Source organism: Podarcis pityusensis (assembly GCF_964106645.2).
Source record: "Podarcis pityusensis genome assembly, chromosome: 5".
NCBI lineage: Eukaryota > Metazoa > Chordata > Lepidosauria > Squamata > Lacertidae > Podarcis > Podarcis pityusensis.
In genome coordinates, this window is record NC_138032.1 from 25,793,782 (window position 1) to 25,854,729 (window position 60,948).

At 41.7% G+C, this 60,948-nt stretch overlaps 1 protein-coding gene across 2 annotated transcripts; it reads left to right on the forward strand.

Annotated features, from left to right (window-relative positions):
• The first annotated feature begins 40,719 nt into the window (after positions 1–40,719).
• Positions 40,720–60,716, forward strand: PLSCR5 (phospholipid scramblase family member 5). 2 transcript variants are annotated; one of them, XM_081008277.1, is made up of 10 exons: positions 40,720–40,753; positions 41,109–41,348; positions 47,800–47,831; positions 51,268–51,419; positions 55,022–55,064; positions 55,435–55,655; positions 56,326–56,487; positions 57,581–57,742; positions 60,412–60,494; positions 60,583–60,716. In XM_081008277.1, exons 2-9 carry the CDS (start codon positions 41,146–41,148, stop codon positions 60,448–60,450), a joined length of 1,014 nt encoding a protein of 337 aa, XP_080864403.1. In that variant the 5' UTR covers positions 40,720–40,753; positions 41,109–41,145; the 3' UTR covers positions 60,451–60,494; positions 60,583–60,716. The 2 variants fall into 2 exon arrangements, with proteins under 2 accessions (XP_080864403.1, XP_080864404.1); XM_081008278.1 differs by lacking the exon at positions 40,720–40,753 and having other exon boundaries at positions 41,276–41,348; positions 47,765–47,831.
• The last annotated feature ends 232 nt before the right edge of the window (positions 60,717–60,948 follow it).

Sequence of the window (60,948 nt, forward strand, 5' to 3'; positions counted from 1 at the left end):
ACCAATTAATGTCTTACTGCTATGATTATTGCTGGCTTATCTGCTCCGCTGATCATGCTTGCACCTTTTGAGTCCACATTTTGATTTTTAAAAGTTATAGACAAGAGATTACGTTTAGCTCAAATGGAAATTAATGTGAAGCTTAGGAAGCTAATTATGTTTTTAAACCACCGAGAATAACATTTAAAAAGAAAATTGAATTGCTTAGTTTGGAGGAAAATATTTAAGGAAGCATTTGTAGAATATGCATAAAAGATGTGGGATTTCCCCCCAATGGTCTCAGAAGTAAATAACACTCTGTTTATATTTTTCTATGTATGCCTATCATGCATACTTTTTAAGTATAATGTCTCGTACAAGGGAGATGCATTTCATAAGCAAAGCTTTAGGAAGAAAGCAAACAGTACTGCTCAGGTTATTTATACAGAACTGATGTGGTATGGGTGACTTGTAGCACAATCCTATACTGAGAAGTGAGTCATTTGCAATTAAATGGGGTTTGATGGAGCCGCATGACCACTGGTGCCCCAGTGCTCACAATGGTCAGGGCAGAAGATTGGGGCAGGCACCCAGTGAAAAGGCCTAGATCACATGATGGCAGCAGGCTCACCACAGGATCTAGTAGATCCTTTACTAGCCCAGTGTCTTCTCTCCCTGCCCTCAACCCCCAGATAAGTCATTTGGGGAGGGTTATTACAAGCATGGGTAACATCAGCAGCCACCCACCTGGTCTTTGGGTGTATAGATTGGGTGCACCTTGTCAGTGGGTTTTCCTCGATGATAGCAGAGCTCCCCAATCATGGAGGCGATCAGAGCAGAGTATTTATTTCTTTAAAAGCATTTCTAAGCTGCTTAATATTTTAAAACTTTCCAAATGCTGTATGCAGTGTACAGTATTACAGTATTAAAAACATCATCGGTTAAAACAAAAAGACAACCTAAAGTCAATAAAACAATATAAAACATACAAAAGCTTGCAAAATAGACATTTGGGGGATTCATACATGTAAATCAGGGTCCAGTCTTATGAGCCTGGGAAAGCTTGGGCAAAAGAGATGCATCTTTTGAAAACATCTGAAGCGTCTGATGGTTGCTGCTCCATGTATGGCAGAGGGAAGGCAGGGCATTCCACAAAACAGGAGCAACAGCAAAAAAAATAATAATACGCCCACTTTGGGGTCACAAACACAATCTAAGTGATATTACAGGTGAACCTTCAGGTAACCTGGCCCTGAGTTGTTCAGCACTGTATATCTTAACAAGAAGACCATGAACATGGTCTGGTAGTTTTTCAGCACCTGGTGTGATTCTCTCAGCACAGGTGTAATATACACCTGGCCAGCTGTTCCAGTCAACAACCTGGCCAGGTTTCTGTACCAGTAGCAGCTTCCAGACCAATCATCAGGGAGCTGCTTATAGAGCATATTACAGTAGCTGGTTGATGCATATATCACAGTGGCTAAGATAAACCTAGGATGATAACCTAAGCTCCTTGTCACAGAGGTCACCTGAGAATCCAGTGACAGATATCACAGAAAACCAAATGAAATGTTGTGTGAAATCCCATGCCATGTGATTCTTCCTTTCCTGGAGTAATCCATTCCTGAATTAATCCATCCTGTGTTTCTGATACAGAACATATGGGCAAATCCTGTGGTCACTGGATCAGTAATGAAGATATACTATACAATATGTTTATTGTCAGAAAGGGTACCCAAGAACCGCTGTATGTCCTGGGAGATGCAGTGCTATTTTTCTAGAAAAAGAGGTGCCGGAACTCACCGTGAATGCCTTCCTTGTTCTCTTATAATGGCAATGATGCCCACCTGAGAGGTGCCAGAACTCAGTTCCAGAGAGTTCAGCTGAAAGAAAGCCCTGGGGAGATGTTTTGCTGATTTCAATGAAATGCTGATTTTTGCCCATTGTCTCTAATAAGTGCCCTTTGGTGTGACTAAATGTGGAAGATAAGGTATAGAATTAAACCCTGCACTCTTCCAGTTGTTTTGTCTGTGAAAGCTTGCCACATGGAAAGTTGTCTCCTGTCCTCCCCCTGAACACTGTCTTGGGGGTTCCCCTGCTTGATCTCTCCCCCCCCCCAGTCAATGTGGGGAGGACATGCAAGATGAAGCCCAATTACATAAGTAGAAATCCTTGTGCAAGGCTTCCACTCACAGAATTGATTAGGTGAATCCCACCCATGATTCTTGTTCCGAAAATTAGATTTGTAACAATTAAGCTCTTTGTGATATTGCAGTTAATCCCCGGTGTTACTTCTTAAATACATACCTCTTACGTGAGGAAGAAAAGCACTTAACTTGGAGCTATGATATAGAAATAATCTTTGTATATAGAAGCTGACAGGTTTGCTGGATTAGTGTTTATAGCGCTTATTGATATCCCATGATAGCTTTCCATAGCTGAACAGAGTTTTAGATTGACTCTGGAGTATTAGTACTTGATGAAGGTAATCTGTTTTCTTGGCTGAGGCTCACAAACAAAGCTGTTAAATCCCCATTACAAATGGCTAAACTGGGACCCATTAAACTTCTTATAGCCCTCTCCTCGTTTCTATAGCCCCTGCAACATTTATAAAGGGCAATGTTAAAAATTTACAGAACCTTGTAATAATTCTTTAAAAGGAGGCTGTGTGTGTGTGTGTGTGTGTGTGTGTGTGCGCGCGCGTGTGTGCGTGCGTGTGCGTGCAGAATCTAATCTTTCTTCAAAGTGTAAGGACATTTCCCAAGGTTTAAAATAAAATAAAATGTTAAAAATCAGGATAAAAATAATGGTCTAACATGGTTTTAGATGTACAGTTAATTGCTTTCATTTTGTGCAACTTGCTTTAAAAGTGGTGTAGTATATTAACTAAGTGTGAGAGATCTTAATTTAGATTTCAGTGCTAGTACAAATGTGTTTGTTATTATAATCCACTTCATTCAAGAGATTATTTCTTCTTCCCCTTTGTTTAAACAAGGAAATCACTTTGGAAATTGTTGGGGCTGAATTTGTGATGGAAATGTCGATATAGGATGTATCCCTTTAATAAGGCATTCATGACACATATTATTTTAATGATTGTGCTGGCATCAGACTATAGGAACCAGATAGTTATTATTTTAATGAGAAAAGCCTTATAGGCCTAAAATAATTTGGGGTGGGGGGGGGAGAAATCATTAAGGCTCTCTCATTATAGCATAACACTTTCCAAATGCTAATGACAGATTTCAACTTTTTTCCCCCCTGGAGTGTTGCAAGGATGACAAAAAAAAATGGTCCCAATGAGTGGTTGAGAAGTCATCAATGTTGTTACATTGCTGAAGCCAAGGAATGTGGATCTTAGCGATGCTTCGATGGGACATCATTGGGAGCTTCATGTTAGGTCTGGAGCCTTCTAGAGTATGACATAAGCATAATATAAATAAATAAGATTTAGACACAGACAGTGCTGCACCAAGACATTTTGCTGCCTGAAGCAAAGCACCAAATGGTGTGTCTCCGCCCCCCCCCCCAAATGATAGGACCAGTGCTTTGAAAATTCTCCCTGTGACCTACTCCCCTTGTGTTATTTTCCTGTATGAAAGACCCAGCTTTGAACCCAGCCTTGGACCCAGATAATGACCTGAAGACATGTGACACAGTGCTTTGATTGACCATTTGGGAACTATGGATGCAGGGTTGACATCAAGGTGGTCAAGCACATACCAAAGCCCAACACCTGAGCAAGTTCTCAGTAGGAAGGGACCCCTGGACCTACACCACCACTGCGAATTGCAGTGTTCACCTGCTGTTCACTCTGCTCCAGAGGAAGAGAGCAATCAGTCAACAGTGGGGGTGGTTGATTTACATTTTGATAAGGAATTAGAAGAAACTGGAGTACAGTGGTACCTTGGGTTAAGAACTTAATTCGTTCCGGAGGTCTGTTCTTAACCTGAAACTGTTCTTAACGTGAAGCACCACTTTAGCTAATGGGGCCTCCTGCTGCCACTGCACCGCTGGAGCACGATTTCTGTTCTCATCCTGAAGCAAAGTTCTTAACTCAAGGTAATATTTCCGGGTTAGCCGAGTCTGTAACCTGAAGCGTATGTAACCTGAAGTGTATGTAACCCGAGGTACCACTGTATAAACATAGATAACCATATTCATAACACTAGCCACCACAACAAAATGTCAACTTGTTGTCCCTTCACAATGTAATTGCCTTGTGGAAGATATATGAGGAGCCCGTTTGCATACCCTCCAACATTTCTCCAATGACAAAAAGGGACATCCCATTCCATAATGATAATTTCACTATTTATACCCAACACATCTTACTGGGTTGCCCTAGCCACTCTGGGCAGGTTCCAACATATATAAAAACATAATAAAACATTTAAATAAACTTCCCTATACAGGATTGACTTCAGACGGTTCGGGGGTTGGATAACTGCATGCCCTCCAACATTTCTCCAATGAAAATAGGGGCATCCTAAGGAAAACTGGGGCATTCCAGGATCAAATTAGAAACCGGGGCGGCTTCCCTAAATCAGGGACATTCCTGGAAAATAGGGACAGTTGGAGGGTCTGCATTTGTATACTTCAGTACTCTTGATTGCTATTCCTAATTCCTAGGAAGTCCAATCATTTCCAGTTGGTGCTTTTGAGGTGTGTCTGTGAGTCTGATAGGCAGCATGAAAAATAGTTTTGCTAGAAAAAGTATAAAGCAAATTCCATTATTGGCTACTGAAAACTCAATAAATTGGAATCTTACCATCCTTTCCAATGTTGCTTCCCCCCCCCCCCCACTTTTCTCACTTCTTGACTCAACAAATAGAAGTATGAAACTGTGTTTTTTTCTTTGATTGATCCAGAAAATATATGCTGACTCATCTGTCCCATCTGCAGGAGAAAAGTGAGGGCCCCAGCTGCACAAGCAAAGAGTATGTCCTGGGAGAGTTAATATTTTATATGAGCTGGAGCTAAACTACTTTCTCTCAAACCCTTAATAAGATTCATGGTCATTGCCGAAACCCATTTACGTATGTGCTTTTTCATACTGTATTTTTGGGGGGAGGGGGGAATGCAAAATCTGTTTCCCAAGTATCTCAATTAAGTTGTGTACAATCTCTCAGTTGATCTCATCTCTAAGAAATGCAGGTGGTCACATTCTACTCCTCAATGGAAGTTGCTGTAGATTTTGGTGGTGGCTGGCACTCTTGGAGGAAACTGATTATTTTGGCTCATTCCTGCCTGGTTTGAGGCCTGGTTTTGGTACCAAATCAACCTTGGCCACTCGGATTTATGACCTTTATTTCAAGAAGGATGGAGGATTGGGGTACAACCCTGAAGAAACTGTGTTGAACTCTCTGCAACCGGTCCTTGCTCCTGCCAACCTAGCAGTTCGAAAGCACGTCAAAGTGCAAGTAGATCAGTAGGTACCACTCCGGTGGGAAGGTAAACGGCGTTTCCGTGCACAGCTCTGGTTCACCAGAAGCGGCTTAGTCCTGCTGGCCACATGACCCAGAAGCTGTATGCCAGCTCCCTTGGTCAGTAAAGCGAGACGAGTGCCGCAACCCCAGAGTTGTCCGCGACTGGACCTAACGGTCAGGGGTCCCTTTACCTTTACCTTTACAGTGGTAGCTTGCTGGATCAGCTCTGAGGATTAGGAGTGGGAGGCACTGTGTTTCAGTGGTTTGGCTCCTTCTTACAAGACTGATTCAAGAAACTGGCACTGGGAGACTGCCTTACAGTTATGCCATGGAGTGCCACAGAGTTCCAAATTGTCTCCAGTACTATTTATCACCCATATGAAGCCATTGGGAGTGGCCACTGGGCTATCTGGAGTGAGATGTCACCAATAAGAGAAGGGCACTTGATTATATTTCACTGTAACATATGAGTCCAATGAAGCTGTGCAGGTCCTAAACTGGTGCTTGGATGCAGGATGAGGGCAAACTGAAAATGAAGCCTAGTTAGATGGAGGCCTTACGGCTGAGTGATTCCAGGTCTGGGAATCAGGCATGGTGCCTGTTCTGGATGGGGTTGCCCTCCCTCTGAAGGAGTTATGTAGTCTGTGAGTTCTCCTGGATTCATCATTCTTACTGGAGGTGTGTGAGAGAGAGAGAGGGTGGGAGGGGCAGGATAAATGGCAGGTTCTTGGGTAGCTGCTACTTAGGTTTTAAAATCTAAGGACATCAGTTTCAATCTTGTCACACCTAGTTTGGCCCTTAGCTGGTGACCTGAGTGAGTTGTTTATTTTTTCTAAGTTTAAAGGGTTGTGTCTGACCGGCAAAGCAACCCAGACTGCTTCTACACTGAGCTGGAGGGGCAGGGTGGATTGAGTAGAGGTGTCCCTCCACCAGCCTTATCTTCCTCTGTTGGCCTCCCATTGGCCGCCACCTGATGACCAGTGCCACTGTCATTCCACTGAAGTTGTCCCTTATGCCCAACAAATGTGTGGATGGGAAGAAGATGATGCCATCAGGCTTCTGCAGCTAAACTGGCCTGGGATCTGTTGGCTCCCAAGCTGGCCTCACTGCCATCCCATCATGGCAGCAGGTTCCACTCAGCCATGATCATTGTGCCAGTTCAATGACTACCTGAAGTCCAGTTTTTCCCCCAATGGCTCTTTTCTATGTCTACTTTGAATACAGTCCAAAGTGCTTTTTTAAGCATATTTAATGTCAATATCTAAATACTGAAGCACCAGTTTCATGTGCATGTTTGTCAATCTCTTTCCATTCATCATTCCACTAAGAGGTTCGACACTGAGGAATTGTTTAAAATGGGAATGTTTTGCAACGCGGAGGTGACTAATTGTATTGCTACGAAATACAAGGTGGCTGTTCTTAGACTATAATACCTATTTGCATGAGAATTATGGCTGCCTTTGGCAGACTTGCTAAATATTACAGCTTAAATCTATTACTGGGAAGCACAATTTTCTGTAATTTAATTTACTAAGCTTAATGAACCTAGTAAATTTGTTCTCATGTCTTCCCAAGTTAATATGTTAAATCCAATTTATTTGGCAAAAAAGGGACAAATTTACTCTTAATTGAATTAATCTAGAAATGAAAATACATGTATTGTTATAGAAATCTGTGATTTATAATTCACAGATGTGGAAGTCCTTCATTGTTGGTTCAACGTCAACTTCAAGGTAGCTGCCTGAATTGGTTTGCTTCCTAGCACCTTTGAAGAGTTTGTTAAAAGGTGTGGTGCTATGTTTTAAGTGTTTCATGCCTTTATGAAATCTTGTAACCCAAATGACTAATGTGATATTTCCTTCTGATGATGATGCATCACATTCTATTACACGGCACAAATTTAATACAACTCTATAGCACAGGGCTTTCTGTTTACTCTTAACAGGCTATTGATCTGCCTCCCCCTCCCCACTTGAAAACTGTATCAAGTGCAATAACAGTCTTAAAACCTCATCCATGGAGCTCAAAAATAGAGTTTATGACTGTTTCAAATGGAAACAAATGAAGTAAGATTCTATGATTCTAACCCAGTTAAAAAGATCATAGGTTAGAGGTCTGGAAAAGTTTACCAGCTCCATCTGGTACGCAGGCTGAGACCCTATCTGCCTGCGGACTGCCTCGCCAGAGTGGTGCATGCTCTGGTTATCTCTCGCTGGGCTACTGCAATGCGCTCTACGTGGGGCTACCTTTGAAGGTGACCAGGAAACTACAACTAATCCAGAATGTGGCAGCTAGACTGGTGACTGGGGGCGGCCACCGAGACCACATAACACCGGTCTTGAAAGACCTACATTGGCTCCCAGTACGTTTCCGAGCACAATTCAGAGCGCTGGTGCTGACCTTTAAAGCCCTAAATGGCCTCAGTCGTGAAGGAGCATCTCCACTCCCATCGTTCTGCCCAGACCCTGAGGTCCAGCGCCGAGGGCCTTCTGGCGGTTCCCTCTCTGCGAGAAGCCAAGTTACAGGGAACCAAGCAGAGGGGCTTCTCAGTAGTGGCACCCTCCCTGTGGAACGCCCTCCCACCAGATGTCAAAGAGAACAACTACCAGACTTTCAGAAGACATCTGAAGGCAGCCCTGTTTAGGGAAGCTTTTAATGTTTGATGGACTATTTTATTTTAATATTTTGTTGGAAGCCACCCAGAGTGGCTGGGGAAATCCAGCCAGATGGGCGGGGTATAAATAAATTATTATTATTATTATTATTATTATTATTATTATTATTAATTTTATTATTAGAAAGCTAGTGCTGGATCAGGCTGATAGCCCATCTAGTCTATCATCCTGTTCTCCCAGTGGCCAACCATATGCCCAGGGGATGCCTGCAAGCAGGACCTGGTTGCAACCAGCACTGGATTTAGGGTGGTGGAGGTCGTTCCTCCCAACAGGGCACTGAGCAGAGGGGGCACAAAATTACAAAGCCCCATAATTGAGAAATTCCATTTGGAAGTGTCAAATTTTGGCCTCACAAAGGGTGCCATATTGCAGAAGATTACTAAAGTCCTCTCCTGGTGCAATAGCAATTTCCCCTCCTGTGGTTTCCAGGAACTAGTGTTGAGTGGAGGTAGAACATAGCCATCGATCAACTTATCTTCCATGAATTTAGCTAATCCTTTTTTAAAGCTGTCCAAGTTGGTGGCCACCACTGCCTCTTGTTAGGGCAAATTCCATAGTTTAACTGTGCACTGTGTAAAGAAAGCCTTTCTTTTGTCTGTCCTGAATTTTCAAACATTCAGCTTCATTGGATAAACATGAGTTTTAGTGCTATGAGAGAAGGAGAAAAACTATTCTCTATTCACTTCATCCATGGCATGCATAATTTTATACTCTTCTATCATGTCTCCTCTTAGTCACCTTTTATCTGAACTAAAAAGTCCCCAAGTGCTGTAGCCTTTCCTCCCAGGGGAGGTTTTCCATTCCCTTGATCATTCTGGTTGCCCTTTTTCTGAACACTTTCCAACTTCATAATATTCTTTTTGAGGTGAAGCAACAAGAACAATACGCAGTATTAAAAGCGAGGTCATGCCATAAATTTGTACAATGACATTATTATATTGGAAGTTTCATTTTCAATTCCTTTCCTAATGGTCCCTAGCATGGAATTTGCCATTTCCACAACTGACACACACTGGGTCGACATCATCATCAAGCTATCTACTACAGTCCCACGGTCTTGCTCCTGGTTAGTCTCTGTTTGTTCAGTTCCCACAAGCATATCTTTGAAATTAAGATGTTTTTGCCTCAACACTTACCACTTGTTTACATTGAATTGATTTTGCCATTTTACGACCTGATCCACTCATCCTGTAGAGGCCCTTTTGAAGCTCTTCACAATCATTTTTGTTTTAATGACCCTAAACAGTTTAGTATCATCAGCAGACCCTAATTCATAAATGAGATCAAGCAAATAATAAATAAATAAATAAATAAAGTGCTATACAGACATGCCCTTCGGAAAAAAAGGACACAACCTTCTCCCATGTCACACCATTTGGACATTTAGCACAGTTCTGGCTCATCTGACTGCAGCAGAGGCTGACTAGGAAAAGTGAAAGTGTTGGTGCGGACCTTTAAAGCCCTAGTTACAGGTAGGTAGCCGTGTTGGTCTGCCGTAGTTGAAACAAAATAAAAAAATTCCTTCCAGTAGCACCTTAGAGACCAACTAAGTTTGTCATTGGTATGAGCTTTCATGTGCATGCACACTTCTTCTAATACCATCTTCACACTTCTTCAGATACCATCTGGAGAAGTGTGCATGCACACGAAAGCTCATACCAATAACAAACTTAGTTGGTCTCTAAGGTGCTACTGGAAGGAATTTTTTTATTTTGTTTCGACTTTAAAGCCCTAAATGGCTTCAGCTCTGTATACCTGAAGTCCAGCTCCAAGAGCCTTCTGACAGTTCCCTCACTGCTAGAAATGAAATTACAGGGAACCAGGAAAAGGGCCTTCTCAGTAGTGGCACCCACCCTGTGAAGGCCCTCCCATCAGATGTCAATGAGATAAAGAACTACACAACTTTTAGAACACATCTGGAGGCAGCCCTGTATAGGGAAGTTTTTAGTGTTTTGTGTTTTGGTGTATTCCTTTATACTTTGCTGGAAGCCACCCAGAGTGGCTGGGGCAACCCAGTCGGATGGGTGGGGTACAAGAAGTGCTGCTGCTGTTGTTGTTGTTGTTTTACTGCAGTGGAGGCTGGTCCATTAGGTGGATTCTCCTCCCTTGGAGGTTTTAAATAGAGGTTGGATGGCCACCTGTCATGTATGATCTAACTGAGGTTCTGCATTGCAGAGTTTGGGCTAAATGACTCTTCCAAACCTACAGTTTTACAATTCTATGATTCCATAACAAATGGGGTAGTTCCCCATCAATGTCAGCTAAACCAGCCCCTGCCTTCCCACATTCTTACTTACAACCAGAGCAGAGGGTGGCCCTGGCTGTAGCTTCCTCCTTCTTGGTCTCACTGTTGCCCTTGTAGACCTCAGCAGGGAGGTTGATGGAAACAAAGGTAGAAGTTAGCTCCGCCTGTTACTGGCTTTAGTGCAATCTGCTGTTGTCTCCTTGTCTTCTGCCCTACTAGCTGCAATAGGCAACAGCTGTCACTGTCTGACTGCCAATGGCTCTTTTGGGTTTCAGGCAGGGAAGTCTATTTCCCTTTCACTGGCGATTGATTCACAACCATTCTGTACGCAAAAGCGTGTTTTCTCCCACTGCTCAATGATCCATCCCCTTAGACTGCAATCCTCAATTTTTTCCCTCCAGACATGCCTCAACAATTTCACTGGAACTCATTTGAAGAGACTACAGGCATTCTAAACTGAGCCAAAGAAAACCGAATCCTTGGTTCTTGTCCTTAAATCTCACATTCCCTCCCATACACCCATCATTCCCATCCAGCTATCCTTCCAGAAGAGTAGCTCTAGATCAAATTATTTTAAGAGGTAATCCAGAACCAATAAAATGAATCGAAAATGTCAGCTGGCTGTGGGCTGCAGCTCTGAGCTATAATTTGAAACCAGGATGGGACTATTTAACCTGCATGTCAATATAGAAACAAGATCTGAATATTTGGCACAGAAATTTTTTGGAAGTTGTGCATTTAAAAGGCTATCAGCATCAATTCTTGAGATTATTTAGGAACACACCAGGAGTTTCCCTCTTGCCAGCGCACACCTAGATTTCATATATTTTCAGGACAACAGCAATTGGAAGGAAACATGCAATATGAAGGTCAACAATTTTAGTATTAAAATCAATTTATGTTTACTTGATGTGTACATAAATTCAAAGATACACTATGTACAAACAGAATGGCTGATTCCACCAAGGCACTCCAATATAATTATAGCTATCCACCCTTGGTGACTCTCTCTCTCTGTGTCTTAAAGCTATATCTGTGCCTCGTGATGCAGCAGCAATGTATTTCTACATGTGCCTGCAATTGATTGTAAAATGTTAAACCTAGCAAACATGAAGAAAGATACATTGCTAACATATTTTAAAACTGTATAAATAAAATCAAATGGACTGTAGGGGGAAGCAGTGTTTTTCTTTTATATTTTGGCAGTAATACCATCTATCTCACAGTACCAAAACCCTGTTTGCCTTTTCTGGATTGGAAACCAATATCTCTCAAAGGTTGTGTTTCAAAATAGTAAATTACTAGTAGGCAATTACAGAAAATCATCAATCACATTTATTGCAATCACCTCATAAAACATTAAAACATTTATATGGCATTGGAAGCCAAAAATATTGCCACATAATGTACCAATACAGGTGCATTGGGAACAGCAAGCACCAAAGGATTGTCCTTTCTTTGAAAAGAGAAATGTGTTTCCCATGTGAGATTACTATGTATATTGTTATGTTATGTTATGTTATGTTATGTTATGTTGTTATGTTATGTTATGTTATGTTGTTATGTTTTATGATTAACAGGACATAAGCTTGGTCAAGCCATAGCCTATTGGAATTGGCTATAAATTATTGAGGTTTAGTTTAGTTTTCCATGCCATACCATATCATATCATACCATGGAAAAGTCCTAACAGAGCTATTGGAACAAAGCTATGATTATGGATTTTCAGGGGCAAGCATAGGTTCAAAATGAGGGAAGGACCTAATAACCCTCTTTCTAACCTTCTGCCTATGCAGAATAGCAGTAATGGGCTGCTACAATCCAACTAAGATATCGGGGTGGGAGTAAGCTACAGAGAGCTGTGCTAATCTTTCAAAGTTGTCAAACTCACTTCCAGCAACTCTCAGGCAGGCACCATTGCCATTCTAAGAGATCGAGGGAGGTGTTCATGGTGAGTTCCAGCACCTCTTTTTCTAGAAAAATAGCACAGGTCAAATAAAAGCCAAAGTTTAGCTTCCTGGAAGGATTATGTGCACATTATCCACGGGGCCTTCTTATTATGCACATTAAGCAGTGAACCTACATTCCCCTGAGCTTATACAAGTGAAGCTGGCAACACAGCCAGTCAGCATAAAAGCTAGAAACTAGAAAAATAAGTCACAACCAAGAGTATTGTAGAAGACCCAGACTCCAGGGACAAAAGCTGAGTTTGAAAGCAAAAAACCACACCATTGCTGATAGAACCTTTGGTGAGATGAAATTAGTTTTGTTGCAACATCAATTTATTACTTATATTCCACCCATCTGTCCTGGCCTCCGCAGCCACTCTGGGTGGCTCCTAAGAGAATATTAAAAACACAATAAAACATCAAACATTAAAAACTTTCCTAAACAGGGCTGCCTACAGATGTCTTCTAGAAGTCAGATAGTTCTTTATTTCCTTGCAATCTGATGGGAGGACGTTCCACAGGGTGGGTGCTACTACTGAGAAGTAGGGCAATATATTAGATTCAGATAGATGTGTTTCCCATGTTGTTTTCATATCCTGCTAGCTCTTACAGTTAACTGCTAAAAGTGTTTTAAAATCTCCTTCCCCCTCTCACAACAATATCATTACAGTAGTGTTTTCTGCTTTGTTAAACCATTAGTAAAAACAACAACATTTGTTGCTGGTTTAATCTTGTGCTGATGCCTTAGGGCTCATCCAGCTTCCATTTGTCTCATACCTTTTAGGCATGGGTCTGAGCAGTTTCCCCTTGCGAAGAGAAAATTCGCTCTTTGTTGATAAATCAGAACAAACAGCAATCCGCATTTGCTCTGATTGAATGCTAAAGAGTGATTTTCTCCAGGGGAGAGGCAGGTGGCAGAACATGAGGAAGTTTGGACAAGCCCTTAGTTTTCACTCTGTTCCTCACTGCACTACTGGCGTCTCCAGTGCAGTGCATTGGCTGGGACAGTGACAAAATGAGAGAGGATCAAAGGCTGTTTTAGTTGAAACAATGAGTAAAAGTGAAGATGCTCACTTGATGGCAGGGGCGAGGTGAAGGCCACGGGAGATGAAAACAAACAGGGATCTAAGTTAGCTAGTTAACCAGCCTGTTCTTTCACTCAGGGTGCAGGATATATACCCTGTGTCATCACAACAACAACACAGCAGGCAGAGAAGAGCCTCCAGCAATATGTGATAGTGTAGGGGTGGAGTTTTCAGGCAGAGAGTTCTAGTGGCAGACTAAAGAAGTGTTAGATGACACAAGACCGTCCCTCATTTTGCCTTTAGAAATTGGAGGTTATCTTGTACAACAGGGATGTGGAAGCTGTAGCCCTCCAGACTCTGTTGGAATACAAATCCTATTATCCCTGAACATTGGCCATACTGCCTGAGGCTGATGAGAAATGTAACGAAACATCTACAGGGCTTCAGCTTAAAATACAAGTCAAGCTAGCTTCCTGTGTTCAGGAAATTGACCAGAGAAGGGGTTCAGTTGAATGTCTATTTTGATTGCCTGTCCCCCTTTCTAATTCCAGAAATGAGTGCAGCACATGAAATTAAAAAATGGTATCCCCCCCCAGCTTCCTTAGTTGTTTTCCAGTGATGATGATTGTATGACAAAAGAACTGGAAATGTAACCTAATTTTGCAACGTTGGGGGTTTTTTTGCATTCATTCAGTAATAATACTTCTATTTTTATTTTTAATAAAAAAATAATTATTATTTTATTTATACCCCATCCATCTGGAAATATATTGTGTTCTGGCAATTTTTATCTTCAACTTGTGATATATCCCAATCCTTCAGATGTTGCCGTAAATAAAGGATCAATTTCTGTTCTGTGTTGATATCAGTGCAGGTTGGGAGTAAAATCACTGATATCTATAATGAAATGGAATATAAGGTTCAGTTCAATTTTTCGCCTCTGAATTCCTTTCAGATTGTTGTTTGAACACAATTATGTGAGAGAAAGGTAAAGTGGAACAGCACACTTTCAAATTATATGCTTTTTATCCGTTTGTATCTTAGTATTAAAAAGGGGGGATGCTAAAGTTTGAAGTTCTCTTTGTATTTTTATGCCTTTTTTCTTTTTACTCTGGTAGCCCCAATTTCTCATCTTAGTTGAAAGTGCACCATTATAGTGCTATTGGGAAAAATGTCTCATTTGCACAGTCATTGTGGACTTTTTAATCATTGCAAAACTGTATTTGAAATTTTTGTCCCATTTCTGTGAGTTGGCAATGGCTGGTTCATACCTTTGCGTATAACACTGGATTGCTTAGCAGGAAGCTAAGAAATAAATAGGATCGTGAATTCTGTTGCACAACATTGTTGATGTGCATCCCAGTCCTATTCATGCTTAGGCCATGACAGAAGTCCCACAATGTCCTGTAGGGGTTGGATTGCAGGAGATGTGCTTAGGATTGCAGCTTCACTTTCTCAAACTACTCTTCTCTTTTCTTCTCCAGGAGAGGACCCAAAACAATATATGTAGGAAATGCTTTAGTAGCATCACTTCATCATATAGAAACTTTATTAATAGTGGGGGGTTTTCTTTTGAACTTGGGCGTGTGCATAACCAGGTACAGTACAACACTAACGACATCCAGGATGATGGAAATACAGACCATTGACTCATCTAGCCCAGTGTTTCCTGGCAAGAGAAACTTTTCTCAGTCCTACATGGAGATGCCATATATTGAACCTGGGACCTTTTCCGTGTGCAGACATCTGCTGTACTGCCAAGCTCCAGGCATCCAACAAGAATCTAAACCATATCTTCTTCTTTTTTATAGAAGGTGGAATATCACTGATATTGGATAACTGCCCCCAAGCATCCACTCCCTATGACTTTTGGTACAAAAACTAATGGAATTTTCTGAAAATCTTGCTTTCAATCCTATCTGCATAGAATTATTTTCTAATTCCCATCCCCTGATCTTGATGAAAAATTAGCTCTTTTTTACCAGGTTTGCTAAAAGACAATCAATTTTCACATATTATATTTGTTATAGTATTCGTTATCATACATATAATTTTTTATGCATATACACCCCAGCACATAAGCAGATATATGCAACAATGTATAATTAATATATATTCTGCAGAAATACAGTACTGCATGGGACGTGCATAATTTTGCAAACAACTGAACTTTAAAAAAAAATAAAAATGCACAGCTGAACCATAAACAGGCCCTCAATGCAAGAGACATTCTAAAGCTCAGTCAGGTGAAAACCACCAAATTGTGTATATAAATCCATTTACAAGTGATTCTTCATCCCTAGCTATAGGCTTGTGTTAACCCCTGCAGGTGAATTGTCATTCAAATCATGAAGGTAGTGCTTCTGTACTGTAGGAGGCTATAACAACATGCCAGATGCCTGTCTGCGTGTCTGCCTCTGTGTCCCTGAACTGCTTGGCCAACCATTGGCAGGAGAGAACTGCCAGAAGAAAGCTGAGAGGGATGGGAAGGCAATAAAGTCTTGGAAGGCAATAAAGTCTTATTGCATTTGGGGGGGGGGGGGAATCTGTGCATTTCAACTGGGTTGTAACCCTGAGATGTTCCATTACTCTAGGAACAGCAGTAAGGAAAAGTCTGTCTCAATGCAGAGTTACAGGTTGTTGGGACATCGTGCAAGTTGGCCAACCATCCAGGCTAGTTGGGCCATTCTGCAGACATCACACATCGTTGATCAGCATCTCATTGGTGAGAACAGCAATTTTCTCAGCTACAGTGAAACACCCCTGGCTTGCCCAACAGAAACAATTTTGTCCAGGCCTATTTGTCGGATTCCAGACATTAAACAGATGTCTTCTGCTTCCTCTTCACTTGTTTATTTCTTTAAGTGGATAGCTTGAGCTACCAAAGGTTTTTGTTTACCAAATCTGTACCAGGAATATTGGGGCTCTCCATAATTTCTCTGGTTGGAAAAGAAGTCTTTTTTAAACAACAACATAAACAACAACAACAAACAACAAAATGGTTTTATGGAGAGGATTCCAGCATGTTTTGCATGCTGTCTGACAGCAGCTGACCATCAGTACCTAAATCCACTAATCCTCTCTGTAATCATGCCTTGGCGTGCTGTGCAAACACTCAGAAATAATTTTCACAACCCACTTTGTATGGCTCGGAGCACGTATAGCAAAGGGCTCCATGATACAAAATGACTAACAAAATGTTAGGCTATTTATATGTCAGAGCTGGTAACAACTGTCTTTAGCTAGGTTTTTTTTTTCTTCTCCTCCCTTCCGCCAGCCTCAGAGCAAAATGATGCAGACAATGAAATGCTGAAGAGGGAATGAATGGCATCCCATTGGAGAAATCTGTAGGGGTTTTTGACATTTGACTTTTCCACCATCATTTTTAAAGATTCTGCCTTCTATTTACTTGTCAGTGAGTGGGTTTAATTCTTAGGTTCTGCAAGGAGTTTTTCCATGTTAAGATATTAATATAACAAATTGCTGGGAGATTTTTTATTTAAAAAAGATTGATTGTTGGGCTTTCAGTGAGGAAAAAAACCCCACGCCTTTCCTCATCACTACCCCAATCCCAGAAGACACCTGCTGAGAGACACATCTGACTGCCATATATGACTTCTAGCTAGCAATTTGCAGATCTTCTCAAAAGCGGATTCCCCCCACCCCATTCCCAATGAAAATTACATTAAGGGTTTAGTGGGATAACCTTGCATAAAACGGACTTGACTATCCACTGTCAAATGGTATATTAACATACTGATTGGCTGTTATTCCTGTCAGTCTTACTTCTGCAAAATTATGACAGGCCACACAGCAGGAAGCAAATGATCATTAATACCATATCCTCTGAGACACAATAAAATGCCTTTCACTTGCATACAAATAAAATACATGAAGCTTGTCAGGCAAGGTGATGGAAGGAGAAAGATGCTTTAAAAATGTATTTGGGATATGATCATTGATTTTGTCCAGAAATATGTAATCTTCCAAGCAGCAATCCTTAGCTTTTTATATATATATATATATATATATATATATATATATATATATTCATTAAATACTGAGAATCGCTCTCTACTTTCAAAGTGCATCTTGACAGTATGCATTTTTTTTTCCTTCTGCAGAGGGAAAAAGAGAAATATATCAGGATTAATGTCTTTCACCATAAATGCAACAAAATGTTGGCCGATCCATCAATTCAGGCTTCATTCTCAAGTACAACAAAAATGGGAAACCAAAAGTGAAACTGGAGACAATGCAAAAGCATAAAATAAAATGGAACAGACAAAAAAGGGAAACATCACAAACAGAAGAGGTAGCATATTTGGATTTATAGTCACTGTTCTCTGATTTTTCCTGATGCTAAACACATTGGATTAACAAGTCTCTTTCTTGTCTACTCCACTTTTTTGTTTTGTTTCCATGTACATATTGTTTAAAATTCTTAGAAAGAAAACCCTAAATTAGTTTTCTATCACTGGTGCTGTTCAAAAAGAGTTAAATCCTCACAAAGGATATTGTACCTCCCCTCTTTCAGTGTGATAGTAATTACTCTATATCCATAGTTTTGTGTTTTTTCTCTGTTTCAGGGAATCCTTTCCACACCATCTAGCTTCCAGAGAATTGTTGTCAGAAATATAGACTATGGGTGACTGGTGAGGTACAGCTGCTGAGAAGGAAGAGAGAATCAATGCATTTATGATATAGAAGTTTTGCATACCCAGTCCTTATACAAGAATAGTGTGTGTGTGTGTGTGTGTGTGTGTGTGTGTGTGTGTGTGTGACACTCATGTGCAAAAAAAAACCCCAGAAGAGCTTTTCATTTCAGAAAAAGCAAAGGAGAAAGATGATTAAAATGATGGAAGCAGCAAAAGGGACTCGACAGCTATAAAATATAGGCAAACAAACGTTCTAACTGTGTCAAGAAAAGTCATCTTGACGATGCAATCTTGCTGAAGCTTACTCAGAAGCAAGTCCCACTGTGTTTAATGTGACTTAGTTCCAAGTAAGTGTGCATAGTATTGTACCCTTAATACATTCAATAGCTCATCAGAAGAGGTTGTATCTCTGTGTTGGGAGCTGTTATAGTTAAAGAAGATTTTGGAGATAAAAACTAATGGCTATTAAACTGCCAGCAAGATGAAATTCTGAAATCATAGCCTTGTGAGGAAAGAACTCCATTGGTTCCAAGACACCACATAGGAAGTATTTATCATCCCCTTTATTTCCAAGGTACATACAGTGGTACCTCAGGTTACATACGCTTCAGGTTACATATGCTTCAGGTTACAGACTCTGCTAACCCAGAAATAGTGCTTCAGGTTAAGAACTTTGCTTCAGGATAAGAACAGAAATCGTGCTCCGGTGGTGCGGCGGCAGCAGGAGGCCCCATTAGCTAAAGCGGTGCTGTAGGTTAAGAACAGTTTCAGGTTAAGAACGGACCTCTGGAACGAATTAAGTACTTAACCTGAGGTACCACTGTATAGGAGTGTGGATACTTATGCGGTCAAAACAGTACCACCACTACACAAGAAAGAGGAATCAGCAAACTTGGGGAAAACTCCAAGGTTTGCAGAAGTACAAATATAATTTTGATTAAAAAATCCAAAATCAGGGGACAGGCTAAGCACAGCCCACTGAGAAATGATCGTTCTCAGAGTCCAATGATACTGTTGTCATAGGGATATAAGAATCTGACAATTTGAGCTTCCCATTTTTAAATTTTTATTATTTTATTATATATTGACTTTATATACCACCCTATATCTGGAGGTCTCAGAGCAGTTCACAGAATAATTTTTTTCCCATTCTTAAGTCCAGTTCTCCATATTTCCATATCAGCTTCTGCTTAGTAAAAAAGAAAGTCCTCATGAAAATTAATCTGCATTTTAGTGTGAATTTCTCCAATCTTCACAATGTTCTACGCAACCTTGCCCAATCTACATCTTTTTGCAAAGTGACATTTTTGTATGTTTTTTCCATTAATACATGCATTTACACACACACTTTAGCATAGTAAAAGTGAAGAAACGTGATGTGCCCCTTCATGAAGAAAATGCAATATGAAATTCATTTGGCCACCTCCATGTCAAAGTCATCATTTGTAGGTCATCCCAAACATGGCAAAATTGTGGATTGAGTGATGGTTCCTCTTGAACACAAGCTTATGGACAATGGGGAAAGATCCAGTGGTACAGCACATGCTTTACAGACTGATTCAACATAAAAAAAATAGCTAGTTTCTCCACACAGTCCCCATTCTCATGCATAGGAGTACATGGCAAAGTATTTTGTACATTTTCAGAACCGCAGTGGGATATTTTGGAGAAGCTGGAGCCATTGAAATCTTCACAGTGTGAATGTGTGCATCAACAGTGTGTGCAATACATTTTCTTTGCACTATGCTACTCATGGGGAGTAGACACCATGAAAGGGGGGGGGGAACACCCCTAAAGTTTCTTTTCCTTTTAAACTACATGAGTTGGTCTGACTTGTAGATGGGTCTTTAAGAAACTCTGAAAACATGGCTTGTAAAAATATGTAGCTTGAACTGCAATAACCCATTAGGAAAATAGTGTTCTATTAGTCTGTTGAGCAACACTATATCCTGTTTTATGAGAAAGACAGAGACTTCTCATGAGAATGTTTGAAATGTCACGAGGTTCAGTGTTGAGTTGAGTGCAGGTGGTTCTACAAAGCATTCATTTGGAGGGATATGTGTTTATACAGTTGTTGCAGGGAAATGGAACTGATTGGCTGGACAACTACTAAAACAAGCAGGTCTGCTTTGATCTTCTTGCTTTCAATTCTTTCCGAAGATGGAAAAGATAGTTTTCATTGTTTATTCTTTTATTCTGCTTATTTTAATTTCTCATGCAACCACTTGCCTCTCCCTTTACTTTGCAGCCACAGAGACATCGCACTGTTAAGGAATAAAAAATTTCTTTGTAAATTTGCTGCTAGTCTACAGCTGTAATTGATCAGTAGAAGTCAGGGTGTGCTGACACCTGATTCTTCAGAGATGGTATTTTGTCTTAAAGACAGGAGAGTTTTTAGAATAACATCACTGGCAATGCATCCATATGTGTTTGCCAAATAACGCTAGTCACTGGAACCCTCAATGTTTTGGAACAGACAATAATATCCCATCAGCCTCTGTGGGTCACCTTGCATTAAAGAGAAGGAAGCCCCTGACCTTTCTTATCGTATTTGCATGAAACTATGATTCATGTGATGCTGAGATGTATATCTAAACAAATAGGTTTTGACTAGGGATTTGATACTAAATACATGTACTTGGAAATGAATCCTGTGCATTAAAATTGGCAGGTAATACTTGTCTAAGCAAGTGGTTTTCAAACTTCCCAACTACGGGGTCATGATTTGTCTTCTAGGCATGAGTCTGGAAGTTTGTGCATTCAGCTCACACAGGGAGCTGGCCAAGTTTAGGGAAACCTAAAGAAGACACAGAACACCTTCAGTGATGGTTGGTCATAATGGGAAAGCCTTTCTTCAGATAAGTTCATCCATGGTGATTGGTCTTCTCATTGGAGATTACCTGATAAACTGGAATACGTACCCAATTCCTGCAACTGTTCTTCATAAGACTTGGTTTCCAGACCCTTGATTATACTGATCGCCCTACTCTGCATGTGCTCAAACTTATCAATATACCTCCAGGTGTGGACTGACCAAGGCAGAATGGAGTGGTATTATTGGTTCCCTTGATTTGGACACTAGATGCATCCTAGAATAGTGTTAGCTTTCTTTGGCTGCTGCATCACACTGGTGACTCATGTTAAGCTTGTGGCCTACTAAGACGCCTAGATTGTTTCCATGTGTACTACTGGCAAACCAGGTGTCCCCCATCTTTTATTAGTGTAGGTGGTTATTCCCGCCCAAATGCAGAACCTTACATTTGTCTCTATTTAAATTCATTTTGTTAGTTTGGGCCCAGTTCTCCAACTTGTTAAGGTCATCTTGAATCCCAATACTGTCTTCAGCAGCATTGGCTACCCCTCCCAGTTTAGTATCATCTGCAAATTTGATGAGCACCTCCTCAATACCTTCCTCCAATTTGTTTATAAAGATGTTGAACAACAATGGACCCAGGACAGAACCCTGTGGCACCCCACTTGTCACTTCTTCCTAGGATAACGAGGAACCGTTAGTGAGCGCTATTTGGGTTCAGTCAGTCAACCAGCTACAAATCCACCTAACAGTTATCTCATCCAACCCACATTTTACCAGCTTCTCCAGAAGAATACCATGACTTTGTCAAAAGCCTTTCTGAAATCAAAATACACTGTGCCCACAGCATTCCCCTGACCCACCAACCTTGGAACTCTATATAAAAAGAAGAAGAAAAACACATTTTCTGGCATGACTTGTTTTTGAGAAGCCCATGCTGGGTCTTTGTAACCACACCATCCTTTTCTAAGTGCTCACAGACTGACTGCTTAATGATCTGCTCTATGACTTTTCATGCTATTGATTTCACGCTCACCAGTCAATAGGTACCCGGGTCTCCCTTGTCCCTCCTTTTTGATGATGGGGGCAATATTTGCTCATTTCCAGCCCACAAATACCTCAGCTGTTTGCTTATAATTCTCAAATATTCTAGACAGAGGCTCTAAAATTACATCCACACACTCCCTAAGTACCCTTAGGTGCAGCTCTTCAGGCCCTGGAGATTTACCTCCTGGATGTTACAGTCACCATAGTCAGTCAGTCAGTCAAATTTATTGCTTATAGCCAAAGGCTGCTGCAATCAGTCACCATAGTAAGCTTCACCACTGTTTGTTTACAGAAAGTCCTCCTAAAAAGAGCTGATCCTTATTGATACACAGTCCTCCAGAAAATAGTTGAAGAACATAGGTGGAAGAAAACTGAGGACCTATACAGCTTATAAATATGCCATTATGCACAGATGGTAATACATTTTAGTTCCTTGCCTAAATATTGACCTTACTGTCTAACAGCCCTCTGGGAAAAGGCAAAAATGAGACAAAAGAAAAAGAAAGATTGGAGTCTCCAAATAGCTCAGCTTTTGGCCCCAGGGATCAAAGCCAAATGGGGAGGGAGCCTAGGAGATTTATTCCTGTTTCTGAAATGGCCAGGTCTGAGGCTCACACATGCAATTCACTTGTGGCTATATCAGGTAAAAGTTAAGAAATATGTTCTGGGCTGAAGAGGAATGTTCAGCTGGATTGATAAAAGGAATGTGGACTAAGAAAAGCACATGAAAATTCCCCCTCCCTTAAAGAAGATTCTTTATATTCTAAATTGTGTAACCTTAAAAGTTTGGGAAATGTTATTAGTAGCAAACATAGCATAAGGGAGCAGACATTTCTAACATTGTTGTTGCTTTATTCATATACATGTTCACAATTTCCAGAAATGGGAAATAAAAATACTATTAAACCATAAAATCAAAAATGTCTTTTACTACATGGATAATGAGAAGTATGTGCTACTTCATTAACTTTCCCCTAGCTTTGAACTTTCAGGTGTGCATTTTCTATCTTAATATCTCTTCAAATAAATGTTATATGCCAAGAGAGGGAACGCCAGGGATGTGTGCTTGTGCAGTTGAAGTTCATGTTACTAAACAATGGTAAGAGAGCTTTAGGAGTTTTATAAAACTGATACCAAACTGGCTTTTTGTGGAATTTCTGATAATGCTAGCTGCAGAATCTGTGCTGAAACTATGTTATACGGTTAATAAAATTCAGGTGCTGAACCAGACTGAAAACCATTAATGGCTCATACCCAACCACTCCCAGAGATTGTTTTCTGTCTCCCCAAATGGGAGAGCTCTTCTGCACATCTCGAACTCCCCTACCTACAAGGATATTTGCATTCTCTTCAATAGGATAGCAGCTCCATATGCAGAAGGTGATATGAACACAAGGTTTTAAGAAAAGCCCTCCTGGATCAGATCAAAGGCCTATCTAGTTTAACATTCCATTCTCACAGTATCCAACCAGATGCCTATGCGAAGCCCACATGCGGGACATGAGCACAATAGCACTGCTCATGATCCCCAACAACTGGTATTCAGAGACTGGAGATGCTATAGACATCACAACTAGCAGCTCCAATTCAGTGAGGATGTTTGCTCATTCCAATGTTCCAGGTACCCATATGGCTGCACATGGTCTTGGGAAGGGAAGCCATGTTATGTACGCACAAGGTAAGCACATATGAGCAAAGGTGGGAACCAGAGTCTTGTCTTGAAAAGCATCATTTCCTCCTTTTCTGCTCCAGTTTGATCAGAAAATATGAACAACACTTAGGAAGCGCTGCCTGTTCATTTTATTCATTTATGCTTTACTCCATCCATCTTGAAGCTTTCTTTTATCTAATTCTTCTGCTGGCATCATGCAAATGATTAGTTGCATGCAAGAGAAACGAGTGCATCTGATTGCAGAAGAGACCCACGCTTCTCCATCTCTCAGAAAAATAGACTGAAACCCATGTAAATGAGGCATGCAGTTTATAATGAATCAGCCTGAACATCATGATCTATCTGTTCATGAGCATTTCATTAACTTTATGTACTATACAATAAAGAATTGTAACATGTCTACAATTAAAGCGTGAGTTTTCAGGGGTTTTTGGGGAAATACAGCAAAAACAAAAAACACCAATGTTGCCCCAGATACTAAATAAATAAATAATAAATAAATAAATTGACAAAAGCCCGTCTCCTAGTTCCTTGCAAAGGTTTACAAATTAATAGGACTCTTGATAAATTTATTTATCAAGAGTTTATTTTGATTAGATTCTGCCGTATATGAAACATACCAAAATGTTTTTTAAAATATCATTTGTTTTACTGAAGCACCAAACACACACACACACACACACACACACACACACACACGTCTCTGTAGCACAGATAGAACAGGGACTTTGATTTAAAGCTCCATAAATAATGAACAAATCTAGAGGAAAATATAGATTTATTTATTTTTTAAAAAAAGAAAGAACACTCAATGTACTGACACCCAGCAACTTAAATGAGAGCGGATAGGACTTGAAACAATACTTGACCCTGTAGATGCTGCTACTACGACAGTAAAGGTTGAATGAGTGAGAGCAGCCCACAGTAGGCTCAGAATAATTCTAGGGTTAAGGCTTTGTTCTGCTTTGTGCTCAGTGCTTATTAACAAAGAAGTGGATGGAAATTGAAGAGATAAAGAGTATATATTGTGAGGCACCATGAGGCATTATATAGGAGATGTCATTTCTGAAGCTATAATCACTATTTGTTTGCCTACCCTGTGGTTCATTTTGTATACCCCTATGTATTAAGGAAGCAAAAGGAGACACTCTGACACATGCACTGGCGTACGAAGTTATATTTGTAGAAGAGTCTTAATTGAGAGAAGGGGGAAAAATATGTGAATTGGGGAGAAGAATTTATTTTAAAGTCAAACTACAAACAGGTGGTCTGTACACTCAAACAATGTTGTTGTTTGAATTTTAAAAGGTCTCATGAATTAATTGCTCAGGGTGGCTCATTAATGTATTGATCATTGATTCAAAAATAAGGTTTTCCGTTGGAATAGCTCTTTGTGAAAGCATATTCAGCTAATATGCTGTTTTAGACAGCTTTTGATCTGCACATAACCTCATTCCAGAACCATCTGTGAACAGAGCCTGGGGTGTGGGTGGGGGGGAGAGAAAGAATATGACTGAAAGTGAGGATCATTTCCTTTACTGAAATGTGAATGGTACAGCCCTTTTATATCTGGGAATGCCATGTGCATACCAGAGATTTCATGCCTGTGAGAAATAACTATATCAGGAGGATGGGCTGTAAGGAAGAATATGTGTGCATCATGTTCAGTGGGAATATGGCTATCCCAGCCCCCTCAGGAGTAGTCAACAACATAATATTCCAGTTCAAGTTACTTTTGAAGTCAGTGGAGTTCCCAAAGCACTTTGGATGCTACTTGATAGTGACTGGGAATTGCATTCTATGAAAAAATTTCTGCACGTATCTAAAAGGTGTTGCTAGCTTGAGATACTACATAAGGACCTATGAAGAATGCTGCTAGATCAGACATCATCATCCTTATCAACAATGTCATCATATATTACTTATTCCTCCCCCCCCCCATCTGAATGGGTTGACCCAGATACTCTGGGCATAATAACAGCACAGTAAAACATCAGACATTAAAACCTTCCCAATACAGGGCTGCTTTCAATCAAGTTCAGCATTCAGTTATCATAGTGACCAGCCAGATGCAACTGGAAGCCACAAGCAGAGCATAAGTACAAGAACCTTTGCCCTCTCAAGATACCCAACAACTGGTATTCCGAGGCATACTGCCTCTGAGAGCCAGTGTGGTGTAGTGGTTAAGAGCGGTAGACTCGTAATCTGGGGAACTGGGTTCGCGTCTCCGCTCCTCCACATGCAGCTGCTGGGTGACTTTGGGCTAGTCACACTTCTCTGAAGTCTCTCAGCCCCACTCACCTCACAGAGTGTTTGTTGTGGGGGAGGAAGGGAAAGGAGAATGTTAGCCGCTTTGAGACTCCTTCAGGTAGTGATAAAGCGGGATATCAAATCCAAACTACTACTACTACTACTCTTCTTTTTCTTCTTCTTCTTCTTCTTCTTCTTCTTCTTCTTCTTCTTCTTCTTCTTCTTCTTCTATCAAAGGAACTATATAACCATTGTGACTAGTAGCCAGATTTCCTTATTGTCTTATCCCCCTGTAAAGCCATCTAGTGTTCATGGTTTATATCTGATGTATCTTCAGCAGCTGCTTGAAACTTGGTTTCCTCCGCAATGGATCCATGTCTATAGAATTCCCTCTCTTAAGGACCCTGGCAAGTGCCTGCCCACCCTTCCCTAGGGATGGCAGGTTAAACAGTGCAATCCTACACATGTCTTCTCAAAAGTAAATTGCATTGAGTTCAGAGGGACTGTAGGAGGGTCTAAGGCATTTTGTCTTCTCTAGTCATGGCCAAGGACAATGAGCACCATTAAAGTTGGAAGGCAATGCACAAATACGGTAGGCATTGTTGTGGGGAGAAATATATGCAACTCCATAGGGGAAGAGTGGAATAAATGTGTTTTCAGTAGAACGCATGTGTTCATAAGTGTGCACACAAACACACACAGTGCTCAGGAAAGTTAAAATGTGATTGCGAATGCACCTTTTCCATCAACTGATTTAGAAAACAGAAAGTGCATTTAAAATTGCATTTCTTTCACACAAGCACACCAGCAGCAGGAGAGAGGCTCAAAAGTGTTTTAAGTGGCACGTGTGAAATCTGTCTAAAACAGGAGCATCTACAATAGTACTTTCTTAAAATGTCTGCCATTATATGGGATGCCAGGAGACCACCCCCTGCTGCTCCCTATACAAATGAATGGGAAACCCAAAGATAAATTACCACCCACAGCGCATGATAGCGGACATTGTAAGCAGCTGTCACGGCAACTCTATAATTATGCATGTATTCTTCCAATATTATACAATTAGATGGCCCCATCTCTCTTTCTTCCAGTTGATAATGTTTTCGTAGGTGTCAAGAGCACTGAACTATCTACTTGTTCACTCACTTATGGATTAGTGGAATACACCCAGTGTCTTGCTGGATCCTACCACTGTTGACAAAGAGGCTATTTGATGAGGGGAGGGGAGGGTGTTCACTCTCCCTTTACCAATGTCAAACAACAATTTAGAGAATGGCATTCCCTTACTAATTCATCTCTTTGAACATGTTTTATGTTCATTCTAGGATGCAAATAATAGAGTCCAACAAAGACAGCCCCTTACTTTTTGGCCCTCCCCACAAGCTGCTTGTTTATAATATAGCATAATATAATATAATGTAATATAATAATATAAAATAAATATCATGTTTTCCATTGAAAGCTAGGCAACAAACTGACTGTTCCATGGTGAGTGTTTGAGTCTGGTATAGTCAAGATTCGAGAAATGGAATTATAATAAACTGCATTTTAGACAGCCAAATTTCAACTTTATCACAGAGGGGGAAGGCACAAGTATGAATAACCACAGAAGAATAGCAGTGAACTATCATCTTGTGCTGACATTTCCTTGCCAAAAAGAGTCATGCAAACTCAGCCAAGCTCTGTTGGTGGGAATAAATAGGCTCAAAAGATATATAAGAAAGTTAGCTCCTTGATGAATGTGAAGTGAAACTAACATGGAAGATACCAGTAAGCATATTCACTAGCAACACAATAGAAACTTGACTATTCCCCATACTCTGTGTTCGCACAGAGATCATCTGGGAGAAGACCAAGAGCTTGTCCATACCAAAGATTACTGCTCATTCAAAATAGCATGGGGTGTAGATTCAAGATGATCTATGAGCAGATACGTACTTTAGCACTAATCTGAAGCAGGAAATTTCTTTACAATTCAAGCACACAGCGAAAAATAGCCACTTGTGCATGCTCAAAGGGGATTAATAAAATGGAAGTCTGGTATTGGGCAGAAACATTAAAAAAGATGTGTGTAAGCAGGTAAGCAAAAACCTACATACACTCCCATTTTGCGCTGCAACAGAAGGAGTGGAATTAACTAATGAGAAGGTGTTGGCAAACACGCAAAGTGCAGACAGACAAGGAAACATTCGTAGGGAGGGGCAACAGTGGATTGGGTCATATTCAAATGTGCACGTATAGGGACTACTGCGGCCAAATATGAACCACAAAGCTGGATTCTCAGCGAGTATACAGAACGGATGAGCTCTATGGACCAGAAAATCAAATCTAAATATAATCAATGGTGCTTTTTGTGAGCATGCTCTGAACGTTTTCCTTGGCCATGTTGGACTTTGGAAGCCTTGAAAATAAGATTCAGTCACTACAATGGGTGTGTGAGAGAGAAATGGATTATTAAAAAAAAACACTATGGCCTCTTAATGCCCCATATGGTTTAAGATGGCATATATACAATTAGATCTGGCAACCACAGTATACTTTTTATATGTGTTGTGCTTTGACTCTTTTAAGTCAATCAAATTTATATGTCCTGCAAATCTATATGTCCTAGCCTCCTGTCTACCTTAGCATTGTTAAGTTAAAATGCTCCATTGTTCCAGTTGATCTCTGACGATATGATTTCTGGGCTTTAACCAAAGGATTAGCATAGTCTACTCAACATGGTTATGTCGAAAAAATGCAGGCCCTTACAGGTCCTTCCACCCTGTTAATTCTCCTCCAACACAGCAGACATGATATCTTAAAGCAACCACTTGGTGGCATCATTTTGCTTAGGGAATGGAAACCACAGCTGTATTTGACTGTAGAAATTCTAAAATTTCAAGACAAATGATAAGCTTAGACATATTTGTATCTCAGGGCATTCCAGAACAGGATACTATTTTGTGCCTTACTCACGTCTAGGTTTCCGCTCTTCCCCTCGTTTTTCTCCCATTTGCTCTGCCAATAAACAGTCTTGCCTTTCTTTAAAACTAAAATAAATTAATAAATAAATAAAAATTGCAATATTTTGTATTCCTATATTGTCTGAGAAAGCAGGGCAGCGGTTTGACTGGAGATAAAAGTGGGCAGGGCTTCTGTACCTTTAAAAAGTCAATAGACAAGGGATGGGGAGCACACAGTCGCACTGGTTGGAGCTCTGCCACCAACCTGGTACTCCAGCCAGTGCACCCTGCTCCACTCCAAAACCATCCAGGTAAGATGCCGAGAGAGCAGCTCTGCCCTGTCACATGCAACACTACAGTGCAGCCTAGAGCATTAAAATCGAGAATTCCGATGCAGCACTTTTAAGTACTGGGCCAATAGGATGTCTCTGTTTTCATCAGAGAAATGTCGGAGGGTATGCAAATGCAAAGTGTTATAGCTTGGGACCATTTCACTGAAGGTATCGCCTTACGTTACAAGGGTGCATCTGATAGTTTCAGACTGTGGAACTGGCACGTTTACAATGTTCGTTCTGCACTTGCAAGTAATTGATCCGTGCGTGTGGCAGCACCTGCTGTCTGAGATGCCCTGCCCATTCATATTAGACAGGTGCCCGCAATTCATTGTTTTTGGTAACTGTGAAAAAATTATTTGTGTAGAAAAGCCTTCCCAGACATATAATTTATTAATCTAGTTATTACTGTATTTTTTCGTGTATACGACGATGCTTTTTGCTAACAAAAATAGCAAAAATTGGGTGTTGCCTTATACAGTGGTACCTCGGGTTACATACGCTTCAGGTTACATATGCTTCAGGTTACACACTCCGCTAACCCAGAAATAGTGCTTCAGGTTAAGAACTTTGCTTCAGGATAAGAACAGAAATTGGGCTCCGGCGGCGCGGCGGCAGCAGGTGGCCCCATTAGCTAAAGTGGTGCTTCAGGTTAAGAACAGTTTCAGGTTAAGAACAGACCTCCGGAACGAATTAAGTACTTAACCTGAGGTACCACTGTACACAGATAGTGAATGCAGAGGGGGACATGCAATTAATGGCAGCAGCAAGCAGGAGATTGGTAGCCTGTGATTGGTGGCTGTGGCAAGGCCTGCTGGTGATTGGCTGTGGCTGTGGCAGTTCAGAAGGCAATTGGCGGCTGTGGTGAGGCGGGCAGGCAATTGGCAGCTGCAGCAAGTGAGCGGGTGGGCTGTTCGTGGAGGCGAGTGGGCAGACAATTGGCTATGGCAAATGATTGGCAGTGGCGGGCAGGTAGGTGAGCGATTGGTGGAAGTGACCTCCCCCACCCCCCAAAAAGCCAAACAACTTAATTTCTTAATTTGGCATTAAAAAATTAGGGGTCGTCTTATACATGGGGGCATCTTATACACGGAAAAATACGGTACGTTTGTTTTAAAATGGCTGTTTTTATCTGCATCTTGATCAATTTTATTTGTCAACTTGTTTTCACAGGTTAGCTATGAATATTACGTATTGTCGATATTTTTTAGTTATAAATATTACATATTGTTGATGCAAATTGCTTACAGGTTTTTAAGCACTATCTAAATTTTGTTAAATAAAAGTAAATAAATATTAGTGCAGTGTTTTGCAAGCCCTCAGCTTAATTAACAGTTTCTTGCCTCAAGGAGATGGTCTCTGCCAACAATGCCTTTCCCATCCATGTCAGTGCAATGAGAAGCTTAAAAGGAAGATGATGTGCAGAGTCAGGGTTTTTTCCCCCATCTGGAACTCACCGAAACTCAGTTCCAGCATCTCTCAGGTGGATGCCATTGCCATTCTAAGAGAACGAAGGCAGTGTTCATAGTGAGTTCCGGCCCCTCTTTTTCTAGAAAACAGCACTGTGCAGAATTATTCTCTTCCTCTCACAAAATATCACAATATTTTAAGTGGTTGCTGCAGTGATTGTAAACTGCCTTGATATCTTGTTTGATATCAGTGACGTATAAGGTTGGGGGAGAAATGTGAAGCCAGATTTATCAAATTTGCACTTTCCAGAACAATATGCCAAAACACAACCATCCTTCAAAATAACACAAAAATGCATACTCTTGGGGAAAATGTGTACATTAGTCAACACTGCATATAGAAATGTGTTAATCTGGAGAATTTTTTCCTTAAAAATAAAGTAATAATTACTGCAAAATATGAAGAACTGAAATTAAGAATGGAAAAATGAGAAACTGAGGGAACCAAAACTAGCTGACATGTAAGTGTATGAACTAAATTAAATCAAATAAGTCATCACATCCTTGTATATAGGTGCAGGAGCCTCAAAATACAAAAACAAAACTGTGCTGCCTTTCATTCTCCTTTTACATCAATGGGGGGAGCAATACCATCGTATTGGTCTGCCATAGACGCCTCAGAGTGCCTACGGAGCTCCAGATCTAAGGAGGAGGAAAATGTCATATTAATATATTTGCATGCCACCTAGGATTTCAAAGTTGCAAAAAAGCAGTTTCCATAGCTATAATGCCAGAGTTCTGAGATGAGTTGCGTGGTCAATGGGAGCCCTGAAGCTTATTTGCTTTTCCATAATCTAGGAAGCTTCTTCAAAATCATGCCATTAGCTTTCTGAGGGTATTGCACAGCAGAACTAATAATGTAAAAAAAAAGTTCATGTAGTTAAACATGCTATTGATATTTTTGTTTCCCAGGAGGCCTCCTTGTCTAGTAGCCATAATCATCTTCATTGTAAAACTGTATGGATTCGGCATTTCACTTAGAAGGAAATAAAATGGCACATAAATACCAAGGATGTTTCCCTAATGCTTTTGTAAATGCCTAGATTTAATAACCATTTACCAAATGCTAGAGCCTATACAATCTATTGTTCTTTGGAATATATATTTATGTCTGAATTATCCAAGTAAATCCAAACGTTATGACTGCTTTTGAATTGGATTGACGGGTGGTAGAATTTGGGCCATTCTTTGGTAAAAATGGGAGCTGCTCTGTTTTCTGATCATCACCTCTAAAAGTTAGCAGTCCTCTGCCAACTGCTTTGGATACAAAATGAGCTCATTGAGAAGCAAGAAAGAGATTTCTGCATATCCAAGGGAACCCTAAGGTATGCAGAGGTGTATTTCTTTCTTTTAAAAATAATAATAATAAGCACACATGGAATTCTTTTTTTCTTTTTTTCTTTTTGGAGTTTTATTTATTTATTAACCATCTTATGTTACATCGGTAAATATTATCATATTACATCACAAGGCTTATAATAATATAATTTTCAGCATGTATACAAAGTTTATATACAAAGTTTATATACCTAAAGAAAAGGACAAAAACTATTCCAAAATCATATATGTACCAACACTTTGGACTTCCTGCCTATCACATTGTATATTCCTTTTTTACAAATGAATGTACTCTTATTATTGTATATTTCTTTACATTTTATCTAATACATTCCTATATCTTATTTCTCAACTCAGTCTCTCTCCAACGTCACACAAGCACACATGGAATTCAATTTTTCACAAAAAGGAAGGTGTTAGAGAGGACTTTGATGTTATGGCTGCACTCAACCACCTGATCTTTTTTGCATTGCTTAAGATACTATTAAAGATTTCATCAATTTCACACCATGTTTTCCCTGCGGGGTGTGTGTGTGTGTCCTGAGGATGAGGCAGAAAGGAAACTGATCATGACTGGCTATTAAGGGAGGATGCAGTGAGAAGGACACCAGTATGATTGGAGTCTGGCTGCCAGTGAGTGAGATTCTCCCACTTTTCCCCCGGCTTGGAAGCCAGTGGAGAAATCTCACACACTGGACATTCCCAGGCAACTTGTTTATTGAGCATGCATCCGTGGAGGCTGGTTCATACAACCTTTGTCGTCCTCAGCCATCCCCCATCTGCCTGCCTTCTTAAAAAGGTAAAGGTAAAGGACCCCTGGCAGTTAAGTCCAGTCACAGAGGACTCTGGGGTTGTGGCGCTCATCTTGCTTTACAGGCTGAGGGAGCTGGGGTTAGTCCATAGACAGTTTTTCCAGGTCATGTGGCCAGCATTCTGGTGCAGTGGAACACTGAAACCAGAGCAGCGCACGGAAAAACCGTTTACTTTCCCGCCGGAGCGGTATCTATTTATCTACTTGCACTTTTGACGTGCTTTCAAACTGCTAGGTTGGCAGGAGCTGGGACCGAGCAATGAAAGCTCACCCCGTTCCATTGCGGGGAATCGAACTGCCGACCTTCTGATCAGCTAGCCCAAGACGCTCAGTGGTTTAGACCACAGCACCACCCGCATCCCTTACTTACAAGCAAGTCCAGGAGGTGGCCCTGGCTGTGAGTCTCTGTGTTGCAACTTGTAGAATTCAGAAGGGAGGAGGAAGATGGGGACAAAACAAGAATTTGTTGGCTTTGCCTGTCATTGGCTCTGGCGCCACCTACTGCTGCTCTGCCTGCCTTCCAATAGGCACAAGCCATCGCTGATGTTCATCCTGAACTCTGGAAATGGCATCAACTATTTAATGAACAATAATATTTGTTTGCGGGGACGTTAGTGCTACTCCATGCTTTCCAGTGCATGTCCCCATCACTTTCCTTATTGCAAATAGCCCGATCTTTGGGGAGAACTGAGTTTGTTGCACAGGAGATCCAAATCAACAACAGTTGAATTACCCACATTTGCAGGTATGTGATTGAATCCCACTCAAAACAGCAAAAGTCTAGAAGCGCCCACTGGCAGCACTCCTTTCCCATCTTATTTGTGAATGGATTTATTCTGGAAGCAAGGAGCATGGAAATGAACCCTAAATTTGTAATATATGTCCGTTTGCATTTCTTAGTACAGAAAGTATTGATCTGATGTGTAGAGATCTTTCCTATTCTAATTAATTCAATAGGGTTCTGGAAGCTTCTCTGTGTGAAAGAAACAAGCAAAAGGTTCGTGATATTTGGGTTATTCCTTCAGAGAAGTTGAGTACAGCTGGCTTAAGCTTCTCTTTCTGTCAAGGTCATGCTGACTATAAAAGTAAGGCCAGAAGGAGCCTGGATTTCACTTTATCTTTCTATTTCTTTTCATTCTGGTGTGGTGTTCTGTACATAATGTGCTTAGTGTTAAGGTTTAGAATTATTATAAGTTATTGTAAGTTTAAGTTAAGTCTGCTGCAACTGGATTACTTATGGACAGTGCCAATCCTGAATGTACAGTGGCTAAGTACTTAATTCGTTCCGGAGGTCCGTTCTTAACCTGAAACTGTTCTTAACCTAAAGCACCACTTTAGCTAATGGGGCCTCCCGCTGCTGCTGCGAGGCTGGAGCATGATTTCTGTTCTCATCCTGAAGCAAAGTTCTTAACCCGAAGTACTATTTCTGAGTTAGTGGAGTCTGTAACCTGAAGCGTATGTAACCCAAGGTACCACTGTATTGGATTTGTGACCATTATGCTCATTTGCCTTCAGCCGCAGTAAAGCTATGCTGGATGAAATACAATTGCCTCTGGGAATCCTGCAACATGTTTCAGTTTTTATTCTGCTAACTATACATTGGAATCTGCTCTGGATCAATACTGAGTAAAATTCTACGACAATGTATTCCATTATAGTTCCAGAAAAGGCTTTTACACCAGCTGAGTTATTATGTTAACAGTTAGGGGGAAAGTCATGGCAATGGAATAAACTGCCATGCGAATGCAGCCTTGTGTTGCTAGTGTGACATGGCAGCATGTGAAGGTTTTCTCTCTCTCGATGAATATAAAATCTGATCACGATTAAATGTGGAGGATGGAAATGGGGCACAGAGGCCGGGTGAGGCCAGCCTTGGATGGTGCTTTTGGCTCACTTATAATTGATGGCATTGTTAGCAGATGGGCAGTGTAGAATTCCACTGAGCGCTGCTGTGAGAAATACAACACGCCAGATGAAGGCGAGGGAGAAAGTATTCTGCAGGTGCCGTGGTGCACAAAGGCAATTCTTTTCCTCAGGGTTTGCTTTCCAGCCTCGGCAACTTAATACACAGCACAGGTGCTGCAGCTACATATACCAGCACAGCAGGTATATAGGAACATAGGAAGCTGCCTTAAACTGAGTCAGGCCTTGGTCTGTCCAGTTCAGTACTTGTCTACACTGACTGACAGTAGTTCTATGAGGTTTCAGGCAGGACTCCCAGCTCAGCCCTCACTGGAGATGACAGGGCTGGAACGCAGAACCTTCTGCATGTAAAGCTTGTAGCTGGATTGAGGGACTAGATTGGGTTTTCTAAACTCTAGCTCTCCGGATTGACTCCAGCTCACATCATCTCTGATCATTGGTCATGGTTTCGGAGGCAGATGGGAGTTGGAATCTAACAACATTGCAGGGTCACAGATTAGCCGCTCCTGGAATAGATAGACAGGTTTTGACCTATCTAGACTTCTCTTAATGAGAGCTTCCCCTAGACCAATGGTTCTCAGCCTTGGGTCCCCAGATGTTTTTGGCCTACAACTCCCATGATCCCTAGCTCACAGGACAAGTGGTCAGGGATGATGGGAGTTGTAGGCCCAAAACATCTGGGGACCCAAGGTTGAGAAAGGCTGCCCTAAACAGACTTCTGCTTTCATGAGAGAATGGCATGAGAGAGAGTAGAGGTGCCTGCAGGGAGAAAGAATAATCAGCAATAAATTGCCTTTCCCACTTCCGCTGGAAGGATCCTCTTCTGTACCTCAGTCCATGCATGGAAGAACCCTTGTTTGCAGATGCCGAGTTAGGATCCAAGCTTTACAAATCAGGTTGATGGCAGAAGAACTTAGGAGAACGACATTTCCCATAGTCTCCTGCACTTCATTACTCTCTGAGGAAGTCAGACAGGGCAATAGAGACTGGAGTGGAGGGATCTTCCAAGCTTCTTTCTTCCGGTGGGTAGCAGGAACAGTTCTCGTGGTGGGAGGGGGGAAAGATGCCAAAGGCAGGATGCATGGTCTAAAATGAGAAGCATGTCACATTCCAGAGACAGCAAGCAGAGGTTTGAAGAACCAGAGGCAGAGTCTATGGCTGGATCTAGACACATCAAAGAAGTGATTCAATTAAACACGTTGTAAACTTCATACAGGGAAGCTACAATTCCCAGCATGTTTCACAAACTACAGTTCCCAGGATCCTTTGGGGGAAGCCATGTGCTTTAAATTGCATACCCATGTTAGAGCATCAGACTAACAGCATAGTTGTCAATGTTTTCCTTTTTTTAAGGGAAATTTCCTTATGCCGAATAGGATTCCTTGCAAGAAAAGGGAAAAGTTGACAGCTATGACTAACAGGCAATTTGGGGGGAACAAGTACAGCTACTTGCATCAGTGGATCAATGACATGGAATGGAAGAAAGAAGATGGTGGAAATGAATAGCCAACTAACACTACAATTTAAAATGGGGTGAAGAAGCTTTGACACTTCAGATGTCACTGAACTACAACTCCCATCAGCCTCAGCAAATGTGATTATGGGTGCTGATATTAAACAATATCTGGAGGGTTAAAGCTTTCCCACATCTATTTAAATACGTCCCCCCAAATGGGATTCCCTTTCAACCCATACCTAACACACAGACACAGACTCAAATTCAGAGAATTATTCAGAACAGTCTTCAGCACCACACTAATTTAAATGCCCCCTCCCAGAGATGCAACTTTTTCCCCATTTGGCAACTTAACCAGTTTTTCTCTTTCCAGTGGAGATTTCTTTCTGTGGAGATTATGCTCTTGGCCTGCCTATCAATAGCACTTGGATGAATTTTGTGCTGAAAGCATCTCCGGCCTTCAGCAGCCCCATTGACGGCCCACCAAACTGGAGAGGTGTTTTCGTTGCACTCTGCGGAGACTTTGTTGGTAAAGCCTGATAAATAATCAGGGGCAGAATCATAGGAGAAGCTGCTGTGTTTCAGCTTGGATGTTTGAAAATTACCGATCACATTTGAAAATATCGCTGAGTACAGCAAGTATTCCCTGTGGGTTACACATGGGGAAAAGAAAAACTGGATGCATTCAAAGATAAATTAAGGAGATAGGCTTGCCTCTTGTGCATTGCACAGTATTTAATGGGCAAGCCTGCTCTGTGCATTTTTTTTAAAAAAATGTTCTGGGATTTGTCCGGTAATTTATCAATTGCTTACTGACCACTGAATTTACCAGGTATCATCAGACGTAGAGAACATGCTGTGCAGGGAATGCATCTGCTTCATCCAAACCTGCTATTCATTCTAATGGAATGTTAATGGGAAACAGCCACTTGAGTTGATCAGTGCAAAAGGTTTTTTTAACAACCTTCTTTTTGGTTATCTATGTTAATAGCAAGGAAAACAATATGAAGAATGAACTGATTTGATGCCTAGCAGAAATAACGACTGCTGGGGGGGACAGAATAATGTCTGCATCCATGAGCAAGATATTCAAAAGGAATTAAGTACACACACAAAACTTACATGAATTTTAAAAAAGATTACTCGGCAGCTATACCGAATAGCGTCTCTAAACATTGCTATTAAATGTAGAAAATAAATTGGATTGAGACCCTTACTTCCTTTTATTATTATTTTTTTAGGAGATGAAATGCTTTATTACAATTAAACTCATCTGAAACTTATTATTCTTTCAGTATGCTAATTAATAGAGTAAAAGCATGGATTTCTTAATTAAAATACGATACCTCAGGGAAACTGAAATTAATTTTGATGTCCTAATAGAGCTACCATTATGTGATTAAATCTTCCCCAATACTTTATGTTTGTGGGTTGTTGTTTCTTTCTTTTTCTTTTTTTAAAAAGAGAGAGTAAATGTTTTTATTTAGTTTGCATTTGTAATAGATTTGTGGAATGACACCACTGCAATCTGTGCAAATGTGATGAGTCAGGAGAATTGCAAGAAAGGAAATCTGGATAATTTAGGGACCATAATCCACTCTTGGCAGATTCTTGTCCCGTTGCTGCTTCATCTCCATGCTCCATATAGTGCCAATGTTTTAAGGAGCTTTCCCACTCAAGGATACTGGTTGGATAGATATAATCAATGCTATTTTTCTAGAAAAAGGGGTGCCAGAACTCACCATGAATGGCTCACTTGTTCTCTAAGAATGGCAATGGTTCCCACCTGAGAGGAGCTGGAAATGAAGAAGAAGAAGAAGAGTTTGGATTTGATATCCTGCTTTATCACTACCCTAAGGAGTCTCAAAGCGGCTAACATTCTCCTTTCCCTTCCTCCCCCACAACAAACACTCTGTGAGGTGAGTGGGGCTGAGAGACTTCAGAGAAGTGTGACTAGCCCAAGGTCACCCAGCAGCTGCATGTGGAGGAACGGAGATGCGAACCCAGTTCCCCAGATTACGAATCTACCGCTCTTAACCACTACACCATGAGTTACGGTGAGTTCCATCTTAAAAAAACAACACCCTGGATATAACAGTTCTGACAGGTCTTGAGGTGGAAACAGCTCATGGAAAGCTGTCAGGCTCTTTGCCCACCATTTGCCAGACTGTTTCCCCACTAGCCCAGTAAACTCTACTTTGACTAGCAGCAGCTCTCCAGAATCTGTCAGGTGGCGCCACAATATTAAAAACTGCTTAAAAACCACAAAAAAGCAAGGTGGTTCCTAATAACGTACACTCCAGGTATCCACAGCAAAGAGGTACATCTTCAGCGTTCACCAGAAGCTGTGGAGAGGGATTTCCACAGCGTAGGGGCTGCCACAGAGAATGCCCTCTCCTGGGCCACCAACCCCAAGGCTTTGAGGGTGGAGGAACTATCAAGGGGAGGCCTCTCTGCCCATCTCAGCACCCAAGAGGGTCTGCAGAAAAGGAAACAGTATTTCAGATATTTGGGGCCTGGGTTGTTTAAGGCTCTCATGTGAGCGCCTTGAATTGGGCCTGGAAATGAACTGGCAACCAGCGCAGTTTTTTAAAAAATAAAATAAAATAGTGGTTATATGAGAATATGAGGACTAGTCGCCAGAAACCACAAGAGGAGAGAGTGCAGTTGTGCTTAGGTCTTGCCTGTGGGCTTCCCAAAGTGTAATGGCTTGGCTCTCCCACAGAAGCGAGACACTGGCAGTAATTATCTCAGGTTTATTGCTCAAACACATAAATCACTCCGGAGCTCCTTCACTCCGTGTCTGACTCCAAGTTAGCAGTTGCCGAGCCTAAACTCCGCCCCTTCCTCTTCTTTCAACAGAGGAAAAAACCCTTTCGCTTCTGCTCTTTTCCCCTCCTCTCACTGACCTTTTCGCGCCTTCGAGTTTTTGGGCTGGCTCTTCCCGGCCTCTCCCCTTCTATCTCTGAGCTATCTTCTGCTTGCTCTCTGAATTTTTCTGAAGCTATGCCACTCGGCTTCCCCTCCTCCCTCTCACATTCCAGTTCACATTCCAGTGTCCTTATCTCCCTTGGCTTGCTTAGATTCCCAGCCTCTGTCAGCTCTGGAACGAAGCTGACACAAAGGTATTTGGGTGGCCAGTGTGAGTAAAGGATGCTGGACTAGATGGAACCTTGTTCTGACTCAACAGGTTTTTCTTATGTTCTTATGATAACTAGGTTTCTTAGGCTCTTGGAATGTCCTCATCCACCAAGGCTGGTCATTGGCTCCCCCTAGACAGCACAGAAAGCAAGTGGGTGTCCTCTTCCAACTAAAACTTGCTTGAGGCAATAAGGCCTTCCTGAGATCTGGCAGGCACCTGCATCCTTTGGTTCTGGCTGCCATCTTGCTCCTTAATTCTGCTTCCTGGTTTGTCATCTGGTCCTGACTCTTGCTCGTCATCCCTGACTTGTGGCTCACTTCCTCCTCCTAGTTTCTCCTCAGTTGGCAACTTAGTGGATTCTGAATATAAAGGAGAAGTTGCTACAACACAACAGTGCTAATCTGCTGTGCTGGTGTTTAACTGGATGAAGGGGGAAAGTGAGGAGATTTCACCCCTCCCATTCCAAGAATCTGCTGATGTTCTCTGCTGATTTTCCAGAGAGGAGGGGGCGGTTTCTGCTCTCTACTTATTCCGCTCCAGCCTCACATCAAAGAGAGAGAGAGAGAGACTGAGTGTTAGAGAGAGACTGTGTGTGATCTCTGTAGATAAGGTTGCTGCTAAGAGCAGCTGCAGACACTCAGTGCAGTTCAGCATTTTCGTTTAGACCTCATTTAGCTCTGTATATAGTTTGTAATATAGTTGTAGATAGAATAAAGAGGATATTCTACAGAGCTGCTCTCCGAGTCGTTTATGCTCTTCTATACTCTGCTGTGCGACGACTGTCTTCTTGTGGAAGTGAATCCGGTGCTCACAACTCTAAGCTGTGAGTCCACAGCACTTTGACCTGTTCCTGTGCAGAAGGTGGTCTCTGGAAGTGCTACCCAGCTCGCCTAGCCCAGTCGGGGCTGAAGTGGATGAGTCCAGTTGGTGGCACTGGCTCAGGGGTGATGCTGACAGAAAGGCCCTTTTCACTTCTGCAAGAATTGGACACAAGGTGGGCACCTGGTTTGGCAGGGACCCCATCAGAGTGCCCCCCTTCCTCCCCTTACCTTACTATCCTCAGGCATGCACAGCAGCAGCAAAAAAGACTCGTCTAGACAACCAGCGCTACCCGTGTCACCCACCATTTTAATACTCCCACAATGCCTATGGAGTCGCTCCGGAGTGACACTAGTTTAGGGCCCCAAAGGAAAGTAAAAGAGTGTGTATCAACCACACGACCACATGGAGGAAAAGTCTATCAATGGTTACTAGCCACGATGACTATTTCCTTCCTTCAGCATCAGAGGTAGCATCCCTCTGAATACAAGTTGCTGAGAATAACAAGTGAGGAGAGTGTTGTTGCACTCAGATCCTGTTTGCAGGCATCCCATAGGCATCTGGTTTGCCACTGTAAGAACAGGATTCTGGAGAAAATGGGTCTTTGGCCTTCTTGTGTTCACAGCTGCCCAGCCTCCAGGGAAAGTATTGCTGACAAGCTCAGGTGACCTAGGTTTGTGACCTCACTCAGGGCTTGAGTCATTGACCATTCCATTCCTGAACATTCCAACCCCTGGCACCAGGTCTGATTTGCTGGGTATTCTGTGTGGAATAAAAGTAAATGGACAATTGATAAATTGCCCTGGAAACTCTAGAAGCTCTGACAAAGCCATTTTCAGTTTGCAACCCTCTCAGGCCATTACAGAAGATGGAAAACAAAGCTTGCAAAAAGTTTCCCTTATCTAAAACTCATTACTATAGGATATAGGATTTAAACATTTGCTCTCGCTCTCTCTTTTTCCTGCCTTGCCATTTGAAATCTATGGTTAAATTATCGTCATGACCTAGTTCTTCATTTCAGTTAATTGCTAACATAAATAGTGAATTAGCTACTGAGAAAATTTGCAATAAACTGTTAATTGTTATTTTAAAGATTTTCTGCTTTATGTTTTGCAAAAACTCCTGATTTCAGTGCCGAAGAAGAGCAAGGCAGACTTTTTCTCCCCGTGATGAACTACCCAGGACTTGCTGCACAAGCAGTGTGTGTGACTTGTGTAGTTGAAATGCAGCTGAAGGAGAGTCAGCATAGCGGTGCCGCATCTTTAGCTATTACTGGGCTAACTGCAGTATCTCTGCAAACAGGCTCACATCAGTGGAGTTACTGTGTGGGTACCAGCTGTAGCAAGACACATCAGACAAACCAAAATTCAAGGTGAGTCACAAAAGCAAATGTCACGTTTTTGGTACATTGATGTTTTTGACAGAAAGACGAGGATTAGATGCAGAGGGAGGGGAGGTTGTTTAAGATCTCTAGGAATAAAAGAAAGAAGCTTCCAACTTGCATGTTGATTCTTAGATTCAGTTCGTACTCTGCATTTTCAGCAGCAGAGAAGCCTTTAAAATGAGATGACTATAATGTGGCATATGGGTAGGTGACGCCTCTTGAGCTGATCTTATATCTTTATTTGCTTGACTCAAATATTAGTGGATGCATTCCTTCTTCCCTATGTCCTGGAAAGCCAAAGAGTTGTGTTTCCAGATAGTGGTTGGTCTCACTGATGTTCACGTCTGCATGCCCAAAACATTCATGATCAGGCCTTGTGAAGCAGGGTAAGTGGGGTGTTGGTTGCTAGGCCTGCAGATTGATATGAATGGAAGCTGGGGATTGGAGCATTTCTTGCTGATATGACTTAGGAATTGATGGCACTCTAAAGCAGAGTTGTTAGGGGGAAGGAAGAACTGGGGAGGTCCTCTCCCAAGCATAAGACTATACATTTTCTAAACAGATACTCCTCTCAGTTTTCAGTTTTTCCTTTGGCATTGGCAAGGCAAATTGTGAACTGACAGCAAAGCTTTGTTAACTGGTCTGAACAAACCCCAGTTTGCCAAGTTTGGACATGACAGCAAACTATGGGTGGAATGAAATGTCAGACTAATACAGTTGTCCCACCAGTGCAAGTGTTTCTGCTTGCCAGATGGAACAACCTCCCTTCTCCTCCATATGCATGCCATTCTGGAGTTCTCCCAGCCCTCAAAGCAGAACTGTGGGGGTGCAGGGGGCACATGAGGAGACAAAGCACCACAGCACTAGCAAGAATCCTTGCACTAACCCCATGTGTTAGCTGAATCTGGCCCTATGATTCTTACAAAACAGAAATGGTGAGCTAAAAAAAACTTCCATTAGGAGGATGGGTGGTGTGGCTTCCCCAAAATGGCCTCATGGGCCAAATTGGGAGGCCTAGCAGGCCAAGTTTAGCCTGTGGGCCAGAGGTTCCCCATCCATGGTCCAGGCCAACAGCATTTCCTCTTGCCAACATTCATGCCTGTGGCAGAGAGGTTCATCCAGAAGCCCTGCATCCCAGGCAGCAAGGAGCAAACTCCTCCCATCAGTTCACTAAGATGTGAGGCATTGTTCCCATCTGTGAAGTTTGTGTCATTTTTGACTTGCCCTCTTTCTAGAGGTAGCTGTTGCCTTTGAAAGCTGCATCATTATTGTCATCACACAGAGCTTCTTGGATTGTTTTTGCCTTAAGTATTTTCCCCAGCATATCATCTTCATGATTTACAAAACAACTAAGTGCACGGTTCTGTTATATTCCACAGATTTCAGAGGGACACTGTTATTTGAATGGTCCAGACCATTTAAATTAATCAAATAACAAAATAACTGATCCGTCTGTAATCAGTTTCATGAACAATGGCAAGTCATTGGCCACTAGTTCTAGCTTACTAAATATGATAATTTTTGGCATGACTATAAAAGTAAATTCTGGGGAAACTGACGTTATTGTCAATAAAAATAATTATCTTCCACAAAAGAAAATTCAAGTAGGTTTTGAGGGGGGCTTTTTAAATAGAAGAAATATTGTAATTTTATACCAAGTCATATTTTCTTGCAGAATATTATGATTTAAAGTAGTTTCCCCTGTTTATTATTGTTAATAATTATCAAAGGATATAATAATAATAATAATAATAATAATAATAATAATATATATAAAAAAAAAAACAAACTGCAACACACACACACCAGCAATGTTTGGCTTGTCATTCATCAAAATCAATGCAATTAACTACTAGGGTAACAAAGTGTATAGAAATTAGTTATATTATTTTGTGTGTGCAAGTACAAATTGACCAAACTGCCCTTACTGTAAGAACAGAATTTGCTTTAGCGGATAAACATCCTGTGCACATTGTTCCAGTATGGAGGACTATGTGCTATGTATTAATCTCATGCTGTTTCTACTGTTTATAAGGAGCATGGGGAAAAACCAGCAGGAGATAAAAAGAGATGTGGCATTTGATGACCATGAGAAAGACCTGAGGAAAAGGAAAAGGTTCTTACACAGGGCAGCCAAGGATTTCCAGTCTGGTCAATCCAATGGCCTATCTGATTCACCAAAGTCCTATTTAGCCAAATATTTTGTCTCCAATGCTACCAATCCTGATTGCTCTGGAAAGTCCACAAGCAAGGCATGATGGCAATAGCCTTTTCTTGTTCCAAACGTGTCTTTCTTTGAACACAGCCATTGCATTTAACTACCATGCCAGATAGCCCTTGTCTGCTCTGTCCTCTGTGATGCTGGCTACTTTTGTGTTTAGAAAGGATATTAATCTCATAGCCATAATAACCTTTCTCCCCGAGTGAATTCCATAAATGAATTGTGTATCCTGTGCAGAACTATGTGGGAACATACCCAGAAAACTGCCTTGTAGATAGTCAGATAATTTGTTGACCCAGCCCTTGTCTAACTGACAGCAGCTCTCTGGGACTTCAGTCAGAGATCTTTCCCATCACCTGCTACCTGAATCACAGAATCATAGAAGTGTAGAGTTGGAAGAGACAACAAGGATCATCTAGTCCAACCTCCTGCAATGCAGGAATCTTTTGCCCAATGTGGGTCTTAAACCCACAAAGCTGAACCTACAATCTCTGGCTCTACCTGAAGATGCCAGGGGTTAAATATGGGACCTTCTGCATGCGCGCCAACTGAGCAATGGTCACTTCATTCATTCATTCATTTTATTTGTTCAGTGGTACCTCGGGTTAAGAACTTAATTCATTCTGGAGGTCTGTTCTTAACCTGAAACTGTTCTTAACCTGAAGCACCACTTTAGCTAATGGGGCCTCCTGCTGCTGCCGCGCTGCCGGAGCACGATTTCTGTTCTCATCCTGAAGCAAAGTTCTTAACCTGAGGTAATATTTCTGGGTTAGTGCAGTCTGTAACCTGAAGCGTATGTAACCCGAGGTACCACTGTATGTCACTTTCCTACCAAAAAAAGAAAGAAAAAGAAACATTTGCAAAGTGGGCTTATAACAAGGAAACACAGATGCATTTCAAACAAACATTATACAATTTCATAATAACAGCAAAACCAAAATATAATAGCATAAAGCCCACATTTCAATACTGTAAGTTTAACATGCATCATCCAATGACAAAAATTACAAGGGAGCTTCACAGTTTCACCTTAATCCTAGAAACACCCCTCCAACAATGTTGCTCACAGTCTCTCACCTGCAGTAGCTTCTTATAACGCTTCCAAGGGCAAAGGGTGGGGTAGCTAAAACATCCCTCCCATGATGTTATAGCTACATGCAAAGCAGACGTTCTTCCCATTGTACTTCCTGTGCTCTTGCTCACATGAAAAACAGCATGCTTTATCATTAACAGAGTCCCATTATGGGACCTGGAATCCTTTCCTATTAATACAACCATGAGCACAGAGGTAGAACCTAGTGATCAGTCACAAATGCATAGAAATCTGCCACTTGGCTATTGCTTGGCTTGTGGGCGTCATGGTTTTTACATCAGAGAACTATTCCACATCCTCTGTTGCTTTTTCAGGATCAAACCTAAAGGTAAAGGGACCCCTGACCGTTAGGTCCAGTCGCAGACAACTCTGGGGTTGCGGCGCTCATCTTGCTTTATTGGCCGAGGGAGCCGGCGTACAGCTTCCGGGTCATGTGGCCAGCATGACTAAGCCGCTTCTGGTGAACCAGTGCAGTGCATGGAAACTCCACTTACCTTCCCGCTGGAGTGGTACCTATTTATCTACTTGCACTTTGACATGCTTTCAAACTGCTAGGTTGGCAGGAGCAGGGACCGAGCAACGGGAGCTCACCCCATCCCGGAGATTCGAACTGCCGACCTTCTGATCGGCAAGCCCTAGGCTTGGTGGTTGAACCCACAGCGCCACCCCTGTCCTTTTTAAGATCAAGCCTAGTATGGTGGTAATGTGAGCATTGAGGAAAAAAATAAGCACATTTTGTAGGAAAGAATGAGCATCCAGTGCTTCAAATTTTGCTTACTAAAATAATGCAAAAATATGCAAAAGCTAAATTCTTATTACTCATTTCCATGCTGGCTTTCATTTTTACATTATTTTTTTGCTGGAAAAAAAGAAACCAAGTTTCCAAACAATCAAATGAACATTAGCCACGAATGATAACAAATCATATTGACACTTCAAGAGCAAATCACTCCATTAGTAAAACATGTTTGAACTGCAAATTTTGTAGATATAAGTATTCTGTGTCAGTGCTGAATGGTTTGATAGCTGAAAGGCCTTAGCAACAAAGCTTACCAAACTTACTGATGTTCCTTGAATTATAATAATGAAACTAAGGTCGGATTTTGTACTGAGTGTTTTTGTTAAGCCTATACAAGTTCATATACAACTTCTTGTTTGATGAAGCCACTTTATCAAAGTCACCGTGATTTTATTCCATGGATGGCATTGCGTTGTGCAGGAAGTGAAGTTCTGGGGCATTTTCCTCATTTGAGAATTTTCTTCATAAAGAACTTCCATTAAAAAAAAAGAACTCTTGCTTTATACAACTTCCTTAACTCAGCTGCATAACTACAATGATACCACCTGAGATATGCTGATATCCTTCCTAATCTGCAGTATACATTCTAGCTCTCTTACTCCAATAAATCATAGAATTGTAGAGTTGAAAGGGACCCCAAGGGTAATCTAGTCCAGCCCCTTGCAATGTAGGAATCACAACTAAATAATCACTGACAGATGGCCATCTGATAAAAGCCTCAAATGAAAGAGAGTTCACCACTTACCAAGGGAGTCTGCTCCATGATTGTATAGCTCTGTCTCAGCCAGCATGGCCAATGGTCAAGGGTGATGGAGGTTGCAATCCAACAGAAAGGCTGAAAGTTTCTAGCTAATCTTCTGTTACTAAGGCTTCAGTTAAATGATATTGAAACATCTTGGAATGGGTTGACGTGGGTCAGCAACAGAGTCCTTGAATCCCCATGACGGGGTGAGCTCCCATTGCTCTGTCCCAGCTCCTACCAACCTAGCAGTTCGAAAGCATGCCAGTGCAAGTAAATAAATAGGTACCACTCTGGAGGGAAGGTAAATGGCATTTCTGTGCACTCTGGTTTCTGTCACAGTGTTCCGTTCCATATTTTTGCACAGTACGTCCAGAGATCAAGGAGCAAGTTTTAATCTATATTGTGACACAACTGGGTGCCATTTTGAATCATGATGGTAGCATGAACATTTCAAAACTGCACTGATTTTGTTTATTTGTTTCTTTCTTAGAATGGTGAATAATAATAAAAAAAGGAATGTGCCACCCTGTTATCCTAAGCTAGCGGGCATCTTGTGCCAATGAGTTCAGTAGGTTAAATAAATTATGCACTGGACTGGGGAAAAGATGAATTCCATACTATTTTATGAATAAACAGGAAGAGGGGAGAGCAATATGAGCTTGCCATATCATCTGCAATGGGACTTCAGTTTAGATATAATGACCTTGAGAGGGAACTAAAGGTACAAAGAGATATGAGCATAGATAACTATGAATGATAATTACTGTGGCTTTCAGTCTGCCAGGTATTACATGACAGCCTTTTCCTGCGTTGCCCTTTTTGTGGTCACTTAACAGTTGTGAATCATGCCTGTGTGATTCACACAGATACGATACAATCTCCATGGCAACTTGGTCACTTGAGTTAGAAATACGAGCTGGCACAACTCAAGGTTACTCTCTCCCAATGCTTTTAGAGCTACCATTAGCTTTTTGATTTGGTCTCTATTGTGAAGCCAGATCTCCATACTTAAATGCCATTTCCATAGCAGTTTATTGAATTCCAGTGTGCAGGGCATTTTACCTTGGAAAACAATTTCATTCCGTAAAGGATGACAGGAGGATGAAACCTCCCATCTTGCACATATGTGCCACATGCTTCTGTACTATTGAAAACATTGTGTTTAGCTTTGGGTAGACATCAAGTCACCAACCATGCTTCTTTTGCTGATGCTCCTTCTGGAGCTAGACTACTGAGAGCTAAAAACAAACAACACACGGAATCAAAAGGCTGGTTTGAATTCCAGGCGAATAAAAGCACAGAATCGGCCAATTTAATTTATTTATGTGCTCTGTTTATTTTTCTTGCTCGTGTGTGTGTGTGTGTGTGTGTGTATCTTGATTGCAAGCATCGTCTCCCCCTGTTGTCCATACCCATAAAATGCAGTGATCAGAAATACGAGAAAGGCAATGTGTTTCTTTGCTGTTCTTTTGTAACCTGACATGAAGTAGACAGACACCTTCTGAAGTTTGTGCATGCTGTGCTTTCCCCCCTCCCTTGCTGCAACAAGAAAAGCCTTTTCTTTTAACCTGGCTTCCTTTGAAGAAGTGAATCAGGCAGCTTCATGGCCTCTCAAGGTAAGTGATTATATATAACCCATAAAGGGATGTTTACTAAAAAAAAAGGGGGGGAGAAATAAAAAAGAAACCCACCCCTAATGGTATATAGCAATCAGCCATCTGATTAAATGGGAAAGTGACAACTCCAAGGAGTGGTAATTTCTGCTCTGACTATGCTGCAACTGAGGCGGAATAAAATCGAATGTCAGCTATAATATATAAACTTCAGCTTGCATTTCTTCACAGATGTGCAATGTTAGTTGTATCCTTACACCGGCACCTGTCTGCTTTTGCATACATGCTATTTATTAAACAATAGGAAACATAGAAAGGTCATGCTTCCATTCAAAGTTTCACATCCTTCAAGCACACTTCACCGGAGAATTATTGCGTCAGCAAGTACTGATCATTTGGAACATGGTTGACAAAATCCCCACTAACAAGCGTCTGAAGGACAATTGAGTGCAATCAGACTGAAGGGGCTAGTTCGTGCCATGTCTTCCCTTTAGTTTGAGACAGCTAACTCCTCATTAAAGGTGAAAATTGCCAGCAACTGGAAATCCTTTCAAACCGTTTCCCTTTAAAAAGAATAAAAATGAAATGTTATACTTAAAAATGAAGTCAAATTCTTCTCTCACATCTACCAGCCCGTCTCTTCAAATAGCACAGGTGTTAAAAATTTTGGCAAGAGGGTTCTCTGGAAGTACTAACAAGATCACACGCCAAAAAATTATACATGAAATGCTATTTTAATATGGATAGTTTTAATTTCTGGGTAATTTTTATGGCACTTCTTGGCATATGCAATTAAGTAGATTGTAATCTTGGGGTGTGTGGATGTAGGTACTTTCTGATGCAGTAAAAAAGGTCAGTTGTCCCATCTGTAAAATGGGAGGGGGGAATGCATTGTTATTGTGAAGACAACAGGAAAACACTGTGCAAAATGTAAAGTTCTGTTTAAATGCTAAGGAGTAGAATGGTATTTAATGGAGTTAGCAAAATCATTTGGAGCAAAGTATCCCAAAAGAAAAGGAACATAAAGCATAAATCTACATCTAATCAGCAGCCAGTGGTTTAAAATATTGCAATTTATATGCTTTATCTACAGCATAGATAAGTGTGTGGAAAACTACTGGAATAGGGATCCCTTCATGTACCACCTTTGCAGATGCACAAAATAATGTATACCACTCCTCAAATTGCCTTAGATTTCCATGAATATTTAGTGCACCTGCTGCTTGATTTTCTCTAGCTTAAGTCTGAGTGACAGGGCAGACTTCACTTTCCCCCACCAGCCCCTTCTTTAAAAATGACACCTGTACTTGGCCAATAAAACTTCACGGCATTTCAGGAAACACAAGTTTGGCCAACGACAGGATTCTGTGAGGTAAAATGATGCAGGAGAGCATATGAAATATTTATGCCCCGGTTATGCATTTTTCAAAAGCCAGATAGAAATTCAAAGGGATTCCTCCTTCTTCCTGGGGTCTTGAGCTTTTGAAGGAAAGCTGTGGCTGCAATGATAAATTAAGATCAAAATACAATTACACGATGAAACAGGCATGCTCACAATGGAAAATAACGCAAAGGGGCCTCTTCTAAACCCACAACAGCCGAAAACTGTAACTTGGTGGTTTATGTCCAAATTGTAAAAGACACATCATTGTCACACAAGGTTTCTTCAGATGGGCTACCTTCCGTCTCTAAAAAGTGAGGTGAGCATGATCAGAGAAGGCAGAGATGAAGCTTTCTCTGACATGAAAGCAGATAGAAGAGAGTTGGTCAAGCCGTGAAAATAGAATGAAGCAGGACTGGCAAAGATAAAGATCCTTTACAGGCTATGCAGGTTGTATTCGGCACCATCTGCACTATACAATTAAAACAGTATCATACCACTTTGATGACTCCCCCCAAAGAATTCTGGGAACTGTAGCATGTTCCCAGAGTTGTTAGGAAACCCCTATTTCCCCCAAGAGCTACAATCCTCATAGTGGTTTAACAGTAAACGCCAGACCCACCCAGTATCCCTATTTTCCATGGGCAATCCCAGATTCAGAGAAGCTGTCCTGGTTTTTGATTTGACCCTTGAATGTCCCGCTTTTCCTCAGGACATCCCTATTTTCATGGGAGAAATGTTAGAAGGTATGGAGTTATCCAACCCTCGAGCCAAAGGCAGTGGCGTAGCTAGCTGCTCAGGTGTCCGGGGCAGTGTGCTTGCCCTGCAGCCGGGGGCGGAGCGAGCCGCCCATGGGGGCAGAGCAAGCCAAGGCTGAGTGGAGCCTCTCTGCAGCCTCCCCCTCAGCTGTAGGGCAGCTGAGGTGGTGGGCAGACGCAAGCCCTGCGCTGCTTGAAAAATCAGCGTGGAGCTTGCAGGCAGTCCGTCTGCCCCCTCCCCCTCAGGAGAGACATGTGGCTCTGGTACGCTGCAGGCCCCGCGGTGTGCCGCCCAGTACCCCCCGTCTCACCTAGCTACACCTCTGGATTAGGCAGATTCATGGAGGAGACAGCTGTCAAAGGCTACTAGCCTTAAAGGCTGTGCTCTGCCTGCAAAGTTGGAGGCAGCAATGCTCCTGGTTTCTGGAAATCACTCAAGAGGAGAGTGCTTCTGCAGTGGCATAGGAAGGGGAATGCGGTGGGTGCGGGAGTTATTTTTTCAAAACACATATTTTTGGCATTTTGTCACTCTCCTCAGTGATTACGCCCGGGGCAGCCTGCACCCACCGCACCCCCCTTCCCACGCCACTGGTTGAAGGCAGCCCTGTATAGGGAATTTTAAAAACGTTTAATGCTTTAATGCTCTAATGTTATGTTTTTTATATATGTTGGAAGCTGCCCAGAGTGGGTGGCGCAACCCAGTCAGATGGATGGAGTATAAATAGAATGATGATGATAATGGAATAGGACATCCCTATTTTCATTGGAGAAATGCTGGATGGTATGCAATGCCTTTTCCCAGGGAACACTGGAATTCCCAGGATTCTTTGCCTGCCTTTGACTAGTAGGGCAGAAGGCAGAGAGGCCAAAGGCAGATGGAGCAAGAGCAAATGACAGGCAGAGTCAAATAATTTTTGGTTTTGTCCCCATCCTCTGCCTTGCTAAGTTCAACGAGGGCAACAGTGAGACTAAGGAGAAGGAAGTTGACTGCTGGTAGTACTGTACATCCTGGAGTGGATGTAAGTAAGAAGCCAGGCAGTAGGGGGTTGGCTGAGGTTTGCAGAGCTGTGCCCCTTTCACCCTAATGGACCAGTCTGCATGATTGACCATGCTCCCTGCTTCAGACTTTTCAGCAACAAAGCTACAATGCAGCATGAGGTGAACTGAAGATGTCACAGAGGGCGTGTGACCAGCAGATGTGAGTCTCACATGATGGAGGTGGAATGTCTCAGTCAGGCTGCTGTTATTGACCAAACTAGGACCTATTTTCATTAAAAACGTTTATAATGTTTTCATGCAGCTATTTCAGGCCAAATTCAGAAACCAATGCAAGATCCTCTTCCCGGTTCTCCAGAGCCTCCAGCTCAAACGAAGACTTCAGAAACTACCGCTGTCTGGAAACAAGCCCAGCCTCCTGCCGGTTTGCCTCCTGGTCTGGAATACCTCAGCCAGGTCCTGTTCCACTTCCAACTACTGTAACTGTAAAATTATATATTAGATGTGTTTTAGATTTACTTCCACCTTTCCAAAATGATCTGTTGTGCCTTTATCTTTTTGTGCTTCCGTAAAATGCAGTAACAGATTATAATAATTTTCATTTTGGGATTCACTGAGATGATTTGTCTTCCCTTGAATTTACTCCACATTTTACTCCAGATCTGCTCAAAACATTTTTTTTCTCTCCTCAGAAGCATAGCAATTCCAGATGGTGCATTTCCCCCCCTTTGGGGTAGTTATGAATTACCTTTGCAAGTGCCTCAGGGATGCCACACATCAACACAGCATGAACACTGTGTTGGCCAGTGTTGCTTCCTCCACTGGGGATGGAGTGGTGTTTTTGCTATTGGACAATTCCATCCTCTGCTTGACCTTTCCTCTACAGTAGGTAACTAAACACTCGCTCTCATTTCTTGGTTTGATGAAGTGTCGTAGGTAGGTTGCGCAGATGCATGCAAAATTTTTGTTTTATTTCTTTTCTGAAATACGACTTTTTCTAGAGTTGCCAAACCAGGGACAGAGGAACTGTGGCTCTCCAGATTCCCATCTGCTGAAGCCAGCACAACCAGTGGTCAGGTATGATGGGAAATAAGAACTGATGGGAATTATCCATCAATGTCTGGAGGGGCACAGATTCCCTATCCCTCTCCCCACCTCACAAACATCCCAAGACCTGGATTGCTCTTGAAGCTTGTTTGCAAGCCTTCTGCAATCCACCTGCAGACTTTTGAGGTATAGATTGTGCCCTGCTTTTTCTCTCTCCCCAATTTTGCTGAACAGCTAGTCTGATGAAGAACTCTGAATAAATTGAAAGCTCTTGGTTGATCTAATAAAGATATTAGTATCCTGTAGATTTTGGGTTTCGCCCCTCCCATAATGAACCAACACCACTACCTACATTTGTGTCTTTTTGCTTGTTGTTTTGAGTTGAGCAAATGTTTAGGGAACCATCTTTCTTAGGTATTTTGCTGTTGTCTAGCTAGTCTTGCGAAGGACCCACTTATTCCACCTGATATTCTGCTGCAGGCTCAGATTTGTAGAATGAAAGAAGTCAGCTTTGAGGTTTTCTGAAAAGCAAAACTTTTGATTTCTAGCTGGACCCTAACTCTGGTGAAATCAAATCTAAATTACGGAGCCTTAGAACTCCTGTCACACCATCACTGTACTTAGATCTGAGGCTTCTTGCCTGGAAATATCATATGTGATCAAACACTTCCAAATACTCCATGAAAATTGTTAATAGAAAGCCTGTTCGACAACAAGGGCAAGAGCTGCTTCAGAGAGCAAATTTTTAGAATTGCAATTGGAGGTTGCCCCAATTTTTCTCCTGCCTTTTCTGTAGCATGAAACAGGGGGTGAACCTAGAGACAACAAAAGGCACAAACTTGCATCTTGTCAAAAGTGCTTCTGCCAAGGGCATTAGTGGAAAAGGAATTGCTATTCTTTGTAACCATGTGTTTGATTCTGATGTGGTTCTGATGTGGACATACAGTGGTACCTTGGGTTAAGAACTTAATTTGTTCCGGAGGTCAGTTCTTAACCTGAAACTGCTCTTAACCTGAAGCACCACTTTAGCTAATGGGGCCTCCCGCTGCCACCGCGCGATTTCTGTTCTCATCCTGAAGCAAAGTTCTTAACCCAAGGTACTATTTGTCTGTAACCTGAAGTGACTGTAACCAGAAGCATATGTAACCCGAGGTACCACTGTACATCAAATTCCTTATTTGTGTGGTGTTGTTTTTTCCAATGCTCATATGTCCCATATGTGGTTAGAATGGGATAGAATTCAGTTCCCTGCTTCTCAGACTGCATTGAGGAAGAACTTCAGGTCTTAAGGCAGGAGTGGGGAACATGCTTCAGCCTGAAGACCACATTCCCTTCTGGGCAACATTACTGGAGTCAAGTGCCAATGGTGGGCAGGGCGAGAGGCAAAAGTATATTTTAATTAGACAAGGAATGTAAATTTTCAAAGCACTTTTTAAAGGAACAGCTTGCTGGATCATCCCAGTGGCCCATCTAATCCAACACCCTACTCTCGCAATGACCAGCCAGATTCCTGTGGAAAGCCCGCAAGCAGGAGTGCTCTGATGGTGTTTCCTGCTTGGCAGGGGGTTGGACTCGATGGCCCTTGTGGTCTCTTCCAACTCTATGATTCTATGATTCTAGGACAAAAGCATACGTTCTAACTTTTTCCAATGCGAAACCAGGACTTGCGTCTTCTGGGACGTGCTCCAGGGCGAGTCATGTAGACATGTGCCTCGCTCCTGCCCCGAAAAACTGCTTTTGGGGGGCAAGAACTTGCACAGCATCCACAAATGCCCATTTGTGTTTTGGGCACCGCACAAGATCGTGGTTCCAACAAAGCACTTTTTAAAGGGTGAGAGTGTCGCGCAAGAGAGCATGAGATCGTGGCACCCAAGACAGCTGCTAAGATCCTGGGACTTCTCATTTTTTCCCAGGGGACTTGGGAAATATGCATAAGTGGAAGAGCACTCTGCCCACCTGCTATTTCCAGAAGGTGGCATCCAGGGGTAAACTGCCTCTGGCAGAGGAGGCAGAACATAGGCATCATGGACAATAGCCTTGTCCTTCCTGAATTTATATAATCCTTTTAAAAAGCCATTCAAGTTGGTGGCCATCACTGCCTCTTTTGAGGAGCAAATTCCACAGCACATGAAGAAGTGCTTTGTTTTATCTGTCCGGAATCTTCCAACATTCAGCTTCATGGGATGCCCACAAGTTGTAGTGTTATGAGGGAAGGAGAAAAACTCTACCCACTATCTCCATGAGAGGCATAGGATGCCCTGCTTCCATGTGAACGTGCCTGGACTTTAGGATTGGCCTCAGGGGCACTACTCTAGGTCTGTTCGCTCCAGTTGCAGCTTCTCTGTGCTCCTTAGCTGTGGTGCATTCTCCATGCCGTGTATTATTTTATAAACTTCTATCATGTCCCCTCTTACTCTCCTTTCATCTAAACTAAGAATATCCCAATTGACCATCCTTTCCTGGTAGGGGAGTTATTCCATTTCCTTGATCATTTTGGTTGTTTTTTTTTTTAAAAAAACTTTTATGCAGTAGGCCAGTTTACACACACACACACACCCTCTATTCTCCACCCCTGCTTGAGCAAACTGTAATATTACCCTACAAGCACTTTCAGCCCAAATTTAAAAGCAGAAACCCAACATGAATGAGATTGAGTTAAGCAACACTGCAGCCATATGTAGAGTTTATTATGGTTTTACACTGCTGATGTATGTACTGGTTATACTCATTTGTTTCCATTGTGACTGTTTAAGTTTTGCTTGTCTTTGAATTTTGTTGGGTTTTTTAAATTAAATACATAAAGGTATTAACAGCCCAGAGGACATACTGTGGTTTAATTGGGTGCTGTATAAATGCCAGATACAAATAAATACTATACTATACTGCATCTAGTATTTTATGCAACGCACTATTATTTGTTAGTGTTTGATGCTGTTGAGTATGAAAATCTCCAGATATTTTCAATGTTCCACAATTCTCACGTTTTCTTATTTATTTTCATTTCTGAACAGTTGGACCAGATCATTATTCACCAGCAAGTGGAGCTTCTCCAAGGTACTGCACATTCCAGCTCAGCCCTTGTTAGAGATGCCAGATCCATTTACTTCTAACCCATATCACTTTTGCTTACGTTGACCCATCCACCTGGTCCCTCATTTTTGCACCAAGATGCAATGTCTATTTCTACCTCTATAAAAAACCGCATGTAACAATATTTTTGAAGACATTCTCTCTCAAAACAACACACCTTATAAAACGTATTTTCTGTTGTTGTTGTTTTAAAAAATAAAAATAAAAATCTAATCCGGAAGGAATTAGCCTTGGATCAAATTCAAATGTAACACTGCTGAATCAAAACGGTCATCAAAAATATCTCTTTTTTAGGCTAAATGCATTTCTACCTGTTCTGTTTGGCTTTATTTAGTTATACTTGGGACTGAAACCTGCAGCAAGTATGAGATTAAAAACCACCTGGGACAAAGAGTTTACTTTGCAGTGGAAGAAAATGGTTGCTTTGATCGTAACTTCTGCTCGCCGCTGAGGTCTTTTACCATAAGGATTACAGACAACACAGGTCAAGAGGTGATCACAGTCAACAGACCTTTAAGGTGTAATAGCTGCTGCTTTCCATGTTACCTGCAAAAGGTCAGTTAATCCTAGTAGCAACCCTTTTTATCAGTTTGCACGTTTCCTTTACATCTGTATGCGCATTCTGATGGCGACGGTTTAGAACTGCGCCTGAGTGTGCATTCATCTGAAAGATGGAATGTGCTTCAGAATAAGCACCCCATTTATTCCCTTTATTCTTTAAAGGAATCCTGCAGAAGGGGGATCGTGCACAGAGAATGGGTGCATGAGATTGTGCTTTTACTGGGTGCGCTTTTTTCTTCCTCCGTGGTCTTTCAGACTGAGAAGGGGCAGCTTGACTTGCAGTTTCCGGGTTCCTTTGGTGTTGGTGACAGAATTCAGGTCCAAACTAGGCATAGCTTCAATTGCATAGCTAGGAAGCACACCAATATTTCCTTCCTTTAATTATGGGCATGGGGAGGGGTGATTTGCATTGGGACCAGAACAGGGGGCTGGGAGAGCTAACCCAGGGGTAGCCATTCCTGGGATAGCCAGATATTGCTGGACTAAGCTCCCACAATCCCTGAGTATTGGCCATGCTGGCAGAGGCTTATGGGAGTTGTAGTCCAACAACATCTATAGGGCACCATATTGATTGCCCCTGACCCATCAGATGTCATAAAACCTTCAGCAATTATCTTCAAAAGCCACTGGTTAGATTGACTTTTTTATTTTCACTGTCCAATAGTTAGAAGTTCAGTCTCCTCCTGGGACTACAGTTGGCTACGTGGTGCAGAAATGGGACCCTCTCCTGCCCAAGTTCACTATCAGGAATGAAAGCAATGAAGATGTGTTGAAGATAATTGGCCCTTGTGCAACATGCGGTTGTTTTGGAGATGTTGACTTTGAGGTACTTTTGATAACAGTGTGATTTTTGTGTGTTTTCAGTTTGCAAAATACAGGGAGAGGTGGAATGAATTAAAATGACAGCCCTCACTAAACCAATTTATTCGTCTTGTGTGCTGCATTTTCAGAGGGAGGGGGAAAATGTCCACGTCAAAATAATGTAATTTATTTATTTAATGATTTTCTAGTCCACCTTTTAGGACTATAAAAGCAGTTCACAAAAGTCAGTAAGACTTCAGTCCTGTGCCTGGGAGGAAGCTCCACTGAACTCCGAACGTGCTGTAAGAGACATATTTCAAAAAAGCATTAAAAATAAGACCAGTAAATTAAGAACTAAAGCAGCAATTAAAATCATGAAAGCTATCAATCAAGTGCCAAGCAGAACAAAAACACGTTTAAAATCTGCTATAAAGCTATCTATGGGGTTTGCCATTTTTAATGTTCACATTTTCAAAATATTTAAACTAAGCTGACTGCAGTTTTCAGCCTCTGAGTGTCACTTAAATTATTGGCTTGTGCTTCACTCCCTTATATGCCTTGTTTTCTACTGCTTCCATAAGCGGCTCTTGCAGGAGGGGATGTATGGGGGGGTGGTTGTGGTGACAACTGCATAAGGGTTCCATGGTATTCACACCACAAATGCATTACATGATCAGTGCCATCAGCTCTGTCAATAAAAAAGAATTTTGTGCATTGATTTGAAGAAAGCAGATAGAAGGACGTTTTTCTTCCTCCCTCCCTCTCTCTCTCTCTCTCTCGAACTAGAATCAATGTATTTATTGTATTAAATGGCTATGTCAATTTCAGCCCAGATTAAAATGTGGTTTGTATTACTTGATAAGGTTTCATTGGAGATAAAATACCTATATTGAATTTAAGCCAGCTGGCGATTAAACACTAGACATTTAACTGAACTGTCCTTTTCTGATGTTCAGCTATATGCAACTTCTCATTTCTGAAATTCATTTGCTCTCTTAAATAGCTCCAATGTCATAGTTAACCATCACTTAATCCCACTCACCCACACTTCCAAATATTTGAGGAATGTTCTCCATGCATTCCTTTCAGTTCTCATATGTTCTTTTCCTTTCCTGCAGGTAAAATCTCTAAACGGAATGTCAACTATTGGCAAGATTTCCAAGTATTGGTCTGGATTTGTCAATAACATCTTTACCAATACAGCCAACTTTGGTATTCAGGTTCCTGTAGACCTTGACGTAAAAATCAAGGCTGTAATGATTGGTGCTTGTTTCCTCCTAGTAAGTATACCAGCAAAGGCAAAGTCCTCTCTTTCCTCAGTCCAATCCTTCTTTCCTTAAATGCCTACATTTTAGAAGCAGTCCTGGGAGACTGAGCTGAACGGATACTTGAATCTGGGTTTCCTGCACCTAAACCCAACACACTATGCACCATGCCACATTTGTTTATGATTCATCATATTCTCTACCCACACAGGCAATTCTGTGTATGGTACACAACTGCATTGAAAAACAATTATTTTAATCCTATAGCCCACCGCTTCTTCCAAAGGAGCCCAGAGCAGCAAAATGCAACACATTTATTTAGATACTAAATGCATTAAATACATCTAAAACCAGTCAAGTATCTTCCTAGCTAATCATTTCAAAGTTGCTGGGAACAGTATCTGTTAGCTATCAAAGTCTGGTTGAACAGGAATGCTCTTAAATCCCCCCCCCCCCCGAATGCTAGTAATGGAGACAGAGACACCTCACCAAGGAGGGCATTTCATAAATGGGGAGCCAACACCAAAAAGGCCTTGTCATGAGTCAATGCTCTCTGGGTAGTTCCCATAAGTGGCACCACCACACATCTGGAACCTACTGAAAGCCTAAGGCAACACTCACCTGCTCTTAGTATGTCGTATAATCTGCCAAGGATTTTCATTATCTTAAATTCAGATTTTACATCATTCTGGATAGCGTTGGGTAGTCATAGTATCCTTTGATCTAAAGAATCGTATGAGGCAGAAGCAGCTTGCTGAGGGAGGCAGAGCATCATTTGCCCTTCACCAACACGGGTGGTGCTGTGGGTTAAACCACAGAGCCTAGGGCTTGCCAATCAGAAGGTTGGTGGTTCGAATCCCCGCGACGGGGTGAGCTCCCGTTGCTCGGTCCCTGCTCCTGCCAACCTAGCAGTTCGAAAGCACGTTCGAAAGTGCAAGTAGATAAATAGGTATCGCTCCGGCGGGAAGGTAAACGGTGTTTCTGTGCACTGCTCTGGTTCACCAGAAGTGGCTTAGTCATGCTGGCCACATGACCCAGAAGCTGTACGCCGGCTCCCTTGGCCAGTAAAGCAAGATAAGCGCCGCAACCCCAGAGTCGTCCGCGACTGGACTTAATGGTCAGGGGTCCCTTTACCTTTAACCTCCCCATTGCCTTTGCTCTTCCTTCTGATAAACAACCACAGCCCACCTGCTTAGAAGCTAGCATAGTGGCTCCAGACCATATATTAGGCCACTTCTGATGAGAACTTGCAGTCCATTGGAGTTAGTTCTCACATGCATGTTTGTACAGGTTTGCCCTAAATGTGAACCCTTCGTACATGAACTCACAAGTACCCAATCGGTGCTTGAGCTGGCAGTGGGACCATGCTAGTTAGCCGTGCCTCCATGTTCCACACCATGCTGCCCTGGCTTCCATTTCCATGTATTGACACAGACATCTGCAAAGGGGAGTTTTCTTGTATGTACAGGAAGGCTTCCCCTTTGTAGACATCCTCTGCTCCAATTTGGGAGGAAGGGTATAAGTACATCCAATGATAAGCAAAAGCACCAGCAATATAAACCACGCATTAATCTCAAAACCAGCATAAAATGGATGTTGAATTCAACATAGGGATAAACAGACAGTTGCATCAGTGTGAAAATTTCCCCTTGCTCAACAGAAACAATCTCCCCCTCTTTTCCCCCTACACAGCCCTTAATTCTGTTTTGGGGTAATTCCCCCAACCCTCTAGAACAGATTTGGGGGCATGTGTGTGGGGAGGAGAGGGAAAATTCAACTGAAATGTAGTTGAGGTTCACCCAATTTATTTATTTGACAAAATTTATAGACTGCTTAATAAATAAATCTCTAAGCAAGCTACATAAAATGTAGATATAGGCCAACTAACTACCCTCATGTATACTCCATGAAACATTAAAAGCTTTAGATGAAAGACATGTTTTTAAAACATTGCTTTAAAAAAGTTAAAGGACCCCTCGATGGTTAAGTCCAGTCAAAGGCGACTATGGGGTTGTGGTGCTCGTCTCGCTTTAGGCTGAGGGAGCCGGCGTTTGTCCACAGACAGCTTTCTGGGTCATGTTGCTAGCATGACTAAACCACTTCTGGTGCAAAAGAACACCGTGACAGAAGCCAGAGTGCACAGAAATGCCGTTTACCTTCCCGCCACAGTGGTACCTATTTATCTACTTGCACTGGCATGCTTTTGAACTGCTAGTTTGGCAGGAACTGGGACAGAGCAAAAGGAGCTCACCCTGTCGCGGGGATTCAAACTGCCGACCTTCTGATCGGCAAGCCCAAGAGGCTCAGTGGTTTGTCCAATTGCTTTCACTGACCACTCCTGAAACAAGCCCCCCTGAACTAAATCTCAAGGTACGGGGAGGACCATATGAGTGCAGACGGTACCAAGCCATTCAGTGCTTTAAAGGTAAAAGCTAACTAGCATGTTATAACAATTGTAAAGGTGCCTAATGATTCAGTTGTTAGCCTAACCCTTTAGTCCGACAAGGCAAGAAATAAAATTATCTCCATACTTTAAAGCCGTCTGATTTCTTCTGATGCAAAACTGTCTTTCCTCAGAAGAACTGCTTTAAAAAGGCTTTAATGAAACCCTACAAGTCAGCCTTTTGATATTAATTGTTGCCTTTTTGTATCTTCCTCATCATTCACAGTTTATTTATTTGTAGGACTTAATGTTCTTTGAGAACTCCTTGGACGGATTGTAACAAGGAAGATGATAGGAACAATAAAATATGCAAACTACAGTTCAGTAAGTAAGAACGAAACATAAATTGGTCGCCTTTGCTTTGAAGACTTATACATAAGACACTTTCTAATTCTTTTTCATTTTCTTCCAGCAGTCCCTTGAGCTCTGGATATTACTTTTGAACTGTACAATCCTATGTTTTGTTTGGGGGGATTTTTTGTAAGAAGAAAAAAAAGTGGGGGAGGCAATGACCAATGTTTATTAAACTATAAGTTACGTAAATAATTATTTTCTCATTTTTATTGTGTAGATGATTGCTAAATATACTGTTTACAGAGAGAAAAAGAGGGCACACACACTCAACATTGCTTTGGAGTATTGCAGTTCTCTTTGGACTCGTTTGATGTCTTTGCGTCAGAAAGCATGAAAGATTAGAACTAAGACTTGCAGTGCCACTGATGAAAAGTCTTTACTTACAGAGCCCTTTGAAGTTTGGGAAACGCTGGCCCCAGCTATT

What these genes read in the sequence shown, in the direction of transcription:
- PLSCR5 (XM_081008277.1), top strand. Translation starts at nt 41,146, where the DNA reads ATGAACTACCCAGGACTTGCTGCACAAGCAGTGTGTGTGACTTGTGTA. An exon ending in CAGACAAACCAAAATTCAAG is followed by an intron (nt 41,349 to 47,799) that starts GTGAGTCACAAA and finishes CTTCCTTTGAAG; the next exon opens with AAGTGAATCAGGCAGCTTCA. An exon ending in CAGCTTCATGGCCTCTCAAG is followed by an intron (nt 47,832 to 51,267) that starts GTAAGTGATTAT and finishes GTTTTCATGCAG; the next exon opens with CTATTTCAGGCCAAATTCAG.